The following is a 72,089-nucleotide window of genomic DNA, read 5'->3' on the forward strand; positions in this document are numbered from 1 at the left end:
AATGCTCTTAACAAAGCGCCCCTCATAAATGTGGACACTAACGCGTTTTATGAGACTCTGTTGAGACTCAAGAAATCTGGAAACAAGATTGAGAATTCTGGAGACATTGAAATGTTGCCATGCGATCTCCGTGAGGTCGACCAACTACCTTGATATTTCTTGGAGTTTTTCCTCGTGATTTCAATGTTTAGGGATTATCATTATTGTACATATTATTGATCCAGAATTTAAGGCACAAAATAAGAATTTTACGCCATATGGATATCTTTTAAAACGGAATTTTAGTGAAGTAACTTGACGATAAAAATTAAGTAGATAGCTTCGTGGATGAAATAATAATAACGACGCAATTGTTTAATAATTTGCCTTCACTTGTTTTCAATTTCTTTTATGCAGTGGTACCGCAATGCATTTTTGAATTTCGGTTAAAAATCCACGTAGCTCGAGAACACAGAGAACCAAATGAACTTGTACCTTGAAGATATTAGGTAAAATGGATAAATTTTTTTGGCAGAGTTACAGATCTTTTGGTGCTACAGCTCACAAATAAATACTCAAGTGATGCCATTAATTATGTAACTACTTTTTATAATGCATATAAGAAGCAGCTTTTCCATTCAATCTTTTATGCAACGCCTTGGCTTGTTTCTCAGTGTCGCTCTGTTTGCAACATTGGCGGTCTCCATCACATAAATAATAATAATAATAATAATAGTAATAATAATAATAATAATCATAATAATAATAATAATAATAATAGTTATTCTTATTATTATTATAATAATATTAATAATAAAAATATTATTAATAATGAAAAAAAAATAATAATATTAATGATACTTAATTATTAATTAGGTATTACATGGCATATTTATATACTTAATTACTTTAACATGTCATCTAGCGAAACTAGATAAGAACGTACTATTTCAAAATGTGGGTAACGATTTCTTGCTTGGGTTGGATAACTGTTCCACCAGTTTTTCTCTCACCTCTACCTACTCTATGTCTTCTGGCTTCCTTTACTGATATTTTCAAGAGATAAAGTAATAAAGCCCACGACGCAAAGAGTCTAAAAAAATGATAGTGTCAGACCAAGGAAGAAAAGCAGATCCATATGATAGAAAAAGACATCTAATACAAACAGCCTAGTTTGTGGGGCGGCAGGATTATCCAATGCCCACAGCAGTAATTGTGGCCCTGAAAAATCATTCAATAATATCGGCATAAATTTTGAGATCCGAGCGATCACCCATTATCACAAGCCGAAATTGTGTCCCGAAAGATCACTTAATACTACCAGTCTTAATTCTGGCTTTGAAAGATCAACCAAAACTACAAGCAGTAATTGTGGCCCTGATAGATAACCAATTCCAACCAGCTATGATTTTAGGATGGAAATATCGTCTCAATTATCTTTTTACAAGACATTTTAAAAGGACGTAAGGGAACCGAGATTCCAACCGTTGTTCAATTTGTTTTTCTCACTCACGTGCGAGTGACCTATTTAGTGTTGAACATATTTTCCATTAATTTACTAATTGGGGCTAATTCATACATGAAGAATTACAGCATCGATACTAGAAATGATAGAATATAGAAATAAGGAGATATAATTCAACTAAGAAATTGGAATTGCTTGCATTGATGAGACAAATACTTTATCATTTATCGCTAATAAATATATTTCTGACCAAAGATCCATTCAACCCTCGACATTTACGCCTGTATTTGCTATAGGAACATTTTTTTACTAACTTGTGCACTTTTACAGACTTTCAATTACTGAACAGGCTGTACAAATTCTTGATTACGAAAACAACTTATACAGAGATTCTGGTGGCATCAGTTGAAATTGGTCCTAAAGTTCTACGTTGATTGAAGGAGCCTCGTTCAGAATTCTTAGTCTTTGAACCCTTTCCGTTGCCATCTCACGGATAGCCTAATTAGAAAACTTTTTCTACCAGCGAATATAATATTGCAGTAATATGAGAAATATAGGCTGAGTAGAATGATTGACACATTGTTTCATTAGTGATTAAATTAAAACTCCTATTAGTGGTTAAATTAAAAACCAGGTTTGGATTTCAACTGGCAAGCAGGTATAAAAATATTGATACTGAACTCCTTATTGCAGACTTGAAATTCTAATCCCAAATATTCTTGAAATAGACGAAATTAATCATGTCTGTGTTTAAAATCAGCAATGAAAGTCCTTGCCAAACGAAGATTTTTTCTGTTTTGGTCGATGCTTCGAGTGTTCCATAAAAAATTCTCAGCCATCTTAGGTTTTCCACTCAATTGGGACCTCTGCTGGACCAAAACATGGCAGTGGACCAGGGCAAGCCGCCAGAAATTAATTTATTTCTTTGGTAGTTTTTACTTGGATTCAATTCGCAATTTAATACGAAGATGGAGGCACTCTAAGTAAGGATTTTAGTTTTTTTGCTCTCTTCAATACTTTCTATATATAAATATTTTTAATCGAAGATTTTCTAAAACATTAATCGTAGTAGGGGAATAATTCAGTAAGCGCTGGCAACAAGTCATCTTGGGTGATTTGTTTAATTACAAATTGGTAATCAAATTTATCAAACCCATGCCTATAATATCCTTCTAATTTTGTTCAGCATAAAGAACATTACACTCTTCCCCGACTCCCACGATGATCTATAAGACATTCAAGTAAAATGAAAAAAGTTAAAGTTGAATGCACGTGTCATAAATTCAAAGATTTGGATTTCACCTAAAGATTCATTTCCTGTTTAATTATCCCTGTGTATTCTTAGAAAATGTTTTTATTCACTCGTACAATTCATCGGCTGTGTTGAGTTAAACTCTTCGATGGCTGAACGATCGCCGTGTAACGACAGTCCCTTGGCGACTGAACGCGAGGAATTTCATCACAGATTTTTACGTCGAAATGAAACAGCGGTGTGAGGGACGTATTATGGAACGTATTTCAGTGATTTCGTTCCCTTTTCGAACGAATTTCAATTGACACGGGAAAAATTAAATAGTTTTTACAACGAAAGATTTGAAATGAAAAAAAAAAGAAAAAAAATTTTTTGTTTTACAACAATTAACAATTTTTTGGCCAGAATTATCGAGACTGTCGGATTAAGTATCAATATCTTCGCTTTTTTTATGGTGAAAGTTTTTATTTATTGGCCCAAAAATTCATCATTTAGAAATTTATTAAACGGTACGAGACTCATTAATCAAACGTAAAGAAAATATTTGTCAGGAAATATTCTGATTCTGAGAACGCTGGAGAAATGGTTCCTCATTTTCACTGTTCGACATTGGACGCGACATAAATTTAAAGACTTTGATCGAGCCAAAGCCACGCTATAAAGACTAGCTTTTATTCTCCAATGCTAAGACGTGATCAAGCAGTAAATCAATTAGGAAATATGTTATTAAGTAAGTTCCATTTGGTTCCGTTTGGAGGCAATGGCTTAAGAATTAAAGACTTTTACTCTATCTTCGAGCAGTGCATCATAATTTGCAGAAGTGAACTGCGGCATTCTTTTCCATACACTCAGGAAAAAAGGGTTATGTTGTCCAAATAGTGACATGCTCTCTCTGCACGTAGCACTGATACGCCCGTTTGCCAGGGAAAAATTGGGTCAGGGTGATCTACACAAGGCAGAAAGTGCATCGCTAATTTGGACAAAATCTCGCTCATTTCTCTGACTGCAATAAAGTGTTCCATCGTACCTGCAACTTTTATGTTGGCCTCTCATATGCTGCGGCTTAGAATTCTTAGAATTAAAACTCATGCATCACTACTGAAGTCAATATAGAAATGATTATTTAGTAATTCTAATGCATTTGTCCTGCTTACTGAAACGATTAGAGCGGATTGTGATATGGGTTTTTAAACTGCATTTTTGTTTTAGTGTTTTTCTTATAAATGGTAGTTATGGTATTTAAGACGAGGTTGATGATAAAAAATTGTGAAGTTGAGCACAGATTTCTCGAAAATTACTGAAAGATCTCGGACGCAGCTAAAAAATTGATAGCTATATAGAACCGCATTTATTATATATTACGAATAACTGACAATAATTATTGATAACATTAAAACCGAAAAATTTAGACAAATTTAGTTTATGATCGTAATTAAATTTCACAAAAATCATTTGAAATCGTGTTTTTTTTTATTGTTGGAGAAATAAAATTGTACATTTCTAAGGAAAATATACTTCTTTATAGTTTTGTTTGTACTTCCAGAATTTTTTGCCGAATTTGTGCCATTTCATCCGGAATTACAAAGCTAATAACAAAGAATCTTACGTACGTGACAATTAATGATTATTTAGTAACTTTCCCGGTCACTCTCCCCTTTGCATCCAACTCGATGTAGCAAGCCACGCTACTTGAAGCATTTATGCTAATTTTATTTGATCAAAAGCCTTTATATCGAGCCCAACTGGACCGTCTAAATAGCATGGCTCTGCAGCTCACTGCAAGTGTTTACTGGCGCGTGACTTCCGTAGACTTTCACCGCTGGGGAAACGATAGCGTGTCTGCTTTGAATAGTCTGGTAAACCGTACTCTGGTTCAATGAATGAAATTAAGGTAATTATTGCATTTGCCTTTAAATGAACATACCATGAAACTAACTGCACAACATTGTGGAATCAATTGAATCTATTACACATCCGAAGAACTGAAATTATATGCAATCTGAACAATAACGGCAATTTTTAAAGCTGACTTTTAACACTAGATATTGGAAATTTATTTGGAAGTGTTCCGTCATAACAAAATATTTCGTACTCAAATTAATAATTATCATTACCGAGAAAAGAAATTATTATTTATCAGAAGAGTTGTGTTATGAAAGAATTCCCGTACAAGATCTCCTGAGATTATTGTCGCATGTCACATTAATGGCACGGCTGTCTTTCCTGTCATTATATTTTGACATCTATTTGCTGTTTGAGAAGATAGATACAAGACTGCCCAGACTCCTCGTATGAAACCAAAAATTCAGTAATTTCTGTATGACTTTGGGTCTAAATTGATACTGATAAGATTTGGTCCGAGCAAATTTTCGAAAAGTAGAGAGGCGAAATTTTTTATTTAAAAAATGGGGGTACAGGAGAAAAAGGTTAGTAAACTGAACAAATATCCAAATCAGGTGAAAAGATTGAAGCCCCAAAAATGTTGTATTATATGCTAAAATAATTAAACTTCAGAAAATATGTTCGTAAAAAACGCTGCCTCAAATCAAAATATTATCATAAGATATTTCATGAATATAATTCAATATTATTCTCTGGGTGTTATACTGGATAAAAGTTTTTGATAAACACCATGCTTCGGATAAATGTTGCTAAAATTGGTTCATTCAGTAACTCCTGACAATTACGCGCATAAAACTACGTTACTATTTTGCAGAAAAAAAATGTATCCTGGCTATTTAAAGTCGAGGTCAATAACGTTAATGAGACTTCAACTTGCATAATGGTGACAAAGAGAGAGACAATTATTATATATATGTCTTTATGGAGATCTATGTTTTTTTCAACTAAATTTTCAATAATTGAAATGATTTGCATGAACATTCGTTACCTTATTTCACGCAACTCTAAATTATGGAACGTAAGTAGTTATTTAGCTACTCTGTAACATCTGAAAACAAATTAGAGAAAATACTGAGAAAAACTATCAATTAGTTGTGTATTAGAAGGAAGTTTTCAAACATTATAAAAATATCTAACATTCTTTTGTTCGTCAGTCCCATCTAGCTCTTCCCGAATGTATCTTATGAATATGCTTCGCATTCTATGAATTAACACGATTTTTTTCTATTCTGAACAATAACAAAATATTGGAACTTCAAAATTAGAATATTACTATTCTAAGTAGTATGTAGTATTACTAAGTAGTATTCTATGTATTACTATATTCCTATTAGATTTTCATATCCAATAATTTTCTGAAATTATTTATGACAATTTAGCTTCATACCTAAATTCTTCACTGCATTTTCCACCAATTTTTTCCTAACCAAGAAAATGTCGAGTCTTGGTTCCTGGCTCACGGCGATAGCCATCCTGCCAATTCCCGTCGTCCGCTGTTCCCTTGTAATCTGCGTAGAAGCAATTTCCTTTACCGGACTTCCGCAGCCTCGCATATTCACGCAATCTACGTTTTCTTATCGGTACTCAGCAATGAAAAGGAAGATAAGAAAATTGTGATGGAGATAAAAACATATGCTAGACATGCGGATCATCTTTTAATTATTGACGGCTACATTATGAGTTGTGTTAGAGAAATTTTCGGTCGTGGTACAAATTTTTAAGCTGCATAAATTTAAACCGATTTTTTTGTCATTCTTCTAACGTTTGAGGATCAATAAAGTAACAGAAATCGGCATTTTCACATTTTTGTCAATTATATAAAATATTTAAGCAAATTTTGAAGGAAGCTAATTATAATTATTGTTAACATTTGAAATAGAAACGATTGAGTCCTATTTGAGCTCGCGAACATCTGCTAGCTACTAACGTTGCAATTTAATGACTCAATATTGAATGCATATTAAAATACGCTTCTGTTTAACTCAGAAACTCTTGCAATAATTAATCAATCGTAAGGATGACAATAATTGTAATTTATACGGATGCAAAGTTGCCACTTATTTTTCCACATTCATCATTGATTGAAAAATCGCTTCAATTTGTTCGGCGATTGAACGAGATTTGTTTTTGCAATTCATCCGCGCGCTAAATTTCGTAGAGGTCGACAAAAACGAATAGCCGGGAAAGGTTCTCAACGTCAATGGATATAAATGAGCTCCGTACTTTAATTAAAGAATGGCAGCCAAAATCCTCGATTAGTTTAACGGCAAACCTCCGTTTAATTTATCGACGCTTGTGGGAGGAGGATTTCGACAAGATAAAAAAATAGCGAATTTCTTGGTCGGTTTTTATGATTTTAAGCTGCATTTCTTCAAAGTCTAGTGCTTAACTAAAGGTCTGATAGAGAAGCATGAAGTTATTCGATTTTTTTGACAGTTTTTGTTTGTAGATCTAGGTCAGAAACTTTTTTTATAACAAATTTTGGAATTTATCAGACGTCGAATATTATAATTATTCCTTCGATTTTAGTGCTTCAAAGATTCTTTACAATAATTAAATTTGTCTTATATTAGGAGATCGCACATGGGTCTCATTTTAGTAGTAGATCTCACGTATTCTTTTTACCAATAAAAATTCTATGTATTCTGAATCAAATAAACAACACCAAGTTCGTTACACTCGAGCATTTTTGCCTCTAATTCACCGGCAAATATTGCACACTAAGTGAAGCCGACATCGGAAAGCCATTATCGACTTGAATATTGTGGTTTGGTGGGTTTTAGGCGGCAGGTTTTTCGACATTAAAAAGTACCTTATTTGGGAGCGGAAGTTTGCCGGCTGAGAGGCCGAAAATTTTTCGCGAAAATTTCTCCAGTCGTTTGTGTTATTTTCAAGACAAAAATAGCAGTACAACGGGGCTCTTATTTCAGTATTGAAACATTATTGATGCGCAATGAGTTCCCTTATTTTAGTTTTCAAATAACTACGCTGAAAAATAGGGAGAAGATAAAATAATTCGTGAAAAATGATTATAAACTGTAATTTTCCCTAATCACAACAAAGGAAGCTGAAGTTAGAGTTTAAGCAATGTTTTAACATGTGATTTAATACATTGAGAATTGCACCTTCACGCGATGCGGTAGCAAGTCCCTCAATTTGCAATCAGAGTGCCCAGTCACGCTTACCATTCCTCGCACGCAATTCAAGTTTTTCCCCTCAGCTTCAAGAGCAACTCAAGTTTTACCTACAGCCTCGGGGGCGCCGATAGTGCCAATTGGATGCCGAAAGTTATGCCTACCTTTGGAAATTTCGTGAAGTTTCCAGTTGCAGCTGAAGAAGGCCCGTGGCATTGAGCGGAATGCATTCTTCATCATGAAGCAGGTAGCTCAATCCATAGCGGAGCGCAATCCTCAACAAAATTCAGAGGCGTGACAGCTTCTGATTCGAGTAATCAGAAGCTGTGGCAGCTCTTAATTTGATTGAGGAATTGCACGGCATTAAAGTGAGACAAAAGGAATTCATTGAAATACTGAAATAGAATAACTCGAGTAAATTGCTTTGGAGAATTTCTCATTGAATTTGGATTTGCTTACTCCTAGTAAATGAACACTTCAATGGTTGCTCTGGTAAGAGAATTTTACAAAAAATCAAGGCATGAATCGTTGATTATTTTCAAGAACGTATATCAACATCAAGAGTCTCAACATACCGGAATCAGGATGTCAAAAACAAAACTTTTATTTACTTAGCGAAATAAATGACCTAGAACATCAACTGTAATAAAAAATTCAATCAATCTCATCTTCAGATATTTTATTCATTAATTCAACTCCGGTTGACCTACGACCCCGAATTGTAGAACATTTGACTCGCGTTGAGAATGTCACCTTTAGGATATTTTCCCGGCTATTTCGAGCGTGTTTACGGAGTATTCTCTCGAGATAACAGCCATAAGTTCTAGGCTGCAAGTTGAGTTGGGAAAGAAGTGTCAGAGGAAGCAATAAAAGCGATCGTTTAACCGAGTGGCTGTCATCGAAAGCGATGTCGTTGGTTCGACCTAAAAACGACACATGGAAATTGGATCGACGACGTACGAGTTTCAGTTAAAAATGCTTGCTGTATATCGAGCGTCGCTCTATAATGGAGAATTTCAGCCTAGATATCGCCGAAATTGTAACTTGGACTTTAATTTGTTTGGTAATTAAATTAATGTTGACGGGTGTTGCGATTCATTAACATATTATTTCATTGATGTCTACTTGCAATAATTACTAGGAAGAGATTAAAGCGAATTGGCTCGACAAATTGCCATTAGATTCATATTTAGGATGAAGTAAGGAAAACTGACCGAAAATATCTAAGGTAAACAATATGTTTAACAAATCATTGCTGATTGTCACATTGTAATCTGTTGCAAATCAATCCAAAATCTTCTCTGAATTTTATTTTATATCATGGTTAAAAATTTTAGTTTACGATCAGACATATTTTTCTTAAATGCGAATTGCTCTGAATTAAGCTCTGTTTAAACTGAATCCGTTAGTTACTTCTCGCTGATCACTAAATAATTTCGACGCAAAATCATTGTACGGACAAGTCAAAACTTTGAAGATAATTTATTCTTCACAATTAAAAAAGTAAGAATAGTTTTCATGAATATTTCATTGCATTTTATACATTTAATTTCATCAATAGCAATTAAGTCAAAACTAATTTCATCATATATTCCAGTCAAAAAATTTATTTGACCATCATTAATCGGAGCTTAATTTCCAATGCCAAAGCAATCAAAAATTGCACTGAATTCTTCATGGCGATGTTTAATCACAAGGTAATTTCTGGTGCGTTCAATTATGAAGGAAATTAAGGGCATTAAGCATGCAAATGAACTGCGGGCTTACGGATGCGTTCAGTGGGCGACGGTGCAAATTTTGGCAGCTTAGGTGAAGTGACGCCGCCTCTAATGCGGCTCTTAGCTTACCATCTTATAAGAATTATGCCGACCAACTGGGCGAAATTTTCATTATGTCTTAATATTTGGGTCATAAAAGGAAAGTTAACATAATTAATATTATTCGATAATTATCAAAAATATTTGGTTCATAAAAGGGAAATTAACATAATTATTATTATTCAACAATTAACAAAAATATTTGGTTCATAAAAGGGAAATTGACATAATTATTATTATTCAACAATTAACAAAAATATTTGGTTCATAAAAGGGAAATTGACATAATTATTATTATTCAACAATTAAAAAAAATATTTTGTTCATAAAAGATAGGCACAATAAAATAATTAATATTATTTAACAATTACAGAAATATTTGGGTAATAGAAGGAAAATTAACAAAATCAATATTATTTAACAATTAACAAAAATATTTAGTTCATAAAAGGTTAATTAAAATAATTATTATTATTTACCAATTAACAAAAATATTTGGTTCGTAAAAGGAAAATAAACAATGTGCAAGATTACCATACCTTTGCGGACACCCGAAATCGCGGACGGACACCCGGAGGTTGACACCCGAAATCGCAGAAAACGGTACATATAATTGAATTTAAAACGACTTAGAATCAATTCTGTTCCTTCTGCATATTTTTATGAAAAATAATCATGTCCTATTCGAAAAAATATCGTTGTAAACAATACAAGAACAAGTTGAGCAACACATGCGACGTGTTGAGACAATTTCAGTTAAAATTATTTGTGTGACCGTTGCACATAACATAATTTAATCAACCTAAAATATAAAGGATCCTTAGACCAACTACTATAGTCTATACATGTGATTATTGGAGGATCCTATAGGAAATTTTAAATTATTCTAGGTAATTACCAACCCCTCTCTTTTAAATTAAAAAGTTTTAACCTAATATTTTTACGTTACGTGATAATGAGCTTCGACGGCAACAGTCAGGGAGATGATAAAGCTAATAGATGTATTTGAAGTATCGGGAAATAGAAATGCATTTAGATTCATAAATAATTAAAATTTATTGAGAAGGAATTAGCATCGCCTTTGAGTGTGATATTTTCTTATTGACCAAGTGATCTTACAGAGTGCACATTTTTATTAACAGAGCCATACGACGGTTTGGGGCTTTCCTTACCGTATAGACTATGATGAAAATTTCAACGTAGATTTCACTGTAGACTCTACTTAAGACTCCACCGTATACTTTACCGTGAACTTTACCATATACTGTATTTTACCGTGATTTACGCCCCGGATTATACAGAAAAATCCACCGTTTACTCTACCGTGAATTTTATTCAATATTTTACCATGATCCATGCCTCGAACTATAAAGAAGACCCCACCTTATGTACTTCACCGTGAATCTTACGCTAAATTTTACCGTGGACTTTACCATATATTTTAACGATGACTATTCAGAATACTTATTCTATCGTAGACTGCACCGTAAGATATGTGTGTCGTAAATTCTACCGGTAACTGAGCTATAATAAAATGATGCTCAGAAAAAAGACGATGCAGGAGGCAGAGATGATCTTGTACACAACAGGAGGAGGATATAAATGCTTCTGAACACCATGAAAATTATACGGTCATAATAGTCGTAATGCAGGGTAAGGATTGGACAAATTTGTCTTGTCTATTTCTTTTATCAGCCTGAAATAATATTAGCAAATTCCCCCACTTCGTTCCCGAAATAGCTTGCCTTGTCACCATAACCTCATAATGATAACAAAATTAATTGATGAAATTTAAAACTATTGATTCATCATCTAATTAAAATCTTATGGCTAAATATTCATAAATAAAACGTGTTAATTTGTGGGCCCATGGCTCGCTATTGCTGCCACATCCCCGACTTATCCTCTGGAGTTGGTGGAATTATCGCTGTTTATGGCATAACCTGAAACCTAACCTATAGGTTGATGTCCACCGAATAGTTCTTGATCATATATGATCTTTTATTAATGCATAAATATTGCAGAATTTTTCTGCTGACCACAATTTAACGCGTTAAATACATTCACATTGTACCTACGGGAGATTTTTTGTAAAGATTTCGGCATTAGTATTCTATTATTATTGTACGGAAAACGAACAGGAAACATCCACCTATTCTAAATTTCATCGGTGGTCAATGAATTTAAAAAATCTACCTGGTATACTTCAGAATAGTGCGCACGTAAAAGTTGGATGGTTCAGTGCTAAGCACGAAAAATCATCTGTAATGAAAATAAGAAGTGCTACAAACGTTTCAAAATTCGTGCCGTAAGACAGAAATCAACGCAAGCATATCTCTTGCTTTTCCCAATTCCTGGCCTGCTCTTGAGGGTCTTCACGTTCGCCGCAAGTGTGATGAATGTGACGGCTGTAAACGCCGATGTGCGTAAATTCGCCATTACCATGCATGCAGAAGCTGAGTTTGGCTAATTATTTGTTGAATCTGCCCAACGCAGCAACAGAATCCCATACCGCAGCTCTTCACAGCTGCCATAAATTATTTTAATAATTTGGAACCTCCCGAATTATTCCCGGAACCTCCCGGGAATAATAATTATTCCCCTCCCGGAACCTCCCGTTGTCGGTCCCAGGTGCTACGCCGCTCTATTCCTCTCACTGCCTTCCATACAGTAATTTTTCTTCCATTATGCGGCTCTTCATTTATTGTCTCATAAGTTTTCTCGCAGTTTTCTTGTCACTTGCTCCTACATTTTGTGTTGTGCTTCCTCCTTTTCTCACAATAAATTTCTTGCTCATTTCACACCTGCCATTTTCGTATTTACTATTTACTTGCATTATACCAGTTACTAGAAAATTTACTACTATTTTATTCATTGATATTAAATTATATATAAGAAATTATAGAAATTGAGCTTATTTAACCTTAGCATTCCATTCCATCGTCTTGAAATGTAACTTCGCCGAGATATGAACGCCCTATTAATAAGTACTGTTCATTTTTGTGGAAGTGAATCCCCTCAGTAATTAACGAGATTCCAAAAGCTCTCAACCATAATCATCCATTCAAATTCAAATTAAATTCATTAAACCTGGCGAATATGAATGCAATCAGGCTCAATTCATGCAATCAGTGCACGCCGCTCTATATACGATCCAATCAAATCAATTTTTCAACTCAAGACTAACCACACTGAGGATTATTCTTGCTCGACTATCATTGATTAATCAGATCGCAATGTTTTATTTTTTATCTAAATTTCGGGTTCCGAATATAATTTTATGTAAAGTGACTGTTTAAATTTCAAAATTCCCTCGGGACATCGAGAAAATTTTGCAATTGGAATTTAATATTGAATTGATGACCTGTGTTGACACAGATCACATTGAGTTTACATGTTAAAATAAAGTGTAATGAATTGAGTATGACGAAAATTTTTTATTAACCAGAAGAAGCATTGATTAACCCACAACAACATCCCGCAATTATTTTTATCTCAGGGGCATAAATGATCGAGATTAGAAAGAGCATTTGTAAATTTCATTCATCGCTCAACCAACATTACAATTTTACATGTTTTCGAATTACTAGAAACTATTTACTGATGTAAAATCTTTACAATTGTTGCTATTTTTCCAACACTTTTTCATACTAAAACTAAATGCGATTTTGCATATAGTGCAAATAACACATCTACATATGAGATTCGCTATGAAATACCAACTTCACTGTTTATGAAATGAGTTTTAATCTTACTTGACTCCCAATTTATTTTTCTCTTGAAAGCCAACTCGGAGTTTGTTTCAGTACCAATCATATTTTAGCTGACAAACTTGTAGGTTGTCAAATCTCTCAGAGGATCACTTCCCATCAATAGCCTCATTATTCTTCACAACTCCACAAGTAAGCATATGACTTACCTTTCATCATTTAATTGAAAATTTTCAAAAATTTACTAAATATTCGAGCTTTGTGTCAGGAATTTTTAAAGCAGGAATTAGCTGCCAGTTGGAATACCTAAATGGTCGCCGTTTTTCTTTGTCCAAAGAATATTCATGAATCGATATCAGCCCTGGGACTGTCCAAGGACGGGTTCGACTCTAAGCGGTAAATATATATTTTTAAACTTTTCCTTTATATCCATTGCATTTAATTACTTTCTTCAATAAAATTATTTAATTTCAAGGAAGATAACTATTCAGTATCTGTGGAATATAATTTTAGTTCATTCATATATAGGTAACGTGGGAATTATATTTTTAGCATCCATTGGAAAACGCACTTTCGTGTAGTTGTTTGTTTCGTTCTATATATGCTTTATAAATAATCCTTAGCAAGTGTAATCAGAGAACAGTAACCCTCGAACAAAACCTGTCCCTTCAAGCGCAGAAATCATTTTTAAACTTACAACCCATAAATTATTTACTGCAACACCGATTATCTATCTACAAATTTCAATCATTGGACACTTGTAAACGCTAAACTTATTAAATATTTACATTTTTGTTCGACTCTCTATTCAATTATATATTGCCAAAAATTTGATGCATGTTTTAATTCTGGAGCGATATACTGAACTTTGCACACTGTACAACCTCTGGAACTCGAGGACGTTATTTGACTTGTAGGCCGCGAGACAAATAAGAGTCTCAATATAGAGAAGTATGTGTTTTAGTTGGTATGAAGTCAATAAAGACGTAGCCGCACTACGCGTTTAAAGAAGTTCTTGCTGAAATTAAACATTCCTCGGTCAGAAGGCATCAAGTGACGAGCCTCGAGTCTTAATTCAACGCGAGTAAGAAATGGACAAAAAATGCCAACTTTTCAGACGAATTGCAGTGGCGAATTTAGGCTGATTTAAATATGGAATGAATTAAATTTAAATTGAATGGTGTGAATGTGATTATTTTTTCATCTGTAAATTGGCACGTTTAAACACCAGTGAATTTTTTTCTATGGTTTTAGGCAGATTTATTTCGAATTAATTTTTACCATGAGTTTGGAAATTTACGCCAGTAAAATTTTCATATGAATTATTTATAACATTTTAAATTTATCTCACGTTCGGTTTAGTTCATCATGAGTATATTAGAATGATCGTGTAATACAATAAGTACAACAATAAATCAATTTACGTTTCAAAAAATTAAATCGAAAAACTTTTTATTATAATAACAATTTATTCATTTTCTATAATCATTGTCTGTATCAAGAAAGTGAATTTCATTCAATGATTTCCCATACGCAGAAATTTATCGCATGGCAAGGCGTCATTATTTGTATGGAAATTCTTCCTATAAATAACGAACTCATGTTGCGGTAATGAGCCAGTGTTTATCATGGCTAGCGTGCGAAGGCATCGTTAAGATGGATGTTTGCATGTTGTTATCTATTAAACACTCTGTCGAGTCGGGGAAAAAATGAAAATTGCTATATTATCGCTATATATATATAAAATATAATTGCCATCAATATAAATATAAATATTTATTTGCTATGTTTTATAACCATATTTCAATTTATTTACTGCCAACGCGGACAAAAGGTTCTCAAATTTTCTAATGAAATCTGTTGCAGAATAGCCATCGTTTGTGAAAAATTCAGGATTTGTAGAATGCCCTGGGTTATATCCATACTTTTTTTTAGCTTGGATTATCTTCCCATTAGCAGAGATTATGCAAATTTAATACAGCATGTGAAACTTTTTAAAAGAGCCGCATGATAATGTGCATTCGTTTGTAGGTATATTCGTGAACTCCTATGAAAGAATGCAGAGAAGTGAATAGAAAAATAAAACTGTGCCTCATTTTTCAATTAGGGCTCATGAATCAAGGTTATATGGTATAATTCAAACACTTTTCGTTCCAAAGGGAAATGAAAGTGCATTAATTTGTGGTTTTATTATAATTTAAATTATTAGATAGGCCTGGACACACTGTTGACATGTGTCCCTGGATGTGACACAAATAGTATTGATACATAAAGTTCACTGAAGAGAATTAAATAAATTCATAAGTCACTACCGGTTGATGGAAAATTTGATAGTTTTCCAGCGCCGTTGTATGCAATTTGAAATTGTTTATTTGAAATAATTTTTTAATGTGCTGAATCTTATCTAGTATTAAATTATTCTTTTCTTATTTTCTTCAAAATAGGTGTAATATATTTAAATCGCAATTAAAGGACAATAATTTTGTGAAATTGGATTTCGAATGATTTTCTTGTTTGAAAATCCTAATTGGGTCTGCCTGGAATTGGTTTGCATCTCAAGTTAAGGCCCCGAACCAACAAAAGTTGAATATTTTTTAATTTTAGAAAACTTGAATTAAGCAAATAATCTGAACCCTAAATAGCTATTCACATCCTTGAATTAAAAAAAACACCCTGAGGAAGTAAGTAATATTTACACTCATTTTTAATCATTATCAGTATATCCAACCCAAAAATTGGCCCAAACAAGTTGTTTCCAAACATGGTTAATGGACAAACATTAAAACATTCAACATATAATTATAATATGAAGTTAATTAGGGAATTATGCATACGTCAGTATTTTTCTAAAATTAGGGGAAATAAAATTTTTGATATTTCTAAATTGTATCATAGACCTAGTCTATTTGTTTACGTAGTCGATAAATGCAAGAGAATAGCTAGACATAGATTATCGAACGTTTTTACTTTTGTTGTATGCTATGCAAGAATAACATTATTCATACATCTAATGGTACATACATTTTACTATTTACATTGTAAATATACACAAAATTTTATTTCTAAGAATTCCTTACCGCATTTTTCTTTGATACATCAGAACTAATTGACAGTTTCCTTTAAAAATTTTAATCAATGAACAGTCATTGGGGGTCTACAATATTTTCTATTGATATTATTTTTTTATAAATTAGCGAGTGTCGAATTGCGCCTAACTAACACATTATCGGACTAATTTAAGGCGAGCAATAAATGTTTTCTGTAGAGTATTTTCCATTAATAAGCCTCATAAAAAGAATTGATTCACTAAACTTTGTTTAAAACCTAACTTGTTCAATGTACAACATCACATTAATATTACTAATGCTAAATAGTCCTCTGAGATCCCTCAATTGTTCGGAAAGTTTCTGTCTACGGAGGTGATACATCAGCACAGTCGTTACTAGAATGTTTTCTGTCGGTGCCAAAAGTACGTGAGTTATCTGCACTGTTAAAAAATTCCTGGAAATGCGAGTGTGCTGTTTTTAAGAGAGTTCCAGGGCATTTTAAGTATTGCTTTCCAGTATCGTTGCTTGAAAGGCCTGGGAATTCATTTTCAAGTCCCACGTGACGAGGTAGGACCAGGAAAAATGCTGCCAATGTTGTACAAAATGAAAGTGCGTGGAGCAGAAAGAAGTCCTTCGTTTCTCGGCGTGTGTGCGAATTTGCGTTGTTGGTTTGCATAGCGGCTGGCGTCTCACCTGCTGGTAACGCACAAAACATGGAAAGGTGTGAAAATCACGTTTCACCTACAAAAAATAAATTTAAAAGTATTGTGCAGATAAAAAAGGAAATAATATCGATGCAAAGTGTGGTAAAAAGATAAAAAGTCAGAAAATATTACGAAATGATCCATGGCATCCGTATTATAAAAAAAGTATGACCAAAAAACACAGGGGAGATATTACATAAAGAGTAGATGCGGCGAGCAAGTTGCGATACATAGACTGTTAAAGTAAAGAATTGATCAACAGGAGCTCATACTAACGGTCAGTACTAACGTTTAAATTTCGCCATAAGTAGCATTCAAAAATATTTGGAAATCGAGACTACTTAGAAAATTTTATTAAAGATTATTAACAATGAAAATGCCTACGAGGTCGCCCATATTTTATTGAAAACGTTCAAGGTGACTTATCAACAGAATGAAAGTTTAACAACACAGGTAGCAGCCACTCGAAGAGCATAATTTTAATTAAGTTCAGTTTAATTACACAAATGGCTTAAAAAGCCATTGCGTCTGAACAAAAGGACTAAAATTATTTCTTCGGTCAGGCAGCCAAAAAAATGACAGAAAGGTAGAAAAAGTTATTCATGAAATGCTCTACTTTTATCAACCAGTACGCATTACTCGTCACATATTCACTTCAATGTAAAAATAAATTTGTGAGCATCTGCATCCGTCGTCATGGTATCACGCAAATTCTACATTAGAGTGCCTGGGCATCGAGGCAAAGACAATCGTACTAGCAATCCACTTGCGCTCCCGCCTCATTCAGTTGTGGGCATTCACAACAAAACAGTAGAACATGTCGGTGACCGGAAGAGAATTTGAAATTTCAGTTTTCATTCGCGTGCTTCTAATTTGGGATTTATAGAATACGTGAACCATCGTAAATATTACTTCAGTACTGCCTTAAATCCGTATTAAATTTTCCGTACATAGGCTTCTCTGCTGCTATTTTTTACTTACTTTTTTGTAATTTTGTCAATTCTCGTTTTGTACTTACAATGTCAATTTCCCTGTAAGAAATTTTTTACATCCGTTTTCTGTAATTTTTGATCGGATGACGGGGCTGGCCTCCGGAAAAAATTTCAAGTGTGATAAATTACCCACGTATTCTCTTTTAATTTAATTATAAATTCTTCGTAATACATACTGAGGTAATTATATATTACTTCGCTAATATATAATGCATAAATTTCATAATAATATATAGGGAAATTATGTAGCGATGACAAGCTTTTAAATCACAAATTAAAAATATTGAACGTTTTTCTCATCATCTTAATAAGTATTCTTCAATTTACAGTATAACGGCAAATAATTTTCTCACATGAAATTCGCACACTTCATTCATACTTACATCACATATATTTTTACGAAGGATATCTTGAACAAAAACAGAAAAATATTCACAACATACCGTTCAGTATATGAATCTTGACCGACGCTGCTGCTGAGGGAGACGGCGCGCACGAATACGTCCCGCTCGCCGTGTTCGACGCATCGTGGATCAAAAGAATCGTTTTCGTGGACGTGCCACGATCCGTGATGACGCTAACTCGTGATCCTGGGCTGTCGTAGTTTATGATCTAAAGAATAGAGACATGTGGATTTAAGCCTCACATACTATTATTGACGGGAAAAATTTCATTAAGTTTTAATTGAATACCCGAATACGAAATATTTTTTATTATACTTCTTTGTCATTTGAAAGCTATATCATTGGACGCTTATTTAAATGATAATTGTTGCCATGTTAATGATTTGAATAATTTTAGGAGCAAACCTTCCATACAAGTATAAGTAAGATTAAAGATCGCCCAGGCATGAATAATTTTCGCAGAATAAAATTCGGTAAGGACCTTTCTATATATATTTCAAGCAGTGTAAATTGAACATTGACTTTGAGAGATGTGGGTCTAAAAAAGCGTATTCTTTATAGAACTCTTGCAAACGATCCGTTTTCTGGTGATTGGACACAGGACTAGAATTCTTAGATTGATGGTTCGCAAACGACAATCCGACAGAAAAACGTGAGCCGCCCCCGCAAAATATTTCCTAAAAGTTTACATCGACCAAAAATATCACCTTCAATAGAATAAACGGTTGCTCCAGTTCTAAAATTTAGAAGCCACTTCCAGCAAACACAAAAATCTTAACCCAAACATATTGTCCGTTGAGCGCTCGGCGAGACCCAGTTTGATTTTTCCAGGTCGTTGTAAAATAAAAGTAGTGAAACCTGAAGCCAATTTCTAGCTTCCTGAAGTTTTTGGTAAGACAATTTCTTTACATGAACGAATCTCAAAAGGTTTAAATGCTCTGGAATGTTGCGCAAACGACGATAGTACGGCTTTGCATTCAGTATGTCAGGCTCCATTAAAGAAATAAATATCCCAGTGTTATTCTATAACCTCAGAGACGAGGTCACCCCAGAAGAAGTGTTGCTTTGAATTTGCTTTATGTCGCGTAAATAAAATATATTTTCAGAGACTCAAACCTGCTGCTGGAAATTTAAGCTTTCAGGTTCTGTTCTCTTACTTTTATTTATAAACGCATAAATTCTTGACACTGGAAAAGTGCAACTCCTCTGTGGCGAGAAAATAAATCATATCAAATTCTGCAACTTTTTCGCATATACAAAAGCTAACTCATGTTCAATTTTTCGTTCAAATATCTTTGACTCGTTCATAAGGAAGATGAAAAGTTCTTGTTCTTCAATAAACGTTGTATGTTATAATATGCCTTAAGAAGAAAAACTTAAATTATCTTCAAATAAATTCAGTTTAATTTTATATCCAATTACATTGGATATTTTACTTTTTTCCGATATAATGCCTGATTGAATGATAAATTTATAGCTATAATAGGATATATAAACTATTAAACTCGTGTGTCATTGTATTAGTTAAGTTATCGATCTCCAGCTAACAGAATCTTGTCAGTTAAATTTATCAGCTTGAACTTTAAAATAAGTAGAGATAAATCTGTACGACTATGTTAAATCGACGATAAATCTCTACGCATCATGCGACTATGTACGTAATAAAAGAATACAGGGAGTCGTGATCTCATTGTATATGTCAATGGTAGTTAATGGTTTCAGAACAAACACCACTAGTCGTTTATTATTATAGCTTCCGTTATGAGGTATGATTTAATATAACTTTGGCCTCTAACTCTCACGTGTTAATTTACTTACGCCGAACTTTACTGTTGTGTTCAAGTTTTGATCCCACCTTAACTCCGCTATTAATTACACAGTCAGTTGCTTGTTTCCATTGTTTTTAACGGAGAAATCTTGTATTGTCATTCACAATTATTTGTTTAAAAAGACAGATTATATAGTTTCAGCTTCTGAAACTCACCATACTACATGCCAGTTACAACCTGATTTGCCTTTTATTTGTTGTTAGATGTGACAATTTCAGCATCACGGTTCTGAATTTTTAGCCGTAATGTGCAGTGTGTAAAGAAAAACCTCATGCTATTTAAATGATATTCCAATATTTCAAGGGCTTACCCTGTCAACATTACATGCTTACATTGAAAAACTTATCTTACTTGTCTTATATGCTAATAATTTAGGGTCTTACTCTGTTTATGTTATATACTCATAATTAGATACCTTACTCAGCTTATATCATATACATATAATTAAATACCTCACCTTGTTCATATTATGCGCTTTTAATTTTTAATTTAATATATAATTTTATCATATAGGATAATTAAAGATTATAACATGTTTGTATTACGAGTATAAGCTCTTAATTCCGCTATTAATTACATTATTTATTATTATTTCGAATTACTTACGTATTATTTTATTCCTATTAATTATTATTTTTAAAGCACCTTACGTTGTTTATATTATTTGCTGTAAATTTAAAACCTTACCCTGTTGTTGTGGTACCAGAACGTTGAGCTGGCAGGATCAGGGTTGTGGTTGATAATGCAAGTCAGGTTGATGGTTGAACCTCGGTCCACGAAACGCTCCGTGGACCCCACGATGTGCGCCGTTGGTACTGAAGAAGTTGTTATACAATAATAGTTAATATTATAATAATATAACTTAAGAAATACCGTTATTGTAGTTATATTTTTTTCATTCGAGGCTCTTTTTAAAGAGTATTTTGATATTTAACCATCAAAGGAAGTGGTTATGTATCTTAATTTTTTCTGAAATCTATGTCTTATTCCTATTGTGATGTAAAAAAAATTTCTTGGATGCATAAGTACTTATATTATTAGCGTGATAAAATCGCATGCTCACAAAAAATTGAAAGAAAAGGAAACCTCAAGATAGGGTAATTTTTCTAGGAGTTTTATTTGCTTTTAAATTCCTTTCATGCCCTACAATTCAGGTCTATTGAGCTTCAAGCCGGTAACGTTTTCGTTCGGTTAGGAATTTGCAATTTCGTTTCAATTGCATTTAAGCAAATATCTAATAATAAGGAAGTCTATCTTGTTCCGAACCTGATAACTTTTCTGTAGTTCAACGAGCAAGTGAAGTAAAAGAAAATGGAAAAGCAATAGAAAATATTAGAATCATAAAAAGTATTTAAAATCGATACATAACTATCTTGAAATAACAAAACTCATTTGAGGTAACATGCCGATTATATAACAAATCTTCTTATTTTAGCATCAACGAATTGAACATAATGTAAATTAGATACGAAATTCGTTGGAATGCTTGTCAGGACATTTTTTGGAAATTGTGTAATTTTGTATAAACTACTAAACTCCAACCCATTTATTCCGAACATTGCAGAAATCAGACTGTGAACATATTCTATAATTCCATCAAATAATTTCCCTGCGTTTTTTAGGAAGTTATTAACGTTACACTTACCGAAGACCGCGAGATCGACTTCAAAAGTGATTGGGTCGGTAGCGTGGCTGTTGACTTGACACTCATATCGACCGGAGTCTCGTGGCTGGACGGAATTGATTTTCAGTGTCCAGGAGTTCGAGTGATCTTTGTGTATAACTTCAAACCTGTTGTCGGCAGTGTAGGTCACCTTGCCCACTGTCAGGATATGAAGGTCTTTTTCTCGTATCCACGACAGCTGCATGAAAAGAATAAATTATTTTGAAGAGCATTCCTTGTGATATTTAATCCCTTACTAACGGATGAGGTACGGTATTCTTCGGATCAACGACAGTTGCTCAATTTGAAGAATAATTTATTAACCCGAAAGGTAATTAATTTAACTTCTACGTTGAAAAGCTATGAGAAATGAATTTGTATATTTATGCCTCATCTTTTCTATGCAACAATTAAACAATAATAGATTGCATTTTTGTTTGTTTAAAATAATTGACAAAAATATGTATAATATACGTTAAGACTTACCGTCTTAATGGCGGGGTTATAGACGATGCAGTGGAGGTATACACTCACCGTCTTATTGGCCAGGTTATAGACGATGCAGTGGAGGTATACACTCACCGTCTTATTGGCTAGGTTATAGACGATGCAGTGGAGGTATACACTCACCGTCTTATTGGCCAGGTTATAGACGATGCAGTGGAGGTATGCGTTGGCATCTTTAAGAGCCGTGACGTTGCGTGGTGGGCTCATATCGAAGCTTGGCCCCGCTGAACGCCTCTCCCAAACTTCTGCTCCGTTCGTCACCTCTGCTCGGAGTTCACGGTCATGTTTTTATGAGTAAAACTCTACATAAATAATAATGTTCAATAATTATATATCAAATATAAACTATTCCAGCTTTCTGATATTAAGAAATTTCGCAGCGCATATCTTGAAACTTTAAAATTGTTATTTTATCATAAAAATTTTGGAAAACTTTTAATTATTCACTTAGTGCGATTGGAATGAGTCATGTAAATTTAAATTTTAATTATAATAAAATTGATAAAATCGAAATATTGGAACATACTATAGCATATATCTACAAATTTTGGATTTCTGCACCATAAATTGGATTTTAAAATACCGATAAAAATATCAATGGATTTAAAAGTAATATACGTAGTTTGTCATCTCCTTAATTCTTCTGATAAATCCATGTACAATCCATAAAATATCCCCATATTTTGATGGTATTAATCATTCAAGTTACCCCTGACAATTTTCCACTTATCGCCTTGAGTCCAAAGCATGTGCGGCTTCCAAGAAGTTTCAATTGATTAGCAGTTGCAGACGTACTGAGTATCATATGATGATTATCAATAACCAACATTGGTATGATAGGCAGGCCGAAATAGTGAAATAATTTTTGATGATTGACATGTGGCAGTTCCGGCACGCCATGCCAGAGTAACTTCTCTGTGGTCAAATTACAGGATGTGGTCAGCCCTTGGGAAATTGTTCGGCTAGAGTCACGATATGCCCTGCGGCAAAGTTTTGTATTCTATTTTACTCCATAGGGTAATTGTACCGTAATTTCTTAACATACTCATTGAGCACATGCTATTTTCCTCCTTAATTATTGTTCGTGGAAACTGGATACTCATTTTGTAGGATATTAAGATCAGAAATGATAATTTTTCCATGACTATAAAGATAAAGAGGCAATGATTAATTTGTTTTCATTCAGAATTATCGGTATATAAAATCTGGAAAAATTATTAATCAATTAATTTTCCAAAGGAATGAAGCATTAATTGTTTATAAAAATCACATCAGATGTAGAATCATTCCGATATCTCATATTATGGGAATTCGATCGTAGCTTTTGCGAATTTTTTATTTTAGTACTAAAGCATCTCTGGACAGCTTAAAATCTGAATTAATGACAATTTTCCGAACAAAATCTTGAGGTACGACTCAAAGATTGACGTTTCCGAAATAGTTTATATGTATTAAACACAAATTTAGATTTCAAATAATAAAATCTAGGCCACTTCTGCACTTTGATCAAGTTACGATAACGACTTGTAGTCATTATGTAATACTTGGCATGGAAAATTTCAAAGCATTTGCAATCGCACACGTTAATTAAAGCGAGGTATGCATAATAACTCGTAATGCCATGGTGTATCTAAAACTATTCCTATCGTTAAATTTTTCTTAAAATTACCCTCAAATTCAAAAATACCTAGTTTTCCAAAATTACCCTCTATTCCAAAATTTTTCTATATTCCGGAATACCCCTATATCCTAAAATAACCCTAAATTCAGAAAATATCCCTATATCCCAAAATTGCCCTAAATTCTTACCGTGTCCCATGTGAGACATCTCCTTGCCCGCCACTTCGTACTGCCGCTCCCGATTGTCGTGTTGTCGTGGCGTGAAGCTGTTGTCGCGGTCCGACGCTGACTCAGCGGAATAATGTTGACTCCTGGAGCTTTTTTGGTAATGTTGTTGGTAATTGTAGGACTCAGGATAGTGAGGGTAGTATCCGCCGGAGCTGGCTGGGATGGCATGATCGCAGGATGCTGGCATAATTTCTGGAAGATTAGATATTTGAAAATTATTTGTAAAAGTCGCAGTGAAAGATACAAGATATTTTCACTACTAGTACATTCAATTTCACTGCATAAAATCTTTGGTATTTTTTCAATCTAGGCCAGAACTAATGACATCTGCGGAATGTTTATCTATTAAATAATTTGTTATGATTTTTTCCAGTAATAAAGTTCAAAAATTTTTTAGTGAAGAGTGGAAATGGAATTAGAAATGTAAACATATTTTTAAGAGACCAAATGAAAAACGAACACACACCTACAAATTGTACTTCGCCCTTGGACAAATTTAAAAATTCGTAAGTGTTTTTTGCTGGCATAAAAAATTATAATGTGTATAGTCAGTTAGTAATTATTAAGCACATTTCCAAAATAATTAACTAAATTGAAAAATCCTGGATAATGTTAATTGCACGTAAGGCATTCGCATCGGGCGGCAGACTTACGTACTATAAGTGTGATTTTAATTAGCATTTCTGAACCTGTCCTATTGAGAATAAAACTGGCTTGATATGTTTCCTTTTTTTATGCAAATGTAATTCAACAAGTCCTGATTTGAGCTGTTGATCGTCAAATCGAAAGAGGATTCACTTTAAGTTTTATTATTTTTCAATGAAACCCATGAAGTTTGTGACTCCTATTGAAACGTAATATTAATTTAAGTTGTCATATATGAAGTTTATAAACAGAAATTTGGTCGCGAATTTCGCGTTATCTCTGAACTAGGAACATGTACCTGACAGGCTTTGACTTGGATCGTTGCGATAAACCACTTGTTTATCACAAAAGTTCGAAATACAGTTATTGTAGTTATATTTTTTTCATTCGAGGTTTTTTAAAGTCTTTTGAGAGAATTAGCGAGAGTCTGTCATGAAAGACTCTCGTTACTGCTGCCTTTATCACTTTATATCGACTGAGATTGTCGAGCTCCGTCTAACTTATTTTAAAGATGCAGTTAAATTTAAAATTTGAACCTTTCTTTAACTCAATTAAAATTTCACCTAACCTTAAATTTAAAATACAATAACAAATTATCTCCGTTATACTGAAATCTGGAAATAAACTTATACTGTTTTACAATGCCTATATGATTGTTAATCCGTAATACCTTGTTACATGATTACGGATTTGTGCTGTGAAAATTTACCAGGACGTCTGCATGCGATGTACTTCAATTCGTCATCCACCTCAGAATTTAGGTCAATCCTGAAAATTAATGTCTAATATCTCAGTAAATTTCTTTGGCGGGCCCCGAACACTTAATTTCTTACAAACTCCATTTTTTCGACAATTCGGGCAATTAATTTTTTCCGACCAATGAGTAATTGAATAACGGTTTTGCCAGCTTATGGCTTTAAATTTGAGTGGCCTAGTCGATTACTAGTCGATAGCGTGAGGTTCTAATTGCATGCGTTAAAGTTCTTATCATTCAATTTTATTTCTCGTGATTCTATTTTTTTTTTGTACGAATGCATTTCGATTGTTTTTAAAGTAATGTATTTTGAAACGTTTGTTCAGGGCTATTTAAACGTAACGAATTCGCTCAAATTTATGAGAGTATCACAAACGATTCACAAGTTGAGGCTGGATAGTAATTTATTAGAATTGAATATTTCTTATTCACTAAATTGCGGTGAAATTTTCGTTCTGCAAGATTTTGGTACTACCCAAGAAACAAAAAAAAATCATCTCATAAATTATTAAGAGATCCAAACTCATGAACTCGTTGTCTCTGCAATATATTCAAAAGTTATCAGAAATCTATTTGTTACATTGATACTTAATATAGTTAATTTCACTCATTTTTTTCTCAGACAAGAATTAAGCCAAGATATTTTATGGTTAGAGAAACCATTTCATGATTAAATTCGCTTGATTTATTCGGTCAGTTCCTCGAACGAATAAAATTGACGGAAAATTTCGTCACGCGATTGCTTGGTCATCAAGTTATTTAGTAGCCCGGTAATCGCCCGAGAGTTGTTGTTCTATGGGGCTTTTGGCGTCGATGAGCAAGCAAAATAAAGTTAGAGATATTTAATGTTTCTTAAATTGATAGAATAATTAATTTATTCAATCACTAATATCATAAAAAATGAACCCATGCGTACAAAAAGGCTGAAAGAATAATCAATACCATCACAAAGCTCACTTAATGAATAAAAAAAAAGATGTTTAACTATGATTTCGACATTAGTGTCAATTCCATGTGATAGAATCATGAACATATTTTGCTTGAGAATTTTTTAAATTCAAAACAGCACACAGATTATCTGCAGCCAATCAATAGAAAATGATTGGTTGGTTGGTTTCATGCGTATCCGATATACGCATGAAATTGTTAACTGAAGCTTGGCGGATAATAAATTACTCGATCACACTTCCTGGTTGACAGATATATGCATTGATAACAGTCAATGGCCTTACTTATAGTTAAGACGCAAATTGCTAAATAGAAAACAAAGCCAAACTTCCAAGATGATGAAAATTTATTGCATCGTTGCCTTGGAATAATTGTCTATCACGATGCACGGAATCTGTACTGAAGCTTAGAAAAAGCCTTAAGTGTTCATTAGCGGCCAGGTTACTAACGATTATTCAAGATAATGAACTGCAAGGAGTGGTCATTCCAACTCTAGGCTCCTTAAAACTTCCTCGATTAATTATTACGAACACTCGGTATATCGGCCTCGATTGCAAATCCCAACATTGTGGCTCTATCCTCGAATAGTAACGCTGAACGCTCAGTGTATTGACTTCACTCTAGGTAGCTGACGTTGAGAAAAAGCATTGATTGCGAGTTGAGTTTGTTGAAACAACGTCAGACGCATATTGGGTTCATTGCAAACATTGCGGTTCATTTCTCGATTACTCATTCTGAACATTCAGTGGCTACGAGAGTGCACCAATATTGTATGGTTCAATTTTCAATTAATTATTCTGAACGCTCAGTGTAATGGATACGGTAGAGCTCCAACATTCCAGATATTTTGGAGCCGATATGTTATGTTTTCACTTCCCGATATATTATTAGAGCCTTCAGCGTATTTGCTATGTGAGCGCTGCAAAATTTCAGCTTAATCTTCAAGAAGTTATTCTGAACGCGGCTTAATCTTCAATTAGTTATTCTGAACGCACAGTTTATTGGCTACGATGGCGCACCATTGTTATGGCTTAACCCTCGATTATGCCTTTTGAACGCTCCGTGTATTTGCTATTGGAGCGCAGCAACACTATACGGTTCAATCCTCGATTGTTTATTCTGAACGCTCAGTATATTGGCTACGGAAGTGCACCGATATAGTGGATAAATCCTCGATTAGTTTTTCAAGTGCTCAGTATATTGACTACGGGAACGGGCCTACATTGCGTCTCAATCGACGAAAAAGTTAAGGCTTGATGCAATAAATTGAAGTTTCTTTTGTAACCGCCAATTGTAGCTCATTAATCTTCAAGAAACGCAACTAATTTATATCAGCCTGACTATGGCTAATGTATGCTGTATAAGAAAGTTCTTGTTTTCGTTCCATTTCTTGCAGCATTTCGTAAATTATTCGTCTCAAAGTTTTTTATGAATGAGCCTTATTCGAAGTTTTTTTATTGAGGAATTAGTTAACGAAGATTTAACCGCGTATCGAGCATAAACTATTAGATGAATTTATAATGACTACATACTGTAAATTATGACAAGTAAACAACGTCCTGGGTTTATTACACGAACACTGAAAGTTTGAATGGGAATTTAGTAATGTGACCGGTTGTTAATTGTATACATCAACTTGAACCTATATATCTCTGAAAAATTCTCTCATATTTTAAAAATAAAAGCAAAACTTTTAAAATATTCGTCTTTATCAAACTTTGGAACTAAAGCCCGACTTTATCTTGATTAATTTCCAGTCATTTGACGCCGAATCAACGTTAAATTAGAGTATTTATCATTGAATAAACGCTTATTGTCAGTTGTTTCAACGTCATTTGCCTGGTGGGATTCCACGGCTTCGTTCGTGCGCAAAAACTGTACAGTCATCACTCATCGATTGCATTCCACACCATAAGTCTAGGCTGGTTCATTTTTTCTGGTCAATTTGCTATTGACGCGTTGCCAGAAATCAACTCAGTGTGACTTGGACTAGTTTGGAGGCTCGTGTTTGGCCACGCATTCATGGATTATAGTTCCATGAAAGCATCGAAATGTAAATGTAGGCGTGCCATTGATCTATGCATTTTTCGATCTAAACACTACATAATAAAGGAAAACAGAATATATCTTTCGAGTGAAAAACTTAAAAAAAAACTTATTTAGAATGAGTCGTGAGTGTATATGAATATATCTTACAGTAGAAATGGAATATGCGGTAATGCGATCTCGATTGCATTTCTCAAGATATTCAATATGCACTATGACCATAATTCATGATATAGGGTAACATGGGGCAGCGAGCCCACTGCGGGTCACGGGCCCATAGCGGGTTTCTCGCTAAGTATGGCAGATATTGGTCCGTGTTCTCTACCGCCGGTCGACAGTTTCACTGGGATGAAGTGTACGGATTTACGTTTTGCTAAATGTCTGCGTTATTAAGTTCTTTGCGAATAACTGTTTTAGTCTAGATAAAAATTTTTTTGCCGCTAAATAAAGTTTTTTTCCATTACTATAGATGAAGATTTTGAAATTACTGTGAATTATTTTTTCAAAGTAATATTTATAGGGATAATTTTGAGACCAAGTTTAGACTATTAGCTTTTAAAATAAAATGTTGACACGACATAAATTGAAATGATACCTAGTGGGGGCAACGGGCCCACGCGTGTCACGGGGCAAAGCGCCCATGATGAAGTCTTGTATTATACATCATTAGATTTGTCTCAATGACCTTTTCAAACTATGACTAGCTTTTCGAATTACAAATTACACTTCATATTGCATGATTTTTTATTTGCCGCCTCAAGGCAGCAGGTTTAGTTTCTAGTTATGCGTACTTATGACCACTTTTCGAGTTATTGACTCTTGCCTTGCCAAAAGTTGATTTCAGTCAACACCAATGAGCCAAAAGTTGATGAGAGTTTTAATGGTGTTGGCTGAAATCACGATTAGGTACAGAAAAATATGCAATTGTGGTAAAGGGACCAAGGGTGGGCGCCTTGCCCCAAGCCCATGGGCCCATTGCCCCAGGGGTGGGGCAATGGGCCCATTTTGACACTTTTTACAAAATAGTGTTTCATTAAAAATTGAATAACTCTATAGGCGTCTAATTCGCATCATACATTCCTCATTAGTTGCACCTTTAAACAAAACAAAGAACCACCTCGTATCAATTAAAACTTCATCAAAAATTTAGTTTAAAGAAAGTGGGGGGCGCGCTGCCCCACGTTGCCCTAAATTGCATGGTTCCGGTCAAATCGCAAACCTAATGTCTGTATCAATTAAAATATTTTTAGCCTAAACGATTGAATCGTTTTACTTGCACACCAGACAAAATCAGTTCGAAAAGGAAACATTGAAAGAGAGAGTTTTATGCTCAAGACACTTTCTCTGTAGCGTTATTTACAATGGCACAGTAGAAAACTTGAAAGTTTAATACATTTTACTGGAGGATTTGCAAGCACGGCGATAAATATTTTCGAGGCCTATGCCAATATCTGCATGGGATAACATTTTGCTGGTCCAAATCTAGATTCTCACACGCGATACGACGCAGAAAGTTCGTTTATTTACCTACAGTGTCGTTGGAATTCTTTCTTATTTTTCAGATGGTATTTGGCAGCCAATCCAATTTACGGGGTCTCAGCTCCAGTTTCTGGCGAACTGTACATCGTCTCTAAAATGTTTGGGTAAAGGGTCTTAAGAATATCACTGAATTTTGTGTCGCTAAGTTTAAAGGGACTTAACACCGAATCAACTAAATATGTTATGTCGCGCCGAATCCTAAGATACGCCAGTAACTTTGATTCATGAAAATATCTCAAGCAATTGTGTCATTCATCGTTAAGAGATAGAACAATGTGAATTGCCATCAAAAATAAATTGAAATGTCGTGCTTTAAGCCCAAAAATTCAATGATATTGTATTTTTATACATAATAACGTTTTTTAATAACTGAATTGAAAAAATAAACTATGATATAGGTTTTAAAATATGTGTTCAAAAAAAGTCTGGTGCCTACGTAGTAAGTAATTTCGGTGCTTATTTATAAGTTTAATATGATTCATCGATCAAAAAGACTTTTACATCGCAACACACAAACGCATAATAAATAATATGCGTTTAAAAATTACTTTTTAAAGACAACACTTCCAAAGAATCCAGTGTCTCCAATCTTACAAATGTACCATGAATTTCTCATTTAATTTTCAAATTAAAAAATTAGTTTTTCAATTTTTTTAATATATAAATTTTTAATTATATAATTTTTTTCAAAATTATTTATTCTATTAATTGATTCATGCATTGCCTCTGACTTCACACAAGTGTGCAAAATTTCAGATCAATCAGACAAGTAGAAGTGACAGACAGACAGACAGACAGACAGACAGACAAACAAGAAGTGAAGTTAAAGAGAAGTGTTGTAAATACAGCGGGATTTTTGATTGTGAAACAAAAGCAGAAACGTGATCCCGGAAGAGAAAGTTGCAAGAAAGTAAAATCTGTTGCGCGATTTAAGATTGAGAATTAAGACCAGTGCAGAATTATAAAATAATAATCTTAATAAACTTCTGCTTGATCATTACAAATTTCATCTGTTTGAACGATGCCAACGTACTCGTATCCACACAAACGTTTTCCTCTATGTAACTTGGGTTTCTTGACGTAAGTTGAAATAAAATAGAACAAAATTGGAAAATACATGGTAACTACCTTTTTACAACACTTCTCTTTAACTTCACTTCTTGTTTGTCTGTCTGTCTGTCTGTCTGTCTGTCTGTCTGCTACAAATCTTGTAATCGAAATTTAATACACTTCTACTTATCCTATCGATCTGAAATTTTGCACACTTGTGTAAAGTTGGAAAGTTGGAGACAATGCATGAATCAAATGTCAAAATAAAAGATTTTAAAAATTAAAATTTTTTTTTTCAATTAAAAAAAATTTGAAAAAATAATTTTGTCAGCTACAAATCTTATAACTGATATTTGACACACTTTTACCTGTCGGATTGATCTGAAATTTTGCACATTTGTGTGAAGTCAGAGGCAATGCATGAATCAATTAATAGAATAAATAATTTTGAAAAAAATTATGTATTAAAAAATTTATATATTAAAAAAAACTGAAAAACTAATTTTTTAATTTGAAAATTAAATGAGAAATTCATTGTACATTTGTAAGATTGGAGACACTGGATTCTTTGGAAGTGTTGTCTTTAAAATGTAATTTTTAAACGCATATTATTTATTTAATATCTTCAAGCTTGAACGATGATTCGACACGCAAAGACCAATTTGAAAATGTTGCCTATTGGCTCTGAAATTATACAATTTTTGTCGGAATTTTCTGGCTTCCATATAAAGGATTCAGAATGCTCAAGAGTGATGCCAAGAGTTGACGCTTTTGTATGTCAGGTATTCATTACAGCAAAAGCTTCATTCACGCAGCGAGGTGACGCACCGACCCCAGACCACGTCTAATATCAATAGAAGCTGACGCCCGGAACCTGACCGGTCACGCCATCTTCACTCTCAACGGAGAAATTTAATTTGCCTATTATGGAAGCCACACTTGAAAATCCATTAGGATTAAAGAAAGGCTCATGAAAATTGTAAAGACATTAATATTTGCTATATATCTACAGGCTGGCAGGCACTTTTACACAGACAGTTTTATATTCGTTAATTTTTGGTGACGCATACTTTTAGTGTGAATTGCAGTGCTTAATAATTAGAATTTCGTACTTCAACTCGTAAATTCGAGAGATGGATAAAATATGTGTACATAAAATGTACAATTTGTCACTAAGGTATTGTTTTGATTTACCTATTTCATTTGTTGTGATTTTTACCACAATTTAATTAATTTTTCTTGATATCTTATTGCTGAATTATTGTTTAAGGGAGGACGTCAATGTACGAGAAAAAAAATATGTTTTTATACCCATATTTATATTTTAATTTTCTTTATACGAAGTTATACGATTTTCAAAATATTATCAGATATACAAATGAAAGAAAGATTTTGTGGTTAAACTCGTAGCGACTGAAGATACATTTTTTAAACTGTAGCTCTTAAAATGGATTGTTACCGAAGTGGATTCCGCCATCTTTTCCTTGTCAAATGTTTTCAGAACTCGGCACAAGTTGCTAACGGGTTTCGGATTTTCCATGGTCCACGCAGTAGCGTGACCATCGAGAGCCATAAGCCGGCTTTCGTGTCACACTATCCTCCTCTCATGAAAATTATAGATGAATATTATTTACCCATAAGTTGGCCAGAGGTCGGCCGAACACTTTAACAATGAAAGATTTTAATTCGGTGAGACGTGCAGCAATTCTCTCCCGAGATCGATAAGGCTCAGCTAAGATTAACTGACACAATCATTTCTTCATGAATTTTACTGACTGATGAGAGTGTCACGATGACTTCAGTGAGAGGACCTCAATTTTCAACGTCTCGATCATAATTCTTTAGATTCTTCTTGCTGCTGGCAAAGAAAAAAATTCCTGAAAATGACTTGCCTAAAATATCGCCTCATGCATTCTATGTCACATTTTAAGTTATTGTCTCTACAAATCAAATTTTCCTCAACGAATTTCCAGTTATTTTTTCTCTAATCAATTTCTTCAGCATATAATGCCGCTAACTTTCAATTAGTATGCAAGTAGAGTATGAAAAGTATAGTATTCAATGAAAAGCAGAGTATGTGATAGTAACGAATGAAAATAAGGGAATAATTTCAACGAATAAAAATATGTTTTGGTCTGTTTCAAAATTCAAAGGTATTAATTTTTCGCAATTGCATTGTATCACAGACCGAAAATTTATACAATACAAACAAGATTTCGTAAATATTCTAAAAATAATATGTCGCTTATCGTAAAATTCACGAAATGGATTCTGTTAAGGGATCGTCAAGCCTGCCACCCACTAAGCTTGGCTGATAGATATCGACGTCATGTTATAATTATTCACGCGCCAATATTGAATCGAAGACGAACGTTGAAGTGAAATTATTTTCCCACGTTGAAATGCTTTTAATCGATTTGCATTAGGAACTTAATTGAAAAATCAGAGGCTGTTCTCAAGTTACGAGTCTGGGTGTCGAGAGCAGCTCCGTGCTCAATGTTCAGGTGGTGATGGTATGATTTTGCTATGAGGAGGAATATTCATATTTTATAAGTATATATAGGGCAAACCATATTTCCATTAATTTGATATTATTTTAAAGGTGATTCTTGCCAGTTTATTCGTAAAATTGTATTAGTAGTTAGATACTGATTAATTGGCGTAAAATATCAATAAATCTAACGAGCTTTCTTTGGATAATAAAATCATAAGTAAAATTAAAAGTCCTACTAAATTTTGGCGGAAGTTCCTTATTGTAAATATTCATTCAACGCTTTTCAAAAAATGCCAAGTCATCTTTGCACTACTGGTAATTTGTTTCATTTCATACGGCCGTAACAGGATTTTTATCATAGCGTTACAGCCTAATCGATTCTCTATTATGTGAGCACAAAGGTGTTATTTGTCGTGCATCAATAGAGGTTGAATAAATAATTCAGACTGAATGTTCCATTAGGGCCAAATATCGATGAAGTAATGACAACGTTGAAATAAAACCCTTTCTCTTCCTTGTTACACTTGTTGTAACAAGAGAGAAATCTCTGCTTTGTTGTATTGGCAAGTTTCTCACATTCAATATATTATATTGAAGGTTCTGATTTGGAAATATAAAACTCTTCTATGGATTCTGCTGTAATTTCATTGAAATTTTTATCAATAAAAGATTTTGTCTTGATGTAATGTTGTTGATGAATTCATTATTCAATCAACGATGTCGTTATTTTTTAACCTGAAATTAAATTTTAGCTCAAATTTTTTTTCTCCAAGTCAAAACAAAAAATAATATGATGTCAGCTGTATTTATAATTTGAAAGTAAAAAGCATCAAAGAATGCTGAAATTCTTGAAAGATCGCCGAAAAAACTGGAAATAAAACAAACTCGATTGAGTTTAAACGCAGCCCCCGTTGGTTGTTCGGACAAGGACAGCAACTTTTTCATGGGGGATTTAATGTATCTTCCTTAGATCAAAGTTTTTTGGAGAAGGGAAACCATTACGACTTTGAGATAGTTTGCAAGAATAAGTTTACTCTCGAAAGCCATTAGAGTTGAAGCTTTTTACCACCCATCTCAATCAGGATGCATTAAGCGACCTGAAGTAGAGTCCAAAGGCTCTTGCCTTAACGCGTACAATGAGTTCGGACTGGCCTAAAAACTGCAATTGAACTCCAACTTGCCGTGACAAAGATAGCCCACTTACAAAAATGTGGTGCAGTGTCCGGAAATTGAGCGCTAGTGTAAACTCAAAGCAAATAACTCAATTCGCAATGGAAGGAATACTTGACGTGTACGAGATTACGCCTTTATCGAAATTGGTTTTGGTAAATTTCCAGTAACAGAAAGTTACAGGAAATTCATTTTCACAAATTCGTATCCAAAAGTTCCAAAGTTCCAGGAATTTCCTATACATAACCATACGCATTCTTTTCTTTCTATGTCGACATTACTTTTCAAATGACAAGTAAATTTTAGGACTCAAAAATTCTTGACCTGAGGATTCTTCGGTGCTGAACACAATAATGCATGCTAAATATATAATTTTGAATTGCTTCAAAACCAAGTTAAAAATTTGATTTAAATGAATTTTCAGAGTTGAAATAGGTCTTCAATATTAAAATTCTGACTACAATAATCTTACTGTTTGATGAAGAGTGTTTGAATATCATGTGCATTTGTTTTCAGAGGTTGGAAAGTTAAAAAAATTAAAAAATTGAATACCTTAAATATTTGAAGTAATAAGGCGAAACCATTTTCGCAGAACTAAACCGTAATTCCCAGTAAAAAAATAAAAGACATTTTTCATCAGAAGTGCACTCCAAATTCGAAATTATGGGCAATTCCTTTTATATTTCGTGGAATTTATTATGATATGACATTATAACAGCATCCGGTTTAAGCCATTGACATAAATACTGAGTGCCCAAAAATTGTATATTCCAGTCTTCGCACGCACAGGAGAAACATTTCTGATGTTGGGTCACAGTTGAAATTATAGAGAACTAAAACTAGCTGACACGAAAATATAATAAAAATGTATTCAACATATAATATATATCATATATTGAATGTAATATAATATAATGATATAATAAAGATGAACACTCTTCTTCGATATGCCACTCTGACTGTGATAATCAAATAGGTTATATAGTTATATAGAATGATAAATAAAAAATACTTGGCATATTCTTACATTTAAATTTGATGCCCGCCAATTTAGCTATAGTCATGCACAGAATTATTCAGTTAGATCGACTGAAAACAAGTGACGAGAAATGTTTAATTCATTGACAAGTAATCATAATATTACGTTAAAAATAAACAAAGCAATTTTTTGTGATTGAAAAACTTACCAGAATTGAGGAAGAGCAGCAACAGCATCACCTGAGAAGCTCTTCGGATTATCTTAGGCGACGACATTTTTACGGGCGATAAAGTATAGTTTATTGCCTTGATCTTCCTTTTGGATGGAGTCACGAAGATGCCTTTATGGGGCATATAGTTTACTTAATAAAGCCAAGTGATGAAGTCACCCCTCTGTCACCAGTTCACGATCTTCTTAGTATTTTAGAAGTTGTCACTTTACGTTTATTTCAGATAGCCAATTTTATTACCAGCAAACGTCCGAAAATTTTAATATTTTTACTTTTTATTTCATCTGCAGGTCAAATGAATTTATCTATTCAGGTGGTTCAGCTATTTTACGTATTTTGTTATTCGCCAATTTACTCGAAATAATATCATAATTTTTTTGATGTGAAGACTGAAATTCTTATTCAGCCAATAGCTTGAATGAGTTTTTATCATTTAAATTTTCACGAATTGTTCACAAAACGACTAATTTTGCGAAAATTTTCTAACCGTTGAAATCAATTAGTGCAGTGTTCATCATTTGCATATTTTCTTTTAATTTTCTTTGAATCTGCTAAGGATTGAAAGATGAGATAAAACTCTTATTCACGTAAGTAAAGACACTATAATATTTCACCTTCAATCGAAATTTATTTCTTTCATTCATACCAAAAATTGCTGTGTGCTAGTTAAGAGCTTTTAAGTTCTCAACGCTAAGCTCTTTTTAAAAAACTGTCTTTCCTTCTAATATTTTACTCTCTTTAATCAATATTATTCGCAATATATGATTGTACTATCATTTTATGTGCTCAAAAACTCATGCTCCAGCCTCAGAATATATCAGCTGCAGGCGTCACGACAGCTGCTAATTATTGATTGTGTAAGTCGATCGCCTGGCGCTAGTTTGCTGAATGTCACGAAATTGCTGACGAAAAAATTATCTCATTGGTAATTAATAGTTTTTAATTGATGTCAATTCTTTTAAGTTGATGGAACTCGTGAGAGACCCATTCGTTCTTATTCAGTTCAAGAAGACCTCATATATTTCAAAATTTTACACGTAATGTAACTTGTATGTCTTTTATTAGAATCAAAGCTTCAGGAGGAGTTATTAATTTTCAGATTTTGTTCTGAACTTCGTGTCTTCTGAAGCCGCAGGAATTATGTTTCATTGCGATTCAGAAGGTCCATCTGGAAAAGAAATATATATGTGTTAGTTTCCGAATCAAAATCAATAACAAGTTCTTTAAAAAAGGCCTAGATTCATAATACGTTGCATGCTCAAAAAAGTTGAATTGAAATATTGGGATGGATTTTGACATATCATTAATGCAAGCAAGGCAAGCATGAATTGGATATTAAAAAAAATTAAGTTCCAGATTTTCAGAAAAAATTTCATTACGAAATAAAAACGGAAATATCTAATGAAGGTTTGCGAGCAAAATTTGCCTTAAAAGAGACTTTTAATACACAATCTAGATTATAATAGATTTTTTGAGTATAAAATGTATTTCTCCATTCAAGTTATCCACAAATATATTTTTTACATTTTATGCACTTTAGTATTGGCTCACAATCTTTATGATCTTATTTACTCGGACATTCAGCTTCTTACAACTACATTTCAACTTCCGTCGAACTTTGCAGACTAGAAAATGTTTCTATGAAACCACTTTCCTTTTCCCTGGCTTTATTTTTGTAGCATTTGGCTTTTTTGCAGCTTTTATGGCTCAGCTCAGAACATTTTTTCGCGAACAATGCCGGATACTAGCAAAGGCCAAAATGAGCATCGGAGTCAAAAGCGACCTCTTCTCGATTGTTGTGAATCCAAGTTTCTGGCTTCCCCGTTCGATAAAGCTCACTTTCTGGTATGAAAGACATTCTGTATATTTAATTAAATTTATTCACTGACACTGAAATTCGCGATCGATGAATCTCACCTTTTTGGTAATAATAGTATTTTTAGTAATTATGTAACTATCCTCTCTTGTACAGAAATAAATTCACCGTGTTGTAAGTTTAAGCAGTTCGAGATCATCAATTTTGGTAAATAATTAACTTAAATAGAGTTATTTTTTGACCGTCGAATCTTTGACTCTGATGATGAGTTTATTGATGGCTACGGTAATGATAGATCTAAAATGTAATTTTATGCCGGAAAAATGAGAACATAAAACATCGCGAATAACAATAATAGATAAGATCAGAGTGTTTTACATACATTTAGGTTTGTAACATTCATTATTTATCATGTTACGTGGGAAAAAATTAGCACATTGTTAACGGTATGGTTGGAAATTTTATAAATTTGCGTATATCAGTTTTAATTTCCCATTTGCAACATAATTTATTCAATGCATCAGGAAATAAAGCATTGTAATTTTTAGCAGAAAAAAATGATCCACTTTTTATAAGTAATTGGTGTAACTTATTTTAATTTATTTTATATTCCGCTTGACCATAATTCGCTGTCGATTCTCTTCTCCGTCACTTAATCCCCGATCTACTGAGGATTAACGCAGTCATTCATGATTATTTCGCGTGCCATGTAAATAAATTCTATCCCATGCTTTATCGAAAGTAATATCTCGAGCTCACGATATTAAATACGTTTGTCATGATTAATATTTTTACAATATCCATTACACCATGGCAGTCGATAACGGACTGGCTGCATAATATTATTTACGGTTGCTAAAGGTCAGGAAAATTATTTTTTACGATTCCTGGCCGAGGGCTGAGTAGGTCAGTCATGGCCATAAGAAATGGACATCAAATGGAATTTTCTAAAGCTGCTTAGCGTTATTTTCGATAGAATTGGGGATAATTTTTTCCCTCAAGTGACACTAGAAACATAAAAGCAAAGTAGTGAGAAGTCGTAGGTGAGTTACCAAGAGACGGCCATTCTTTATAACAAATTAATATATTGTAGTAAGGAAAAACGCGTTGTCGGGAGAAATTATCGCGCAAGAGATCTTGCAAGAAGGTTTGCGGGAAATTGAAGTTGTTTCTAAGTTTAGAGAAATTGATTGCTAACTTTCAGAAGCTTGTCGAAAAACTTGATTACTATTGTGGTCTGATATAATTAAAGTGATGCCGCTCTGTTTTAAAAACACCGAAATCCGATTCCAATCTGGATGCTTGTGACTTAATAAAATAATATTTAATACAAGCTAAATTTGCTAGTTAATTTAAATGAAATGAATCCTTTTATTTTGGAATTCGTTATATTTTGAGAGTTATTTTGATTTTTTTCGGAGCCCTTATTGATCTTATTCCTTCGAGTGTTTTACAACCTAACTCTGAGTTAAGCCGAAGTTTCACTTGGGCACACAAAATGGAAGCCAACAAACGACTGCATATTTTGTACTCATTTCTCCACTTAATTTCACTCAAGTTTGAGGCTTCTTGCAGAGTACAATGGAGTCCACAATTACGTTCTCGTCACCAACGATCCAAGCTGTCACGCAACAATGAATTTCAGTCAAACGCTAATGGTAAGCTGGAGATTGCCCGATCACAGACCTCGATACTGTGCACCGTGGATCAATTATGAAGACTTTAAGGCTCACTCTAGCATTTTCAATTTAAATATTCTAACACTGATTATCTGAGAATATAAGGCTCACTCCAGCATTTTCAATTTAAATATTCTAACACTGATTATCTGAGAATAATTTGGACAAATTTGATTTTTTTGCATAGGCTCGCAGCTTGAATAACTAGTTCTAACGGCAAAACATATTTAACAAACATAGCATAATTATAATTGTAATTCCTACACTTTGCCTGTTTGTTTTTACGTTACTTAAAATAAGCACTGATTGGGACAATGTTTCGGTTTACTAATTAGAAACCTTGGATGAGGCATTCCATTAAAGGAAAACGTTTTAAATTAACCATGTCAGATAGAGATTTACTCGTTTATCTGTTAGCGCCCTTCATTCACTGAAAAATCTCCGAAAAATTAATGAAGCAAAAAAAAGAGAGTGAGTGTGAATTATTTATTCTCAGAATCCGTTCTCTACATTCAATATCGTCAAATTGAATGCTGAGATTTTGATGAGACAACATCAAGAACTTTGTAGGAAGCTATGGTGAATAATAATATAAATAACAAATTTATAATATTGGGCTAAAAATATAATACACTGGATGCAAAACATTTTTTTCAGCTTTATAAATTCGTAGATAAGATCAGGAAATACTGATAAGAGCGTCATTGGTTCGACGGTGAGATGTCACGCTTGACGGTCGCGGCCACACCCACTACTTTATCTCGGTACCTTCGTTTTCTTTTTATCTTTATCTATATATTTTCAACTTTTTATGTTTGTAGTATTGGCGAAGGCATCGATTATTGATTCTGATTGGTACAGTTTATCTAAGAGAATTATAGAGTTCAGTTTTGTAAGTTTGGCATTATATAAGAACGTTCCATTTCTAAATGCCGTTCCCAGACTCATCGGAATTTGAGCTGGAAAGTTTGACTATCAAATTTTCTGAAAGTTTGACTTTTTGGCTTCCGAAAGTTTGACTTTCATAAGTACAAAATAATGTTATAGCAATAAGCTATAAATGTAATTTCATGTTCGATGATTAAAATAGAAATGAAAAGTCACAATGCAGTAATTTGAAAACATTCTCAGCAGCCATAATTATAATTTTATGGAGGATCATTCAATGAGAAATGAAAACAAACAACGGAACAATGCTTACATATTAAAAAAAGGGTATAAATAAATCTAAATCAACCTAACAGATGGACCCAACTCAGCCATTGGGTCTGCACAGTTATTTCTTGCAGTGTCGTGAACCAGCAAGCCCTGAGATAAGGTTTCAGACTGTGCATTGCAAGCGACGTTTAATCAAGTAATGTCCCCATTTCCTAAGCCCAAGACATCGTTTCCTTGGCCCTCCAAGACCGAGGCAAGTCTCTGTAGCATAATTACCAGTCAAGGTTCAACGTGTGTCCACTGTAATAGGTCACCTATAAACAGTGTGTGTGTCCAAAGATTATACATTAAAACGTAAACTGTTTAAAAGTAAATCGTGAAGCTGAGTGAATTGTAAATGAGAATATAGGCGAAAATTGCATGTGATTCATGAACTAGCAAAGTTAAATAGAATTTTAAAATTTAAAAATTATAAACATCAAGTGACGTTAAGATTTTCTTTGTTTTAGTTCAACAAATTTAGGAAACAGTTTTTAGATGAAAAATTTCTGTTGGTTGATTAACAGTGAGTTCTGTATAAAAGCATAGCAGATGAAATAGGAACTTTCGACAATGAATGAACGATCAAGGTTGCAGTAACCGGTAAAATTTGTTGTTTTTAAGTATAACTTTTAATGAAAGTAAAAAAATTAGATCTAATAATATTAATAAAATTCTTACGAATATTACTCGTAGTTTTACTTTATGCTAATCGGTAACAATAATGCATTTGATCAAATACGAAGTAAAAACGTGCCTCTAATGTAAGTTTTAAAATCGATTTTAAGCATTGTTCGAAAATATTAGTAATATTAGTCACCGTCGTGTAATAGGTGTTCAGGAGGCGATGAATTTTTTCTTTCTCCAAAAGTGAATTCTTTTTCTGTCTATACAATCAGAACACACGGTAGTTAAGAGCTCGTTATATTTGCATGATACGTGCAGGATTCTTTCACGTGCACCACATGCAAGGCTAACTTTAATGCCCCAGAATCCTAATGAAACTATGCGCGTGATGGAAAGCATGCGATTTGCATCGCACATTCCCTGCATTATTGATGGTTATTATATATTCATAACACCAGCATAACACAGCCATTAATTTGCCGAGCAGCACTGTAGTGTGAACACAATATGTTCGTAACGAACCTTAAATCATTCCTTGCTCAGTGCAGTGCTTCGATTTGTACATGAAAAACTAATTCCTTTCTCTGACCCAGTACGATCACCTACTGCAATACTTCTGGATTGAGCTACCATTTTGCGCTGAAAGCCAATGTGCGAAGGCAGTATTTTTCTCCTTGTTTCAAGGTGCGAAGCTGAATATATATGTTTTCATTGAAATCTCGTTATATAAATTTTTTTATCTGAAGTCATTTATTTAATTTAAAGTTATATTCAACTCGCAGTATGTCCAAGTATCTATTGTACATAGAAAATTTAATTGTCTATTTAACCATTGTTTATCATTGGTAAATTATATCATTGAATAATTGTATTCGCACCATATAAAGTCAGCATTGTAAAGTAATTCATGATTTACCGCAAGCATTTGCGTCATGTGTACACTGAACTTCTGTAACCTCCAGAGTGGTTGAAATGTTGAATTGGAACGTCGTATTGTTCTTGCTATCATGGCCAAAAGTAGCAGACTAGCTTTGTTTTTAACGCCTTCCCCCATAAGCACCCAAATTGATAAATCATATACAATGAGCATGGCTGATAATTAATCGCAGTAGTGCAGTCAATATTTGAGCTTACTATACGTCAGCAATTTATGTACCAGTCCTATAGTTGATAATTCATACCAGCTAGCTATGGCAAAAGTTTACAGTACAACTACATGACAAGGCTATTTCTCATCAATATTTATGTTAGCTATAACTAAAAATATTAAAGCTTCATTTCTAAATAACCTTCGCATGAGATTAATTTTCTAGTGAAAGCGTGAAAAGCAAAGTAAACTTTAGTTGTGGCCACGTAATTGGGCTCTGATTTTCTAACCCATGGAATGCATATTTTCTTAAACATTTCATATTAAGATTCCGCATCGGTTACAATTATGTCTCTTAGATATATTGAGTGATAACACATTTCTATTTAGGTCTGACTCGCAAATGCAAATATCCAATACAACATGAGCAAATTAATTCGATCCAGTTCCAAAGAGAATTCAGTCTGCATGTATGATTAGATAGTATAAATAGATAGTGAATTTCTCGCCCAGCTTCGCTCACTACAGCAAATATCGTTCAGCATGAAGTCCACTCCAAGAGTTAAGACATTTGAGTGCCATTTATGTCAGCTCTGCAAGAGCCACGTGGCAATTTGTGCAATACTTGCTGCAATTTAACTGATATGAACATCGCTTCTCAAGATAACTTGCAAGATTATATCCCAAATATGTTATCTGTTGAATTGTGTTCTTGCTTTAACATTTTATTGTTGATTGATACTTTTAATTTGATAAGCCATGATTTTTTTCGTCATATTACTGCAATACAGAATATAATATCTGAAGATTAACCTAATAAATCTAAAGTAATATCGAGAGAAAGATTATATTATAAAATCCATTTCGTTTTTCATCAACATTTCTTAATTTTCCGCATAAGGAAGAAGAAAGGTAAAACATATTTCCAATGTGCCTTGATATCTGAAGAAATCAAAAAATAGTAGAGGCCACTGATATAATTCTCAATGAAGAAATACAGTAAGTCCTATAATTCTTCAGCACCATTAAAAATCCATTTGATATGTTTATTATAATACTTATGCAGTAATTTAATTATTTTACGACTTTCCATTACTCGGATGTTTAATTAACCATCACCTCAAATGAGAACTTAAGAATTTCATCTTTTTCCGTTCAAGAGAATTTTACATAATTTATTTTTCAGTTTGCCTGCTTCGTGCTTTACTAATTAGTAATTACATTAAAATTTTGAGAGAAAAGAATTTAGTGCCACTTTTTACTCTCAAATACCGTTGAAGGCAGATTTTCAAAAAAATGGTTACGAATCATTTCTACACAAATTGATCAAACCGAGCTTTGTGTTCTACAAAATAGTTAAAAAAATTTATATCCACTCGTCTCATAACATATTCTGCCAGCCATTATTATCAATACGTTTTTGTAAACTCTGTGGAATCAACAATTACTACAAAAAATGCATTTTTCCTCAAATGCTTTCAACTTCCCTTCAGAATGTTGGGGGCAACGGAACAAGACACCATGCGCACTGGACCATGAAAACGCGTAAAGTTTTTCATAGTTGTTCAGTTTAAAAATTTGCTACAAATGTTATCGTTGCTCCCCGTGTAAAAAATTCCATATGCACACAAATGGTTTGAGTTTCTGGCACTTTGTTCGGATGCACTATACATTCTTGCTTGTATGGATACTTTCTCCCAATGTCCTGGCTTTCCCCTAACAATTTAGTTAATTTGAAAACCAACGAAAGGCATTGCATTCTAAAACCTCTAAAATGTGTTCCGAATCGATAAACTTTACAGTTAATAAACTTTCTATGCAAGTTTTTTTCACACAGATACTCTATTCCCTCGCGCCAATCTTACCAAGCTACATCGTTTTGCCACTTAATGCTGTAACCTCTCGTATTTGAGGCATTCAAATTCAGACTGAAATGACCAGTTGTCCATATCAAGGGAGGGGCATGAGACGAAATTATGAGGTTACATCATGCAAGGCCAGCCAGAATAATCGGACCGACTCAGAATACTGAAATACTCGCAGTAAATTGTGGCCTTATCGGTGGTCAGATGATTGCATTCTGTAACCCGCTGTCACTTCCACGCAAAAGTGACTTTCGCCTCTGGTACGAGAATGTTTTGCCATAAAAAGGTAGAGAATATTTCGCCCATAAGACCTTTCTGTACTAAGAGAAACTTCACGCACGTTTTCGGACATTCAATTATAGTTTAGATTTAGGAGAAAATCGAACGTGAGATACATTCACTTTAGAGTTCGTCAGAGATTTAATGAAATAAATTACTGGAATATCGAATCTAATAGATTCGCTCGAGTACCATAATTTCATTAATTGAATTCAGTATCAGCAGAAGGCTTCCAATGTATCATTTAGATTACGTAGAGACAATATTAAGAAAAATCTAAGTGAATGTAATAACATTTAAGGAGATACTTTAAAATGGGTTTGAAAATCCGTAGAGTTGTGACTGATTGACTGTTGCAATGAAGAAAGCTTTAGGCGTTCATTGAAGCTAAAAAATTAATTGCATGTGCTAATTGGTAGAGTAATTACAATGACATATAATTATCCGTTGAGTTCATCTGTTCAGATCATCAAGTTCGTCCGTACCTATAATCAAGTTCATTCCATCCTATCATTAATTTCACATATTGTAAAGAATATGGCTCTTTGTTCGGGGGATTGTTCGGAATGAAAACTCGTTGTGGATTGTAACGGTTTCTGAAAACAAAGAATGAACAATTTGAACACAAATTGAGGTTATTCGAGATTATAAACAATATAGAGAAAATAGCCAAGGTTAACAAGCAATAAAAGGATCATAACACAAGTAAATGATAACGTACCAAATTGCTGAACAATCTCGGTCAAGTTTGGTTCAAAATGAATTTTGTCTGATCTCCTTAACTCTGGTCCTGCCTAAAAGGTCCCAACCTTATGTATACGGGAGAAGTATGTGCAGTAAAATTCTTTACACATATCATTAAAATTTAATGTACCCACACTGTAAAAAAAATATAACTTCATGATGCCTCCAAGTTGGATTTTCAGTAGAATTAAAGTCCAAATATTTTACTGAACTCAAAAAGTTTTTGCACAAGAAAGAACGCTTATGCAGTGGACATATCATCGTATCTCCCGCCTAGTGTTAAAATATTAACATTCATAAAGACTATTAATCACCTTAAAGCCCATTTCATGGGGAGATAACACAATTTTTTGTCAAGTGATTGAACAGTAGCTTCTATACCATGATATATTTTCTCACAACGTTTTTCTTTGGAAAAAGTACCAAACTTCATGCCAAGTAATGGAGAAGTAACGCTCAATTCAACACGTTATATCCTCATAACCACTATCCACTAAACAAAATGTACCATATTTCAAGGCTAGGGAATGACTAATGACACTCATAGCGACACATAATCACTTTACAACACATATCCAGTGGACGCAACACCATTTTTCATGCCTAGGTATTGAAAAACAACACTCACTGCTACACATAATCACCTCATAACACATATTCGGTGGACACAACACCATTTTTCTTTCCTAGGTATTATAAAGCAACACTCACTGCGAAAAATAATCATCTCATAACACATATCCAGTGGACACAACACCATTTTTCATGCCTAGGTATTGCAAAGCAACACTCACTGCGACAAATAATCACCTCATAACACATATCCAGTGGAAACACCGATGTTTTACTCGCCTTTTGTCATCACTTCATATCGATCTATAAGACTCCGACTCCTCAGCCCATCGCGTGTGCAAGGTCACAAGTAATTTTCCATTACACGAAATCACCTCTATTATCCTGATTGAATTAGCTGGATAATTTCCTTCTTAATATTTCAAACCGAGCCTTGTTGGTTTAATATTATATCATGGGATTAACATTATGCCGCCAGGCCATCGTATGGCTCAATGAATATCAGGCTTACGTTCTACTCAAGCTTCAGAGGCTTGATTAGTGAATTAGGCTTCTGAAATTCTACACGAGTCTATTTGTTTTGGGGAAATTTACATAACCTCATTTTCATGCCCAATCAAATTCTTTGTACCAAATTCTAATTTTTTATTTGAATGTCATTGGGACCGTTCGGGCACGGTATCAATTTGTAAACATTAATTTTCTTCTCTTCTTGACAATTGAGATAGTTTTGTACCAAATTTGAGAATTTTGATTACTTTTATTTCATTGAAAGAGATTTTATATTCTTTGTAAAATAGATCAAAATCATTCTCAAGGGATTTTTTTACGTAAGAGTATTATGCCAAAAATGTTTCTCATTTTACAATAAATAAGCACAGCGTTAACGGTTTGTTACAAAAAAATTAGTTGAAATTTTAGGTGGATCTTAAAAATTGATACCGATTGTATATTCCCTGTGAAAGAACTAACTTGTTAATTATCAATGATAAAATGGAACATTGAATGTGTAACAGAATTCCTTAACTGTCGAAACATCACTTTTACTCACACTCATCTCATTCACAGGCCAAAATAATTTCCTGGAAAAGGCCGGGAATTTTCTCTAATTATTTGTGAAGCGAAGAAGATCGGCAGCAATTACATGGAAATTGATGTTAAGGAAAACAAAAGTTTGATGCGAGCTCTGCTACAAAGCCTCTGAGGGGCTTCTAATTGATTGCATAATGGACTCTTGCCGCAAACAATTTGATCTGAGAAATTGAAGCAGAAAACTTGTCTTTTGTGAAGTCTTCTTGTGTTGAATATTTATTTAATTATTAAAGATTGAATCCGATTGAAGCTTGTTGAGTTCAGTATTGATTCTAGCCTAAATGAGAGCAGATTGTCATTAAACATGACAGTCAAACATGACTGGAAAAAAAGTCATATTTTCGAAATGTTAACGCTAACTTTTTGAGCGAATATTTGGTTTATTGAGAGCTTTGACGTTGTCCCGGGATTTTTTTTCTGCGTGAGCATTTGCGTTATTAAAAAAAACATTTTTTTCCGTATTATAAATATGTCTCTAAAATCTTAGCTACAAGTGTCACTAACGCTAATTTTGGTTGATAAGAAAAAATCCCCACCAGTTATATTTTTCGATTCATGATAAGTTTATGAATTGTCAATAATATTTTTTAAGCGTTTTATAATTTTTATGCCATACTTGGTGAGCTTCATCCGTGAAAAAAATGCGTTTACCTTCTATATGTAAGTAAACTCAATGTAAAACTTTTTAAATAACTCATATTGCGTCTCAAGTTTCTCAAAACCTTTTATATTTGAAATCGAGTTTCTTTAAAAGTGTGTGAATTATTATTATTAAGTGTATTAATTATTATTATCGCCTATTATACACATCTGTTCATAGTTTTAATAAGTGTGCTTTATGCTTGAAAAATAATATTAGTTAGTATTAGGAACCATGGAGTGATCAAATGCGAATGCAAGTCAATAGTTTTGTTAAATAAATTACAAACAAATTTACCCGCTGCTTCTCATTGGGCAAATAATTCCTATGATCAGTAGATATCAATTAAAAAAAAATTCATGGAGTGCAACATTGAAAACCAGTTTATAGTCAGTAAAAGAAAATAAAAAAATACGATTCAGTACTCACTGCAGTGAGTGACAGAGAGCGCATTTTCTCGTCGATGAAAACGTGAAGTCACGGACGGACAGACTGACGGACAGACAGGCGGACGGACGGACAGACAGACGGATATGGCGAGCACAATAGTGCATTTTTCCATAAATGAGAAAATGCGCTAAATATAGGAAAAATTCCATTCCCTGTGTGAAATCTAATGTTAGTTTAGTGCATCAATTCTGACCCACTTGCCACCAAACTAAACACAAATCGTTCTCTTCGTCGAACAGACCCATTTGACTCCGGAGCGAACTGCATAAGTAATGTGTTCTACTATGCAGATGACTAGCATCTAAAAATAATAAAAGACACCTCATTTCTCATTTTTATTGCCATAAAGAGTAAAAAAAATATTTAGGCCTGAGAATTGAATCAATTTTACTGGCAAACACAAATCGAATTCATGCGCAGGTCCCAAAAGCCAAAACTTGCTTATAATGAATCAACATTCACCCACTGTTATATTAGAAAAATAATTGTAAAATTTAATGTATAGCATAAATATATTCCTGTTTTGAAACCCATCTCACCATAAAGCATATAACATGGATAAAATGACCCCAATGGGATAAAATGACCTCAATGAATGTTTACCGAAAATATTTTCTCGCTCGTTCTGGCAATTGTGACTATAATACAAATAATAACATCTTCATCGAATACGCTAAATTTGGACGAACAGCCAAACCAAGATTGACTTCAGTAGTCCTCAACACTTCTGTTTTTTGGACACTTATCTGTAAAGCATCACTAAATGTCAAAAGACGTAAAAAATCTATTTATCCGGTGAAATTCCTACTTCACTAAGTGTTCGTTTGTATTTTATGAATGTTTATGAGATAGCCACCGCAACGCAAACTGTCGCTGATGCAGATAATTTTTAATACTTAAAAAAAAGATAATTCACCTCTGGAAGTGAGAAAAGTTTCTCGCTGAAGCTGAGTTGAACTCCGGACAATTCAAACGGGCGAATTAATCTGACGAATTTCTTAACTGGTTTTATAATACTTTAACGCATTCCTAAAATTATGATCGACAAAAGTTAACGAATTCAAATTACAAAATTAACAGGCAAAGACTGAATTAGATTAAATAAACATTGTCGAATTGATATTTTTATTAGAGATGAATAGTAAACAGAACTCTTATGGAAGTAATTTTAAGTTTTAAAGAGAGCATGATAAATTTTTGTATATTTGGTACATTCTTCTACGGGATTCAATAATAATCACAGTCTTGAATATGCAAAATGTGCGGTTAGGAAAGAATTCACTTGAAGCCGTGACAAGCTCATAACATAGATCATAGATGTTATATTCATCCAACAATGTTGACACACTTACCGTTGAATATTTGCCTTTGTTGCGGATGAGCTAGCGGGTTTGAACAAAGAAATATTCTTCGAAATTCGGGACAGTAAAACGATTCCACGTGTGAAATTTCTATCATGAAATCTTGAATACAATAACAATTACTCATGTGAGCTATTATTGAACAAAGAGGAGTTTTTTTTTTGGTTTTAGGTTTTATTTTTTCCATCTAGTCCAGATTATTGCAATTTCTGCCCTTTTATATGCACTGTCGTGAAATTTGTGTCAATAAAGTTATTTTTAAGCTCGAGTTTCCTGCGCATGTTTTTTTCAGAATATGCAGCGCCATTGAGTAATAAGGCAATACAATGCGTACGTAAATGAATAATTTTGGCATAAAATTATTTTAGTCATCAAGTTTTTCAGTCAATAACAGAAGTAGTGCCTTATTTTTTCAAAAATATTTATGTGGTTATAAAATAATCCATAATTTTTCTGCAATTTTCGCATATAATTCATCATTTATTTTCGGAAATTTTAGGTGTGTTTTAAATTTATTTTCGGAAATGCGTGCGTTAATGAATAATTTTGGGCAAAAAATTATTTTAGTCATCAAGTTTTTCAGTCGATAAGAAAGGCATTGCCTTATTTTTTCAAAATTATTTTATATGATTATAAAATCATCCATTATTTTTCTATAGTATTTGCATATAATCCATCATTTATTTTCAGAAGTTTTAGGTGTCATCTTAGACAACGAATTGATATGTTGTTCGAATGAAGGAAGGTATTACACCAAACTTAAGAGCAGCGCTGCACGGTCAACGTTTTTTTTGCATATTTTTCAAAGGAGAACAAAAGATTCATCACAAGATAGAAATTATAAGCCGTTTTTTATAATTATTGTGAAGTGATTAAGGAATGCATAGTTTACCTCATAAAACACTCTATATATAATGTTGAATCACCTTCAGGTCGCTTATCTTAATATCTCTGCAAGATGCCGCTCTCAAGACCACGCAATCAGCTAGAGTGCCTCCGTTCTTCTCAGTCAACGTTAGTTTAAAAATCTTTTCATTTTCTCACTAAGAAAAATTAAAGCATCCTGTGTTTAGTCTCATGCTTAGTTTAAAGAAATTAATTTAACACAATTTTATTAAGTAATGCCTTATGAGGAGACTCAAATGAAATGAACGGCTCATTCTATTGTGTAACTGAATGCGAAATTTGCTATTAAACTTTATTACTGCAGAAGTAATTCTTGTCTATTAAACAATTGATTGTTTTCTCGATATATACAATTAAAATAATATAATGGACAATTTTGTTATGCTAAAACGGTGATAAATCATCTTCTAAATAATATCGGAATATTAGCATCTACGTGTTTAAATATTGATTATAAACATTATATATTTAATTTTGATAATCAATATTGATTCTTTATAAGTTAATTGAGAATAATTAAATAAAATTAATTCAATTTTATTAAAAAGAATACGAAATTTAATCGATTCTTTGATTTTTCGACTGTGATTTGGGAGTAAATCCCTCATGTGACAAGTTTTTGATTGAAATTCTTGTTGAAATTTTTATAATGCTAAATTTACAGTCAAATGATAATTTCTGTAGTTAGGCATATATTTTAATAAAAATTGCTAAATTAAAGTAAATGAGGATGCTGACAAAAAAAAGTATTTCCGGGCAACAGCGTGCGTCTTATCAATATTCATTAATGTCAAGCAAATTTTATTAATGAGGATGAATGAAAGGGATATGCGAACTTGAAATGAACCTTGATGCAGGCTAAGATATTTTTACAGAAAATCAAGAAATATAATGTAAATAACATATAAATGTGAACATATGTGTCTAATTTCATATGGCTATAAATTCAATTCTTATGGAATCAATTACTAAATATGTATCGCTGAGCTGGAAGACAAATTTAATGTACGCAAAAAAACTGAGGGAAACTCACCCGAAAAGTTGGCGCAGCAGACAAACTTGTGAACTTTTTTTTAGATTTCCGAAAAGAGTTTAGCTTTTTGTTCGGCCAGCAAGAAAACTTGGATCGTAAGCTTGGGATCCGAGCGTGAAAAACTAATTCAGCGCAGTCACATCTATTCAATTACCACTTGCTATGCTCTAAGGTGACCATAAGAAAGATTGTATGAACTTTTCTATGTACTAATTGTCAATAATCCTTCAGCTTCAAAATTATTTTCACAGTTCCTTATCTTACTTCTTTTTAAATCTTTCACAATTGCATTTGTAGTCATGAAAAATGACTTGAGGGAGTCCAAAAAGACTTCGAATTGAATTATTGCACAGCGCTTGAACCTGGAATCGTGTTGAACGGGAGCGCACTGGATGAACCTCACCCGACGGCAGCAACGCGGCAACTGGAGACTTTGAGCTCAGCTGGCTTTTAGAAAATGCGAGACCTGCGCCTTTCGAATGCCAGCCGTTGAAGAGATAGATCTTCTTGTCCTAGCAAATCAGGTCAATAAAGACAAATAACTACCACAGTCACCAAAAACTGTGATTAAGGGCGAGAATGCCAGATAAATCGAGAATCAAGAAAACGAAACCGTCAATAATGTTGGGCAAAGATATATTTTTTATATGAATCTCGAACCAGATTATAAAATATATATTTTTTGTTTTTAGAATAGTTTTGATGTTCAATTGTGCAAAGAATTATTTTAATGGTCAAAAAAATTTTTATTGTATTATTTATTGTAAACAAAATTAACTGGAGCATGTAAATCCCTCCTATGCTTAACAACACATCAGAATTTCAATAAAAATGGTTACTCGTGTTAAATGGGATAGTAAGACTAATAGCGGGAAACGTTTAAAAACTCAGAATGCAATGTACTGAGAAAAGCTTGCTTGTACAAAAGCCTTCAACAACTCTTGCTGCTTCTCTCCAAGATATTGCGCTATTTTGGTGCATTTAAAATCTCTTTTGAATACCGGCTTTAGAATGCCGAGGTGTGAAAAGCCTTTAAATACTCCAACATATTCCAAAGCCTGTGAAGTATTGACAGTTTTTTGAAACATTTCCGCCCCAAAAACACCAGCTTTTGAAAGAAAATTAGCTCGCGTCGTTTGAAAATACCACAAATTTCCCGACCAGAAATGAGCGTTTGGAATATCATAGCTTTCGTTTAGCTCAAGGACTACAATAATAGAAAATGTACATTCAGCATTTTTCGGGCTATTAACACCAGTAACAACAGAAATAAATTCCTGAGTCTTAAATTTATATTATAAGTTACACAAATATGCAAATTCTATTGAAGTGAGTCTCAAGAAACTAAAGTGATTGTTTCGGCATTTCGATATATTTCTAGGACCTCAACTTGATTGGTTATTGATGTCTATAACAATTTCGTTTCATTTTTTAAATCCTGTACAAATTTCACTCATGATCTGCGAGAGTTCAAGAAGGAAAACAAAATGAATAATTTCGCTGAAATCTATTATGACTCGGACTCTCTTTTCTAAGAGGTTATCAAATCCAGGAACAACAAGTTCGGTATTATTCATTTACAAAGAACTGTTATTAAATGAAATTAGTGTTTTTTCCTAAATAATACAGACAAATGGCAATGGATGTGTATGTATCAAGGAATGTATTTCGTATTTTGGTCACACATTCATAGGTTTCTGGCAAAAAATTTACCATTTCAATGACAAATTTCCCGAATATAACCTATTTTCAATTTGGATTCTCATCAGTTTTCCCTATTCAAACCTCAACAACTATGATGATTTTCTAATGGCGGCTCTGTAATCAGGCAATTCAATCATAATTCGTTCGTCAATGACGACAGGGTTCGGGCCGTACCTTGACAGCTCGTAATCCAGCATTTAATTTATAACTTGAAATCCCTGCCACAAATGAGAAGCTTTCAAAAGAAAATGGTTCATGGCGTCATCTTTAACGAGAAACTTTATTAATTTATGATGAGACCGGGAACAGCGTACGTCTAAGCTCGAATATCTTGGTAAGTTTACGATGCATTCGAACGGGGACCTGAACTTCTTGGAGCTTTTTACGACCAATTCGTGCTTGGAATTTCGTTTTGAAACGTCGTTCGCAATCTCAAGTGAAATGCTGCATATTATTGCGGAGACTCTAACTCGAGTTTGCCTGCTCACAAATTTCAAATATACATCCGAAGAAATGAATTCAATGTTTTATAGTTTGTTTTAAACAGCCGAATATCGTAAACGATTAAAGGAATGTTCTTCATAGTATTTTTGATTATTTTGTGTTGATATTTAATCAAATTAAAATCCATAATTTAGGTCCTAACTTCACGACTGATCATAATACATAAGAAGCAAGGGGACAAATTTTATCAAGAGAAAATAGATAATGTGTGAGCGCAAAACAACTCACAGACATGCTTCGAAATGGATGACCTTGGGACGCCTAAAAACATCAAATATTTACCTGGACATTCAACAATGGACTACTTTTGAATGTCGATTGAGCCGTTACCAAAACTGAATGAAAACTGCACTCGGATCTTCTTGTAAAATTCACTAAGACATTTTTCTGAATTAGAATTGAATTTTAAAATTTTCTTCTGAATTAGAGATTCAGTATAGATGATCTAAATCTCTCAACAGATGAATGACTTAATTCCGTTATGCATAATTGGCTTTCCATCGTATTTATAAATACACGAGTGTACATATCAGTCTTTCTGTAAAGAATGAGACAAATATTTGAAAATTCTACATGTGAAAGTATGTACATGATGTACTGCGATAAAAAATTGTTCGAGTGATTATTAAATAATCATGCAGTTTGGAATGCTCAACAAATGATTCTAGGTGCGTTGGAATCATTTGCTTTCAAATTAATGATAAAATTCTTTCGGCGCCCAAAATTAAGATTGTCCAGATCTGAAGGAGCCGATCCAGTTCGCAAAATACTATCCAGTTGGTGATTAAGACTATCCAATTCGTAATGATCAACGCAACCGAGACCGGTCGGCGCTTGGAAAACTGTTTATGGAACCAGCTTCATTTCTCAGTGTAGCTGGCGGGCTGCGCTTGGTAGCCGTCAATGGGTGGTGCATAAGCATGGTCACGGGATGTTTTCTCTTCACGAACTATGGGTACTTGGTACTTGCGGGGCCTTAAGGTCTTAAGGCCTCCCAATCCAGATTGAATTACCCGTGAATAGTATTGACCTCGGGCTTTTTTAAGATGGCTTGTGCGAACGATGGGTGAGATTCTCTTCAAGCATATATAACGTTAAAACAACGTTGATTACGATAATATTTTGTTGAAGCAACGTTTAATCAGCGTTATTTGGGTTGGAAGTTTAGTAGGTTAGACATGCCTGCCTATTTGACCACCTTGAGTGTCCATTGCATGGTCGACCATTGGGGCAGGCTGGTTCACCTGCAGCTGACTCTCTGGCGGGAAGACTGAAGTTATTGGGCAACAATGTTTATTTATGTTTTGTTTGTTTACAATCTTTATAGTTCTTCAATACAATCTATATACACTGAAAATAAGAAATTTCTTATGGCGAAATTTTGTCGTAGATGGTATTTTCCTGATTTAATGATTTATAAGAGGCCTTCAAAAATAGAAAAAGCTTTTGGAAAACTGAGACTGCTTATCAAGGAGGGATTAAAAGAATTCAAATTTTTTATATTAATTTGAATTTTTTCTTGTAATAAAGATAACGCATGAAAAATAGATCCGTCTTCATATGTATCGTGGGTGAAAAATTCTAAATTAAAGATCTGATCATCGAAATTTTTGTTTCAAAAACAAGATCGGTGCAGCAGTTTTTTTATTTTTGTTAAAAATTAGTCATAATATACATTATTATATGTATTAATTTGTTGCATCTTTTTAAAGATAATGAGCACAACCACCTTATGAAACTTTTCATTTTGTTGTCTCTGATCATTAAAAATTATCTTTTAAAATCATTTCCACTACCATATATACACCTATGCCCAATTATATATAAATATCATGGAACATATATCAACCCCACTTACACATAATGATCGCCAAAAAACCGTGCAGCTACAGAGTCTCTCAAAGTGTTTCGGAAATGAGGCAGTGTAGAGGAATAATAAATTGTAAAAATTTTTGTATTTTTACACGCATTGAGTTTAGGTGTTCCATGCAGCCGATATCACATTGACTGTGTGCTGAGATGATTGAGAGGATGTCCATTGCAATCTAACGAGCGACTGTCAAATAACTGCTATTGATCTCTACTGCCATCTACTTCGATATCTAGGAAAATTTTTCAAACAATGGGTAGACATTAGTAAGCAGAGAAAGAGTGTAATCATCCATCCATATAATGCTTGAGCTCGCCTGGTTCAATACAACATAAATCACTGGTTGTAGACTGGCAAGAAAAGATCACCAGAATTTCGTTCTTCAGAATAATATTCGTTCCGATGGCAACAGAACAACTTCTTTAGTTTGCGTAAAGTTCAACATGGATTAAGTTAATGTCACAATTTTTTAACTAGGAAAGAAAACTAATACTGCTCGCTTACTGAGTGATGAAAGATTAAATATTCTCATAATATTAAAGATTTTCATAAATTTTAAACCTGGTATCTGGGTACATATCAACGATAGCCTTCCAAAAAATTTAGATCTATTATAATTCATCCATACCGTACGGCATGGAAGCCAGTTTATTGCTCACTCGAAAACAATAATAACAAAGGTGGCCACAAGCTCTTTTTTTTTTGTCGAGACGTAGATCTCCATGAGACCGAGCTACTTGACGTAGAGGCGTGCTTACGTCGCTGCAGACAAGAAGCGATAGCGGCCAGCTTTTGTGGCGTCCTGACATAATGGGTAACTCGTCACACAACTGTTACAAGTCGCAACATATTGTGAGCCGTATAAAGAACGGGTAAATAACCGAGTCAGTGGATGTTATTACCTCGTAGTTATTGTGTCGGGAACTTTAAGAGTAGAGGCACTGAGTGGTTGGAGGGGTTGCTGAAAGATCCTTGACAAGGGTAACGAAAATTTTATTTGATCGTTGCCGTTGAAAGATTAAATTGAACAATCTTTCATGATATAATAAATAAAGTTAATAAATTTGAAGCAGTGAGCGACAGGAAACATTAAAAGGTATCAGAGTCCTAAGAGATGACTAGAATAAAATGCGAATCTAATTGCCAGGTATTTTGCAAGTCAAACAGTTTTTGCGGCAAATAAATCACACTTCGAATGTCTTGCAGTAAGTCGTTATGTCACAATTATTCCTTCGGTCAGTCTGTACAGTTCCATACACGCTTGGTCGTTGAATTATTAATTACACGAGGCAGTTACACTTCACTTCAGTTACAGGCAGTTTCACTTCACTTCTTTTGTAAATTATTTGACTGACAATGCGACTGGGGCAAGATAGTTTATCCGTGCAATATCAATTTTACCGGTTGGTGAGCCAGAAAGACCACTGATCTACACTTGCGATCAATACTACAGAAAACTGTTTGACTTACATTATACCTCGCAATTAAACAACACTGCTCAAAATTTATCTCAAGAGTTGAAAAATTAAACTACTAATGTTTTCTCTTCAACAATCATATCGTCCGCTAACGAAGAAAGAATCAAAGAAAAATGCTTGATGCCACAAACACACCAGCGATTGACATAAACGCGAAATAAAAATTGCCGATGGGACAAATACAAAATTATTTTGCGAACAAGCATCCATAAAAATCTAAAGGAAGGATTTCACTTTTCATATCTCAAGCTTTTGTGCTGCGAGGATTGCCAATGGTTTTATGTTGAAAGTTCGCCAGAGCTTCCGACTATAACTTTGGCTCCAGATTCGGCCTCTGAAAAAGCCAAGTATTTTAGTCGTTTCACAAGACTATATATTGGAGATACGTAAAAGACACTTGCACAACTTAAACTTTATGCTTATATTGTTCCGCTACAAAGCAGAATGCTTCGGTAGCAGCAAATAATGACTGCGTTCTAAGTATTCTCTGGTTCAATGAACGCTGATGTAGATAAAGCGATTGTGGACATTTTATTCAAAGGAAAATGCTTCAAATGAACATTCTATTTCTGAGAAAAGCATTTGCGCGGTGAAATTAAAAATATTTATTACTTACAATATAAATGGAACGTCAATTTCATTGTTTTTGTTATTTTGTTAAAAATTTTCGGGCAAATATTTTTACTTACCAATTACTATACTAGATCAGTCTCCTGTCTGACTGATCAATTTGAAAATAGCTTTTAATTCATTCCTCTCAATAATTTAATCTCTTCTGCCCAGGATCCAACTTTTTCAATAAGACTTTTCAGAATATTTTTTCTTTTGGTATTTCAGTCAATCTTCAGCTTAGGTATTTCAGTCAATTGACCGTAATTTCGTTTGTTGACCGTAATCATTTTTCGCTCGCAAATAATGTTTAAATCATAGGCCTTAGTATAAGGAACGCCCATATAAATTTTTGATTTTTGTTTATCATCATGAAATATTGACTAAAATTCAACTTTAAAACGAAGAACTATGGAGATATATCATTAATCAGAGAAATCTTATACACCGACCCAAATAATTACAGTAGTTGGTGCAAAATTTTAATTTCGTTTTCTATGTGAAGAAAAAACATGTTTGAAGACAATCCCAAAAATAAATGCATGTGCTTCAAAATTCGATGGAAATCAAAAAGGTTATTTTGGTCTAAATTTTTTCTTTCAATGATTTTTTACGATCATACTACATGAAATTACGTTTGAATTATTTATTAAAGTGTATTGAAGTACATATGTCTGTCCTTCTAATAAAGTTTTATATTAGGAAATTTTGTTTCCAATTTAAAAAAATATTCAAAATTTATCTTGTAATTAAATCGACGGAATACACGCAACAAAAACATCATGCTTCTATAGTCAAATCTTGGATGTAAATACCGTAGATACATTTAATAGAGCATATGCTCTGTCAAAATAGTCTGTCTCGACAATTTTCTTTCATTTTTCCACCAGCTCAGAAAATATTTAAGAGGCCTACTATTTTGTTTCATGTCCACTAAAACTGCGACTTCGTGGAGTGATTGACGTTCTCTTTCATATTCTATACTATATGTATTTTATACTTTACCATAATAGTATAGTGCTGACTATAATCCTATCATTAAGAAATTTCCCTGACATACAAATTTCTTCCAGAAGAAAGCCTTGTACGCTCAATGCTCACTACCCCGCTATGCACGGATCCCCGTCCTCAGTAACTGCAATAACTCACCAGAATTCGACGGTGATAAAACTTCGTTTTGAATTTTTTTTTCTTAAATCAACGTTAATTAAACGTTGTTGAAATGACTGTTGTCTAATGGAAAGTGATAATTAGATAAATGGCAGATCCACAGTGATCATTCGTCACACCGGTGTAACCTCGGGCGTTGTATTGAACGTTTTTTCAACCTGGCTCGTAACGAAACCCTTTTTCATATATCTTTACAGGAAGTTCATACATAAAATTTTTTCAATCACAAAATATATATTTAAAAATTTTCCTGGATTAAGAGTTGCATTAATTAGCTGATTATAATCCGTTCCACGTAGAGTTGATGATCATAAATTGGAGATATATTGTGCGGCACTATTGTACGTAGTAGACTCAATACGGTATATTTTGTGTATACCAAGTTGACTACGGTATACATTTATTGTATGTATTTTGAATTTTATCGATTCTCTACCGTGCTTAATCATCAAGCTATTCAGTGACTGCCTTTAATTGCAGCGATAGAATTCGCCTACTACCCAACCGTGAGGTCCTAGGAATAGTGATTATAATAATTGGTGCAATTAATTTTTTTTTATTTTTTAAACGGCAACACTCACGAAAGTGCTCTTTAGGTTAATTTTTGATTCTCGGATGCCTGTGACATGACTTAGCGCTTATACTAATATTTCGCAGGATTTTTTATTTATATAGCGCTTTGGGTGTTCAGGAAGTCGGTGTGGTTTAAATTATCTGTTTTTTTTTTTTTGGGCAGTCATTTTTCTGCAAACAGCGGCAACTTTGTCACTTATACAAATATTAGTATCATTTCAGTAAATTTCTTAATTTTATCGTATTCTCAAATTATAAATCCAGCAAAAATTTGAAGATAAAGAAATTGCATAGTAAATACATCGTAATTTCATTGGTCTCCAAAGCGTTTTCAATCAAAATATGGTGAATTTATTTTATTTTTTCTGTGCTTTAAATTTTTGTAAATTTTGCTTACGTGGATGAAATAAAGTGACCATCGTTATCTGTAGTCTATTGGAGCCAGGGTCAAAGCAGAAAATATTTATAAGTCAGAATGTTTTTTATCGTTTTAGGGTATTTCAGTGGCAGTTGCTTTTTAAAATTTTCCGTTTAATTAAAGCTACCGGCATTTTAAATCGTCCCGTCAGAGTTGTGGTCATGTCAGTACCCGAACGATCGCGTTACTCGTAATCTCCGAGGCTGAAAGTGTATGAATTCGTATTCGTGTAAATGTAATTCGTAAGGTATTTGAGTGTCATTGGTTCGTTTGAATGCAGGTTATCATGGAACCACGCTGTTCCAGGTAATTAGGTTTGTACCAGTAATGTTTTTGTAACCATCTCATTTTTCTACCTCTGCATTATGACCTCTTACAGTGCGATTCACCTTTGTGTTTTTTTCCCTTACGCGTCAAATTATGAATATGAAAATTGCGTACCATCAATCAACAACAATCAATAGGGATTGAAATCGGCAATTTTGAGCAATGTTGGAATCTTGTAATTTCGTTCGCATCAAAATATTTGTTCGAAAATAAGTATTGACTTTCGTTCTGGCAAAAGAGAATCATAATAACAATAATTCGTTCTGTTAACCTGGGAACTTTAAGCTTTGTGGGGATTTTCGAGCTCACTTATAAATATGATCCATGATCCTCTACATAATACCTCTGATGTTGCGTTCGGCAAACTCTTTCACAACAGTGTTTCAAAAATTTTATCGTTGAGGTTATTTTAAGTTTAGGTTTAAGAACAATGTTCTAGATCAGGATGTTTAATATTCTCTCCTACCGTCATTTCCATATAAATTTCACCATATTTATAATTATTTATATATTTATTTTTAATTTAGATTTATAAAATTAATGGAGCATTTCAGTTTTGCATTCTGTCATTTCCTATTTTGGTACTCCCAAGAAGTGCCAGTTCTTGCCACCCTCATTGTTTGATAATTTTTTACAATTACGGTTATACGAGCTCTTATTCCCCTCGACTCAAACACACTCAGCAAACACGAAGACTTTATCACTGTTTTTATTGCCATGGAACAGTCCGGGGAATTTCCCCCCTTTGCTTCACTAATTAGCAGCTCGAGCTGACGTTTGCTCGCCAAACTTGGGCACTGTCGCGGGGCGCCGGCGCTGCAAGGCTCCAATGCACCGACTTCAGAAATGGAAAAAATACGAATTTTATGCCTTGATGCATAAGCCTGCATGAGCTAATATGGGAGAGCGAGATGAATGCATTTATTTTCTAGTTGTTATAATGAAGTATCTTCATACTCACAATAGCTACTCTTTAGTGTGACAAGATAAATCTGTAAAATAAATGCAGATATGTTTGACGTTTGCTCTAGTAGATAATTTTTCTTTCGTAGTTATATATATATATATATAATTGCATTAATAAATATTTTTTTCCTAATCAAAGATAAATCCCAATGTTGGTTTAATAAAAATGTTGAATTGAGTGAATGAATGTTTGAACGTTATGACCATTCATTGCTTAGTAATACATCTCGTTCATTGGAGAGATTGAAATGAATAGCTATCCTCCCAGGAGCATGCCCTTCAGATGCATGATAAGTGAAGTCATCCAAATGCCACACCTTCACTCAATTTGGGCAGTGAGGCAAAGTCGTCTCAGTTCTCAGTTTTTTTCCTAAATACGCAGATTCTTTGACCTTCTCACCAAGAGCCATTCTGCCCTTTCAAGATGGACAGCCTGTCTTTTCTAAATCTCGCGAGCGAAATTAATCCACTTTCGTATTTCGTTATGAGCTTGGATTCGTGGTCTTCTTATTCAACTGTTAACTGACTGTTCAACATTCAAATGAATGTCATTTATTGTGAACAAAGTACCAGGGTCCTAAAAAGATTGTATTTGCCGTCAAAGAAAAAGGTTTATTGCCACAATATTTTTGCAACCAACATAATACAAAGTTCTTCAATTCATAGTCGTGTAATCTATTTGTCTAATTTGTCTACTCAATTCTACATAAGTGAATGCACAAATTTTTCTTATAAAACCTCTGCTTATAAGTCTGAAATCTCTGCTGCTTCTTCTTCTTCAGAGATCACTAAATTATTAATAATTCCACTTGGACTTGAAATTAACGATTGCCCTCGTAAATAACATATATAAATAACATAATAATAATAATAACATAAATAACATAACATAACATAAATAACATTTGGTTAAAATTATAACTGAGAACTTCTTTATCGAAATGACATGTTGTGCTTGCAGTGCTCGCGTTCTCCATTATTTCTACTTCCTGAAGCACAAAAGCCTGCGAAGGCGTCGGCCTGAAAAGAATTCAATTGATAGGCTTGCTTCACGCTCCACTTTTTCCTGAAATATTGTGAAACATTTACTGCTATTCACTCGGTAAATTTGAAGGGCATTTTTCACTAGGGAATTTCTTGTATAAACATTGAGGCTGAAAATTTTTTTATGGACGCTTGTTTACTTGGCAGCCATCGTTGGTTTTCTGAATAAAGCTTCTGTTGCATAAGTCTGATTATTTGGCTCATATCATCTCGATTTCGTCTGGTGAAAAATCACACGGTTACAACATGAAAAACGAATTGCTTCGTACTGGTTACTAATACCGTTTCTTAAAACCTAAATGATTTTACCATGATAATTATTATTATTATAATAATTTATAATTAAATTCATAGAAGTATAGTAATTAGTATAATAATGACTATTATTACTATCATTATTCAATTCTTCCCTATCTTTTCTTTTCCTTATCCAACATCGCAAATGCTCTGTATGAACTACACAGAAACAAATTTTTTCAGTTAATATTTTACAATGTGTTGTTAAATCTTAATGAATACACATAAAAATTTTAGGAGTTTTAAATTCCAGCAGCTACGATTGCACTTCAGTAAAAATGATCGAAACTCTTAATTTTAAAATTAAACTAACGATAAACTAAAAATTATACGATTTTTTGATGACAAATTTTTCTACAACAAATTTTTGTTGTAAAATTTGTTGTTTGCAGTAAATTGTTGTTTGCAATTGTTTGCAGCAAATTGCTTCAAATTTATTAACTTTCAAATGTTAAAATAATTTTTTTTCAGAAAAGTATTCATAAAACTATTTACAGAGCAAATGCATGGAAACTATTAAAAAATTATAGTGCATACTACCTATAATCAATGTTATTTATTTTTCATTTTTTTATTTTAAAATCAATAGTAATTTGATGAAACGAGTAATTTTTCGAAAGTTTTTCAATTTTAAGATCGCGACCCCTCGAAAATCATTCCACAAATTTCTCGAGTCCACCAGGAGCGGGTCATAAATCTGACGGATTTATATTCAGAGTAACACATTGTTTTTGCCAGAGCAGCAATTTATTATTGTTAGAGCTCGCTTATAAATCCTCTTGCCGACGCATCTCCCGTGAAATGCGTTCCGTAGCAACACTAGTAAAGCCTCATTATACTTATTTTTTCTTATTATATTCTCAATATTTGATGGATACATCGACACTACTCAACTAGTGCACACTTTAGAAAGTAAGATATTCACTGATAATATTGAGAGTAAAGTCATTTCTAGTTATTTATTCACTTTAATATTTGTTGCTGTTCACCTTGATATTTACACGAAGTCCCTTGGAGCGATTCGAATGGATTTATTGCTTAAATGATGTTGAATTTTTTGCGTTTTTAATAGAATTTCTTAACATGTGAGGTGTCCGGATTCCAAATTCTTCCCCTGCAACCGTACCCGTGTAAATACTGAAAACTAATTTATTGCTACAACTTACGATAAATTATTTATAGTTGCATAATCACTAATGAGCTAAATTAAACTCAAAGAAATATCTTCACATTTAATAGATATAGTATTCTCATTAAAATGAATGCATACCAGGCCCCCGCTTGAAACTTTTCGCGAAAAACTTCCCGGCAAGAGACTTCCGAGATTATTGATCTTACGAGACCGAGATCCCATCGCCCACTAATGTTATTCCGGCGCATTTTGGGGAGAGAATTTCTCGCAGTTGAACATTCTGATCACAATTCTAAGACGTTGCCAGAGTCGTTACAGCGGAGTGAAAGTAATGCATACAGATGAGCCCCCGCAGCGTCTCCGTAGCATTGATGACAGACATATGAGGGGCTACTAAACTAATTCAAAAGACACACGTGTTCTTACAAATTTTTTTATCGGCACCCTGACTGAGGTGATTTCGAAGTCTCGACTGTAAAATTTTGTTTGTCTACATGAATTTTAATCAATAGCCGAAAGCGAAAGATTCATTGTTCGTATTACCGACATGGTTAGTATAAAAATTTGATTTAGTATATCATAATTTTTAAAGAAGATGGACTAAGGAATCGTGAATTTGAATACTGCATTAATTTAGTATGTAAAGACCATAGAACAAACTTTTTAAGCCATTCGCAAACACATTCGCAACTCTGATTGCGGAACCTGAAAGAAGATTGTGAAAAGTTTAGAGGTGATATTAAGACTTGAGAAGACTTGTCTTAGTTTCTTGTTGTCACAGCTACATTGAAACTGAGCCTTTGTAATGTAAGAAGCTTAGCAATCAGCTTTTGTTTCCTCGCTCCAGAGGCGACTGAACTAAGCTTCTTATGAAAGAAATTGTTGTATTTTCTCACGGAATAAATTATGTGAAGCAGAAGCTGCTCGAAAATTCCTCAAAATCGAGCACATGAACGAATTTAATAAATGCGGGATATAAATTTGTATGATGGCAAGAACAATATCTTATGTCATTAGTCAAGGCAGAAATTCTGGGCTTGAATTTTGTATTAAAAAATCAAGTATTTTATATTATATATTCTCCTATTATTATCGGCAGCTTTTTGAACTGTGTACATTTAGACATTTTTATGGTCATAATAATCTCAGACATTTTCAATCATTGGTCATTTTAAGTCGAAAAATATAATTGTTTTAACTACTGAAGTCCGTTTGATTTGAACATAGAAATAATATTCCTAATTAAAAATAGGCCCATACATAGCACAATATATTTTAAAGTCATATGAAGAAAACTTGAAAAAAGGAATATTTTTCTACATTAAAAATAACAGTATATTTAATTTGATTTTACCACTGAATTATCCGTGAGTTAACTTGTCATCATTTATAATGACTTATCGGAAATATTTTTGCAATATAATATCCATAACAGCACCAAATCTATTTACGTCTTCATGTCTTAAAAATGATAATCGAGGAGAAACCAATAAATCATTTCTATGCGAGCCACAAACGGGAAGGTCTTGAAATATTTGAAGAAGCATTCCACTCCGACAAATTTCGTTCCTTCTGACTTATCTGAGGTGCTCATCACGGAAGCTGCTCCTAAATTCAGAAATTCTTGTTCGATGATAACTCACATGCAGCCATTCTTTTCAAACAAAGCAGACTTGTGAAGAGCTCTCGATGGTCGTAAGTTAGCACGATAACGTGCCATCGAAGCTCTTGGTGAGGATGACAATCGTTCTTCTCTATTTATGATCAACGATGCCGAAGCCGCATAAGGACCCTTAGAATGGCACAGTAAATGTCCCTTTAATACGATGAATTTAGTCAGCAAAAGAAATTTGTTGGCACGTGTCGAAAATCTGAAGCTGCGAGGCTCTAGCCACAAATTTAATATAGGAATCTCATACGCATGAGGCAAATAAATAGTCAAATTCGTCTTGAGACTTGGCCGGAGAATAAATTTTCATGAGAAGAACGACATCCAGTTATTTTAAACATGTATAAGCCATTAAACTTTAGTGCCTTGACACGAGTTAAATAAATCTGCGCACGCTTCAAGGGAATTTTGAGAACTTACTCTATTGGTTGAGAGAGCTTCAAATATCGCAAACGATGTGATATTTTTCTTGGATTTATTAAGTGAATTTCCTCAACATTGTTGATAATTCTAGGACAATATGAAAACCGCGACTACTTTTTTATTCGCCGTCTTAAATTATTTTTGAAAGAGTACGACCAAATACATATAAGATGAAAAACATGGATATACTGGATACAGCTACCATTAAATGGTTATATTATAATTCTTGTTGGAATTTTTGGTGGAATTTTAGTAGTGTTATGACAATTGTTTCAATATCGACATGAAAAAACAGCGTGCGTTCAAATGTGACGCTTGATTGTGGAATTAGTCTAATTATGACAACCGAAACATAATCATAAGCGAATTTTGCGCCAAGCTGATAAAGATCATATTGATATTAATTGTCAGTAGAGTAGAGAAATTAAAATTTCATTGCAGGTGCAGCCTTCTCAGCCCCTAATATGTATATGATAGTCTAAAGACAATGAGTGTTTAAAAAATTCGGCTAAGTTACTCTTAAAGGTACTAAGATGTTTATCACATGTACAAAAAGAGGAAAATCATGTAACTGGTTTCCTCCAGCAGAACTACAATAATATTTTTAAATAATCACATAATAGAGCAGGAATGACATAGGTTAGATACGGGTAGTGGTACCAGGTCACGGACATTCAAATTATTTACCAAGAATCGAGAGGGTTCTATTAGAAATATTACTAATGAATGCAGCCATTCTCCAGCGGTAATCTCAAATTTAATTTCCATGAAATTAATTTTTCTTGTCGTAAACAAACCTCCGGCGGGGCAGGTTTTTGCTAACTTGATCGATTTCACTTACTTGAAGATTAACCAATCATATTCTAACTGCTATTTTCAGCATCGTTGTCTCACTTACAATTGCTAAATTCCTGATTCAAGGGAAAAAATTGGAAAAATACATGATGAACATTCTCCGTGTACCCTACACAATGATATAAAAGTTGACCAACTTTTTTCCAGTTTTATGACCTTTAAGTACGGTAACGGTTGAGGTAAAGGTTAGAGATAGCGATTATACGCACAGTCCTCTCACCATCTCACGACCGTGAGCAAACACTACCGCGTTCATTTGCACAAACTGTCCTCAGCGCACATATCAGTGCTTATAGGAAATCACTCCCTCACCCTTTCACAAGTGGATGCAAACATTGACACTTGAAAGTGGTTCGCACCGTGCATATCAGAGCGTAGGTAAACAGCACCTCAGTGTAGACAAACATTGACTCGAGCTCACGCCAAGGCTCCCGAGACAAGTCAGGTAAACAGTGCAATCTAAAGGGAAGCTACCCATTCTATTGGGATTTCCTGTGACTCTTGACTGAAAGCAAGAGTTGAACTGAAAGACTGAGTTTCAGGCTCTGGTGTGTGATGGTATGTTGGTTTTCAATGTTGCTCACGTGATCGAGTTTAAGTTAAGAAAATTATCAAGTTTAAGGGTTTTGGAAATGCGGAAAAATCAACTTTCTTGCGGTAAAATGCATTCAGTTTCGATGTTGAGAAAATCCTCACTGTATATTGTGCTTAAATGAAAGGGAAAAATGGTGTTATACAATTTTCACGCTTTCCTTGACTTTCGTGTTTGGCTTTCCTTGACTTAATTTAATTTCAACATGCAGAAAATTACCAGAACTTGCAGCCTATACCTCATCACCGCGTAAAGTTATCGAGGTCACTTTATTATGGCATTTACTCGAAGTTCAGCGGCTGAAACATCATAACTTCTGTAAAAATTTGCATGGTTGAAAAACTTGGAATTGCCATCAGCGAGTCCCAAGCATTGCGCTGAGGTTCATAAGCCTGAATTGATAGGTGATCATTAATTTAAAACTGATATGTAGATAATTATGAGTTATGCTCTGGACACATATTTTTTATCAGTTAGACCGATAAATTATAGAAAAATCATCGAAATAAGTAATGAAAACTCTGAATCAATCAATACATGCCAAAGGAATCCAAATTCGGAATCTCGTTCTTAAGCACAGAAAATTGTAAATGGAATCCTAAAGAGGCTATTCTTTTAACTTGATCGGAGGTTTATTAAAAGGTTGATCGGAGGTTTATTTTTTATCGGAGGTAAAAGTTTATTTATCGGAGCATTAAAGTCTAATTCATAACAAAATATTTTCAAACTGGTCGGAATATCTTTAATATTTTTGGGCTGTATACCAAAAATTTTCGAAGCCTAATTTCCTTCCCAGCCACAGCTTTACGTATAACAGTCCATAAGCGTCGCGCGTTGTGATCAGGCAAATAGCTACACGTATTGGAGTATTTCACGCAGGTGTTTCGACTATAACCAATTTCGGAACTTCATTTTAATATCACATTCAGCTTGGGGTATAAAACGCGTAGTCTGTGTAATATCACGCTACGATTATTGCTCGGAATATGTGACACATTTCAGTAGAGTTTCAGTTAAGCTGATCGCCCGATAAGCATCGTGGGCCGAGGTAGGCTCGTTCTAAAGCTTCTATTAAATGCTCCAATAAGTCTATTGGTTTATTGGAAACGAAATTCCTGGGCTCACCTTCAGCAGAGATGGATTATTGATTTTTCTATCATGTCATAAGCTCGACCAACGTTGCTGTGAGAGGCTCCTGTTTTGACGACGACCCTGCAAAACATTGCAGAATTTTGGCACTGAAAATATAAATAAAAACTTGGCTCTTTTTGGATTGAAAAGTAACAAACAATTGAAGGAAGAATGAGTGCATGAAATTATGTACATTGATATATAAAAAACATGATATTATTTGCGTCCGGAAAAATTAAATAAGACTAAATTTGCGTCCTGACTAATTATATATGACTAATTAAATAATATGCGTTCAGACTAATTAATAATCAGGTCCAGGTGATATCCCGACACGATAAGTATCGTGGACACGCGTCCCAAAAAGCCCTGTTTATATATGGCGCTGTTGTGGGAGAGCTCCCAACATATTTAGACTATCGCTCCATTATGTTCGCGATAGTGAAAATGAATTAAAAACCTGATACGATCAGAGTTGAGACTTAAGCAAGATTTTATTGCGTGGCTTAAAAAAGGTACATTAGGTGGCCCACTCCCAAAGAGTAATAATCTTACTACCAGTACAGTCACAAGCCAAGCAACACAAATAACCTAAAGTCAAACAAATACATTGGTCATGCTTGGCCGCCCTGACGTCTTCTGCGTATCTTCTTCAGTCGATGAAGGTTCGCAACATATCCGTCGAGACTAGTGTGTCACTCTGACGTAGTAGACCTAAGCGCATCCGCTTATCACAGTCATTGCTTGACGAAGTTTTGGGCTGCCAGTGTCCAATCCAGAAATTTAGCTATGGTCACGGTTGCATTCACCAATGCAGAACACTAGACACCCTTTCTTTTCATTCAGAGTAGGTCCAGGTACGTAGGTAGACTTATAATAGAAAGAGCCCACTTCCACCAGAAATAATCAACAATTGCATGGGAAAATAAATGGCAAGTTTACCCTAAAATTACAGGAACAGAGGAACTCAATTGGGGAATATATCAGTATTAATCTAAGGAACACGAGGTAAAATATATAAATTGAAATAATTAACTTTCCAGCCATTGGTATTATGGCAGTACTTTATAGCAGCATAAACAAGGAAGACAAAATTCTTACTATCGGCTAATAAGCTTACCCGCCACTCAAAGAAATCGTGAGAGGTACAATGGTTGCAACAAATGAATTGACATGAAAAACAGGTAGTTGAGGCTAAAAAATTAACGACATTCAACTGAATACACGTTACGAAGTCTTGGCCACCACAACCGCAACCGCTGAGTGAATAAAATAACAGGGAGTTAACGCATCCCACTCTACACATTGCCAGCGTGAACCTGGTAAACAAATGACGGACAAATAGCGCAGCTACAGCGCCAGGTTTCAAACACACAAACCCACACACAAGCTTAAACAAATATATACAAGATATGTATATACGTCATTATGAAAAAATTCTAGATCAATTGTTTATGTTGTTTGATCTTTGTTTGTGTTTATGCGTTCCCCCAGATAATTTCTTTGCTTCAAATGAGCTTATTCTTGTTTCCCATCAAATAGAATGCACGCCTAATGATTCGACAACAGAAGTGAATGTAACTTTTTTATTACATCTCATTGATGTGATACGTTTGATGACGAATCAAATGATGAGTATTAATTATCCATTGTCGTAGCATAATGGAAGCCGTGCTTACAATATGCCTGCACTCTGGTGAGAGAATTCCACCCGTATTTTTATTTTCTATAAATTTTATTGGCACGGATTAAGCGTGTCTGATTTCACGAAAATTAAAATTCGTCCTAAACACACACGTGTTTAAGATGAATATACTATAGTATGTACAGGGTTGCAGATATATTGCAACCACAAACATATAAACTTTATTGTGTCTTTTAGCATTAATTTAATGTAAGCAACAAATACAATTATAAATAAATATCTGTCGAGAAAAGAGCATATATTAGGGTTAAATTTTAATGGGTAATCAGGAATAGATTCAAAGTCTTCTTCTCTAGCCTAAAGTCACTGAAGAATGGCGATCAAATTTCAAATCGAATATTATTCAATCACTGATTCATTCATTATCTTTCGAATATTACTTTAATCATGAATCAGCGAGTGAAGCATGAATTTCTTTTATGTTGTTTTCTAATCTTTTGATGCGCTAGGCTCTGGAATAACGCCAAGGTCCATCTGATCAACTGCGAGGAAATTTTCAGACATATTAGAGGCCTCAACAAACACAAGGAGTCGGTGATCTCTGAAGCTTGACCTCTCTCCTTCTGAAACTTAAGAAGTTCTGTTGCTATTTAAATTTCGAATTGCCATTAAAATTTCAAATTGCCATTTGAATTTCAAATTGCCATTTGAATTTCAAATTGCCATTTGAATTTCAAATTGCCATTTGAATTTCGAGTTGCCATTTGAAATTCGAATTGCCATTTGAATTTCAATAATATATTGCTTTCTCTTTAATCAATAAAATTGACGTCGTTTTCTAGCATCAAAGAGAAGTTTGCATTTGCTAATAGCTGTATTTTTCCCAGTTAAATTAATATTAATTCTTATTAAAGACTAAAACTTGAGAGAATATTTTCTTCATGGAGGTTTTCATACATTATTAATGGTCGTTAAGTGTGTTTCCTGGTCATCAATTACATTTCAGGGCCTTTGTATGTTTCGTGATCGGGAGATCTATTGCTCGATAACTTAATTTTTTAGTCAAAAATGTCGATTTCCTAATCAGAAATACATTAAAATACATTAAATGCAAGTCATCGTTATGAATTTGACATTTTTTTCTATCTAGTTCCACAGTTATATATTGATGCGATATTTTATTGCTATATAGGAGACATTCATGACAAGTATTCCATGTAATCATGTTTTCCAGAAAGTGCCGCATAAATATCTAAATAAAGATAGATTTCACGTTAATTAATTTCGTTGAACGAATTATTATTTCAAATATTAACTTAATAATAATTTATTACTTAATTATGACAATAATTTCTGTTTTGAGGCAACAGAGCAGATGAAATGCTTCAGCTCTAATTCGAATCATACAAAAAAATATTGAAATTGCACTCACGCAATTAATTTGAGCGTTCATTTAATTTAGATATTCATTTCACCTCATGAAGAAATAATTTAATTAGGTTCAACTGTTTGAATTTGCATGCACTCCTGAAGTAAAACTGCTGTGACTCTCCACAGAACCGAGATGACTAAACTTTCAACAACACATGATTTCGACGTTTTATTAAGTTCTTGATTAAAGAACGTCTTCTCCAGCCTGGTAAATTCTTAGCCGTTCATTATTATTTTGTCGGTGACCGATTTTTCCAGACTGAAAAAGACAGGCGCAATTTGGCAGCCAATCATTCAGCGCTATCAAGGAAACTCGATCATGCGGAAGATAATTCAGTTTAGACGGGCGTTTCTATCGGATTAGAAGTACGCTACCTGGCCAATTTGTGTTAGCCGCGAGACACAATTTCCTATTGTGCCACCAGCTTGTCTCTTTTCAATTCGTGCCAAATTACAGAGCTTCCGAAATAATGACAAGCAATGAGCTCGAAACTTATCATTTAGATTATCCTGAGTTAAGGTTAACAAGTTTTTTGCTCGAATTATTGTACATTTTTGATCTTGAATGATATCCTTTTTTGAAGTAACTGTTTCTATAATAAATTTCTAATTTAAGTAAACCTTTTACACTCAACAAACTTTATAAATTGAAATAAAATCCACTCCTTCATATATTTCTAAATAATTCCGTTTAGTGGATTCTCATACAAATCTTGCAGAAATATATATCACATTTTTTCTGATCATTATTTTCAATATTTCATTTGCAATATTCTAAACATTATATTATTTTTG

General features: G+C 33.7%; 1 protein-coding gene and 1 long non-coding RNA gene across 3 annotated transcripts; both read right to left on the minus strand.

Moving 5' to 3' along the window:
• Positions 1-15,709: 15,709 nt before the first annotated feature.
• Positions 15,710-51,867, minus strand: LOC108675226. Of its 2 annotated transcripts, none has more exons than XM_018163219.2 (8): positions 51,457-51,867; positions 36,087-37,275; positions 24,215-24,445; positions 22,529-22,668; positions 21,881-22,097; positions 20,923-21,050; positions 18,446-18,614; positions 15,710-16,999 (listed from the first exon to the last, which is right to left on the minus strand). In XM_018163219.2, the coding sequence occupies exons 2-8, from the start codon at positions 36,229-36,231 to the stop codon at positions 16,671-16,673; spliced, it is 1,359 nt and encodes a 452-aa protein (XP_018018708.1). In that variant the 5' UTR covers positions 36,232-37,275; positions 51,457-51,867; the 3' UTR covers positions 15,710-16,670. The 2 variants fall into 2 exon arrangements, with proteins under 2 accessions (XP_018018708.1, XP_018018707.1); XM_018163218.2 differs by having other exon boundaries at positions 15,710-17,002.
• A 13,043-nt stretch (positions 51,868-64,910) lies between these two features.
• LOC125178969 lies at positions 64,911-69,473 on the minus strand. Its single transcript, XR_007157101.1, has 3 exons — positions 69,339-69,473; positions 68,213-68,299; positions 64,911-65,340 (listed from the first exon to the last, which is right to left on the minus strand). It is a non-coding gene; the product is annotated as an uncharacterized LOC125178969 (long non-coding RNA).
• Between the last annotated feature and the right edge of the window lie 2,616 nt (positions 69,474-72,089).

This window comes from Hyalella azteca, unplaced genomic scaffold (genome assembly GCF_000764305.2).
Source record: "Hyalella azteca isolate HAZT.00-mixed unplaced genomic scaffold, Hazt_2.0.2 contig14089, whole genome shotgun sequence".
Lineage (NCBI taxonomy): Eukaryota > Metazoa > Arthropoda > Malacostraca > Amphipoda > Hyalellidae > Hyalella > Hyalella azteca.

Bases quoted from the DNA above. Each gene is read 5' to 3' on its own strand.
- LOC108675226 (XM_018163218.2), bottom strand. From the start codon at position 36,231: ATGCCCCATAAAGGCATCTTCGTGACTCCATCCAAAAGGAAGATCAAG. The intron at 22,669-24,214 runs GTAAGAATTTAG...AACTCCGAGCAG, and splicing joins GATGTCTCACATGGGACACG to AGGTGACGAACGGAGCAGAA. The intron at 22,098-22,528 runs GTGAGTGTATAC...CTTTTCATGCAG, and splicing joins ATAACCTGGCCAATAAGACG to CTGTCGTGGATACGAGAAAA.